This window comes from Manis javanica, chromosome 2, assembly GCF_040802235.1.
Source record: "Manis javanica isolate MJ-LG chromosome 2, MJ_LKY, whole genome shotgun sequence".
Taxonomy (NCBI): Eukaryota; Metazoa; Chordata; class Mammalia; order Pholidota; family Manidae; genus Manis; species Manis javanica.
The window spans coordinates 131,663,784-131,735,872 of record NC_133157.1 but is presented as its reverse complement, the minus strand read 5'-3'; the positions used below and the strand labels follow the sequence as shown (position 1 = coordinate 131,735,872).

The 72,089-nt window shown below is 42.3% G+C and overlaps 2 protein-coding genes across 4 annotated transcripts; one reads left to right on the top strand and one right to left on the bottom strand.

Annotated features, from left to right (window-relative positions):
• Positions 1 to 12,846: 12,846 nt before the first annotated feature.
• KLF6 (KLF transcription factor 6) lies at positions 12,847 to 21,439 on the bottom strand. 2 transcript variants are annotated; one of them, XM_017654979.3, is made up of 4 exons: positions 21,149 to 21,439; positions 17,844 to 18,417; positions 16,338 to 16,461; positions 12,847 to 15,877 (listed from the first exon to the last, which is right to left on the bottom strand). In XM_017654979.3, the coding sequence occupies exons 1-4, from the start codon at positions 21,248 to 21,250 to the stop codon at positions 15,826 to 15,828; spliced, it is 852 nt and encodes a 283-aa protein (XP_017510468.1). In that variant the 5' UTR covers positions 21,251 to 21,439; the 3' UTR covers positions 12,847 to 15,825. The 2 variants fall into 2 exon arrangements, with proteins under 2 accessions (XP_017510468.1, XP_036850930.1); XM_036995035.2 differs by lacking the exon at positions 16,338 to 16,461.
• Positions 21,440 to 21,455: 16 nt separating this feature from the next.
• On the top strand, positions 21,456 to 49,885 carry LOC140847885 (uncharacterized). Of its 2 annotated transcripts, XM_073229471.1 has the most exons (4): positions 21,456 to 22,157; positions 24,680 to 24,808; positions 47,696 to 47,816; positions 49,331 to 49,885. In XM_073229471.1, exons 1-2 carry the CDS (start codon positions 21,508 to 21,510, stop codon positions 24,741 to 24,743), a joined length of 714 nt encoding a protein of 237 aa, XP_073085572.1. In that variant the 5' UTR covers positions 21,456 to 21,507; the 3' UTR covers positions 24,744 to 24,808; positions 47,696 to 47,816; positions 49,331 to 49,885. The 2 variants fall into 2 exon arrangements, with proteins under 2 accessions (XP_073085572.1, XP_073085573.1); XM_073229472.1 differs by lacking the exons at positions 47,696 to 47,816; positions 49,331 to 49,885 and adding an exon at positions 25,197 to 26,720.
• Positions 49,886 to 72,089: the final 22,204 nt, after the last annotated feature.

Below are 72,089 nucleotides of genomic sequence, written 5' to 3'. Positions count from 1 at the left end.
TCTGAGGAAGAGAAGGTCCTGCATTGGGCTGCTCTGAATCTTCTGGGTGCTGGAGTGACACCCACCCCTGCTTCCTTCCCCAGGCGACAGACCCAGGATGAGCCCTTTGAGATGGTTTTAAGATGCAAATCTTGGGCAGAACACGCCTCTGTGACCCATGACAAAGCTAGTATTTCATGTGTTTTCCTCCTGGCTCCTCTCCAAAATGAGGTTTATGAGACAATGGGTTGCTTAAAAAAATAAAAGGGTCTTTCTGTTTCCTTTTTCAAATAAGTTCTAGATGATTCTCTGAATGCCCTTGAGTGATAAAGTTATTCTCATACACTTTTAACATGCCATGGGACATGGTTAACCATGACAAGGACTGCAGAGAATGTGACCAGCACCATCGGGGAGGCCTCTATAATTTCTCTCCACCTCTGCCTTTACCCATTTTTCTTCCAAAACAGTTTTAAGGTTAACCAAAGGATTCAAGCTAAATGATTAGCATTAAGCAAAAATCTGAAGGCTATTGATGATCCATCCCTTCTTTTTCAAAGCACACAAAAACATGCACATTTCTTTTTCTTTTCTGATGCATGTTTAAGAATCAGGATCTGTACCATATTTAGGATGAAAAGAAGTTAAATATTTAATCTCTGAGCCACAGGCACTGGGTAACTTTCAGCTTCCCCTGAATCTTCTGATTTTCATTCTGGTTCAAAACCACATCTCCATGTGCATTCGAAATGGCGTTTTCCCCTATTCTCCACTTCTGCATTTGGCATCATGCCCCTGGTTATGCACTTGGCTGTGGAACGGGCACAGGCACCCTCTCCATGGTAGGGCTTACCTCTACCCTGGGAAGAGCTCCCCAAAAGGAGCTGGAGCCCTCTATCCAGAGAGAAGACTCGAGCATGGCCTTGTTTATCAGAGAGCCAACCTGGATGCCATAGAAGTGCCAAGAGGCTGCTCTGAGTGATTCACTTGATACAGGAAATGAAAGACAGAACCAATGGTTTCAACCACGTTAGAACAGAACTGAAAGTCTGCAAATAAAAATTACGGATCCTCAATGTCAACTTTCCCTCTGCACAGACTGTATGAAAACATGCAATTCTGTAAGAGGCTTGCCTTTTTTTCAAAAGCTCATGAGTCATCTTGGTTTCTGTCTCTTGATTTAGATTTGACTCAGAAAGAATGAAGTGGTCAAAGCACCACACTTCCCTGCTCTGTGTGTAACGTACTAGGAAGGTATTCCTCCACCAAAGGTTGTATCTGGGACTGTTTGCCAGACCTGACCTGATTGTGTTTGGTGTGACCTTCCCTCCTGGCATATTTGAGAAAATGAAGAAGTACCTCACACCCTAAACTTTTGTTTAATGTCTAGGGCAAACATCTGGGGCTTTCTTAAAAAGTATATAGAGATAAAGCCATCATTGATTTTGTGGAAAGGAATTTAGGCAAAACACAAGTTACCCATATTTATTAAAAATTAAGGACTAAATGGGGTGCACAAAAATTTGTGACCATGAGTCATCTGTGCAAGATCTCTTCTCAGCAGTGTAAGCTTTTCATCCTTGGGTTCTTGCTTTTGACTTGCTGAATTGTATAGTTAGCAAACTGAAGGACATACATACAAACAACTCATTGCAATCCTTTGGGAGTCTAACTTTTGATTCATACCCATCCATTCTGTAAAGCATTAAAAGGTCAAATGTGTATATTCTTCTGCAGTTTGGAGAAAAGGGCACTGACCATTACCAGCCTTCAGAATTCTTTAATGCTAATAATTAAGCTCAACTTCCTTATGACTTAATAGTGCTCCAGCATTATTAGTTCATGGGAAACCTTTGGAGAGGTCTTATCACATAACCTTCCTATTGACCTGCTCCTTGAATGCCACAGTTGAGTCGAAATGTGTTTGTTCATTAGTTTTTCTCTGCATTAAGAACACAGCAGTCGAGGGACTTCACATGAGAAAGAGGTTGCAAACCCAAGCCCTTATGTTACAAACACACCAAGTAAAATAGTATTTTGAAATATTTACTATTAAATATATTTATATTTTGTTTTAATATTAATATTTAATATTTTAAATGTTTTAATATTAGAATTAATATTTAAATAATATTTACACTTATAAGTATAAATATATTAAATGTATTTAGCCATCTTAATATATTTCAATGAGCACTCATTACTTATTGGGCCTCAAAGTGCTTATGCAATACTGCCCTTCAGTGTGTTAGTGGATTTTATTGTTTTAGTGGGAGGTATTGAAAGCAAGTGCACTCCTTCAGGCTGATCCTAAGCATCAGCCATGCCTGAACAGAGTGTGTTTGGATGGATGGAAGCCTGAGAATCCCGAGGCCCGCCACAAACGGACTGGAAAATAAGAGTAATAATAGTTTCTTCACTGGATTAACTATGGGGATAAAAAGACATTAGCAAATGCTTTGTAAATGAATACAAAATCACCCAAACAACTAATTATTCTGAAAATACATTATTCTAGCCAGTAGTCATCAGTGAGGTTAATACACTAGCTGTGCCACTTCTGTGTCTGTAGTGGGCTGGCCCACACAACTCTAAAGCACTATACTGAATCGAGGGCAGCCCAGAGCCTGAGTGACATTGTGGTTTTGCTTTATTATTTCCAGCAAACATGCCCCTGTTTACTTACAACCTTCTCACAGTCTTTTCCTGATCATTCTTTTCTTTGCCCATAGAAAAATTAAATTCCCTGAATTTGAAAGGAAAGGGAATTAATATTTGCCAAATGTTTATTTCATGTAATTCCCACAAAGCTTTTCAATGAAGGTATTGTGCTTTTTTCATAGTTGTTGTACAGAAGACTCAGAGAGGCTGAGTGACTCACCCATAGCCACACAGTTCAGAGGTGGCCATTCAGACTTGAACTCACTTCTCAGACCCACCTTATCCTATTGCCCTACTCCGCCTCCCACTAGATAATCATCACCCAGGCAATCCAGTCTTTCAAGGACACACCTTGCATTTTTTCAGGGAGTCTCACCTGGGTCCTTCCTTGTTCAGTAAGGTTAAGGGTGTGGCTCCTCTGTGCACATTCCCAGGAGGTGAAGTCCTGTGGAGTGTGCCAGGCTGCCATTCCAGGACTGGACAGATTTTCCTGGAACAGTGAATAGGAAGGAAAGTATAGCTGCTGTTGCACTGCCCTGCCCCTGCTGTCTATATTCTGACTCATGGGCATCTATGGGTATAAGCCCAGGAGAATGGAGTCACTGCAGCCTTCCTCCACTTTTGTTGGTAAAAACTGCTTCTTAAGAGAAATCTCCCCATAAGCCTGGCTAATACCTCAGTTATCGTACAGTCCTGAAGGGTCATGGGCATTTTAGCCAAATACAGATCTGGAGGATGGTCTGACTTCAAGTTCAGTGACATTGGCATGCTTGAACCTTAGGGACCACCATTCTAAGATGCGGACAATAATTTCCATTCTTACAGGACTTGGGGGAGAATAAATGAGACAGTGTTCAATATGCAATATGAATTGGGGGGACACAACAGGCAGTCCATAGCAGTATAAAATATAAAGAATAACAACAGAGATCACAAATCCAGGCTGCAGAGGGGAAGGCTGATCCTACAATCTGTTCTCCATCCACATATATGAACTGCCTACAGTTTCCAAGGTCATGGAAGTTGCAAAGACTGTGATTCAGTAGGAAGCAAACACCACTGGCACAGCCAGAGAGGCCTGGGTTCTCGTCTCAGCTGGGACATTCACATCATGGTCTAATTACATAGGATTAAATAATATTCACATTTCGGATGCAGGGCCCAATGCACAGGAAGTAACAGGCAGAGAAAAGAAAGTTGTAATGCGGGATTTGGTCCAAGGTATGGGAGCAACCTGTGAAGTTGGATCTTTATGAGTCTGAACTCTGTGGGAGTCTCGGCTCTTAGTCAGCCAAGACAGATTCAGCTTCTGAAACAATATTGGAAGACTCTTAGGTCCATTTCTGTCAGATAGAACCATTCAGGACTGATCTTGGAAACTGAAACAGAACATGCCTCACTTGTCAAGAGGTGAATTCCTTCCCTTCAGCCTTTGCTGGGAAAGGCCTTCTGGGTACCTGAGAGGTAGATAAGCATCAGAAGGTGGATGCTCCCAAAGTGTAAGCAACTTCATAAATTCTCATGGTTAGAAACCCCTGGAACACACTGCAGGTCTGTTGAATCCTGAGATATATCTATCTTCTAATCAAAAGCTTGAACACAAACCTGTCCCCAAGGGCACTGGACTTGGTCTGTCATTCATTTCCCTGCAGGTGTAGAAATTGGATGGAGAGATGAGTTGCTGCAGTGGGAGCAGATGCCAAAAGGATATTTAGAATGAAAAAGGGACATTTCACCAACATAATGCCCTGCCTGTTTGTTTTTTAAGTGCAAACACCGTTTGTGACCTGTGCACATCATAAGTTACTACTCAACTTTGTGGCTTTTGCTAGGTGAAGGGGGTGCAGGGGCAGGCTGCTGGTCTGCTGCCTCATGCCTTGAGGTATTTCTAACCCAACCTTCTCTCCATCATTGGACCACAGCAAACAGGAATCTTCAGAACAATGATGTGCTCTGTACTCCCGACTTTTGCAGATAGGATGGATCTGACCTTTTCATAACAAGATGGCCACCAGTCAGTCCCAGTAATGTTTAGCAAGTCATTGTCTCAGGTGAGTTTCCTCTGCCTGCAAGCCCTGTCCTCTTTACAAGAAAAGAGCTCTCAGCAGTGAGCTGATAATAAAAACTGACTGATCAGTAGGCAAAGATGATTATCTGTGTGACACTCATATTCAATGGGAGGAACTACACCAGTGCCTCCCTGTGAAGTAGGAGCAGAGGGCTGTTTGCACGGCCAAGTGTTACATTCCTAATTTCTGTCTGACATCTTTCAGGGTAACTTGCCAGAGCAGGGATGTCAAAGTACAGGCATATGGGGCAAACAGTTAAGGGCTCACAGCACACTGAGAATGATGCCTTGGATCCCAGGCCCAAGCACAACTCAGTAAATGGCTACTATGACCTCAGCATTACAGAGAAGAAGGCCAAAGCAGAGCAAGGTAAATACAGGCAACAGCATATGGTACTCAAGCACATTCGTACCAGAGGAAGATGTTTGTGCTTTAGCTCCTGAGAGCTGCACAGCTGTCTTTGGAACCTGGGGAGATGGCGTTTCTACCTCAAAGAAGCAGAGTGCCTCAGTCAAAGTTACAGAGCCAGTGGTGGACACCAGCGGCAGGGCCAGGCCTTCTGGTTCTGTAACTATTTATTTCTCAGGTCTCCTGAAAGGATATTCTTTTGTGATTGATCACAAAAATTGACTGCATGGAAAAGATGGGTAAATGGCATATGAGAAAATTTTCTACCCAAGGGACATGGGACAACAGCCTGCCTATAAGTCTCATTTTCTATGGGTCTTCTGTTACCAGGGATCACATGGGAACATCCACATGAATCTTCCATGGAATACCTGCTGTGGTGTCTGCATTATCCCCTGGCAGAGTTGAGACAGGCTAAGCTTCAGCAGCCTGCCTACAGTCATGCAGATGTACTGGGGAGGGATTTAAACTCAATGTTTTCATCTTGAACACTCACTGAATCTTGTTTCCTTTAATTGAAAGAAGACTGTATGCATTTTGCAATGTCCTGCCTAAATGATGCATGATATGCAGCAATAATCATCTATTTGACCTTGAAGAGAAAGACAACCACTCTGATTGAATGTAGCGAAATCAACATCAGAAGGCTTGTGAGGGTGAAGCAGGAAAAGGCAGCAGGTGTGGGGAAGCAGGTCTGGGTCTGTAAACATTTAACTAATCATCTGGGAGCACCCCACATGTCTCTCCTGTGCAAAAGAATCATGTCCAGAATTGAGAGGCTGCATTTAGTTTACAAGTAATACGCCAAAGCACTTGATTATTGAAATTGCAACGACATCCACCGAACCTGCTCTAATAAAGTTTCACTTTCATTTCTCCCCAGTAGCTCTGTTCAGAGCTCTTTCTAGAGCATCCAATGCATTTGTAAGAGGTATAAGTTCTTTTAATTAACATAGTTGAAAGAAAGAGAGAGAACACACGTAGGTGCTCCCATGGAGATGATTCCTCCTAATGCTGTATTACAGGGAAACCAGTTGATCAGTCTGTGGATTTCCCTGATTGTCTTCTCTGATCTTCCTCTTCAGCAGCTTTTCCACCTGAGCTGAAAGAGGATGGTAAAGAATGACACAAAGTGGGTAACTGGTCTCCCTCAAGCTCCTTCACGTAAAGGATTTACTAGAGAGGTCCAGTACTTAGGGTCAAATGAGCTTGGGCATATTTAGAGATTACCCTTAGAGTTAGAGTATCTGTGCTGTTGGCAAATACGTGAAGTAGTGGCAGAGTCACCTGTTCAGTAGAGGCATTTCCAGTATGCCCCCACCTCCTCTACTGGTCGAGTGGTCAGTGTACAACACTATCCTCCAGGGAGGGAGGCAGGCAGCCCAGACTCAGAAGTATAGAGCAGAGCACCAGGAGGGTCCACGGAGCTGGCTTCCCAGGGCACCTCCTCCCACCTTGGAAGGATGCGCTAGGTATCCTTTCACTACAATCCAACCACCTTATAGCAAAAATGGAAACAAAGTCCATTTGCATGTTGTTCAGGTCCACCCTGGGCATTTGGTGGGAACTCCAACACTCGCCCAGGGGTAAGGATATGCATCTTCCCTTAGCCACATGGGTGTGATTCCTGACAGCAAGGGTGTACGCTGTGGCAGAATGGGGTCCCTGTGACTTGTGAGACCTAATCAAGCCCCAGTCAGACATAGGACGCATACACATTCCACCATCACTGTTGTTGCCCCTGAGTGCCACACAAGGTGGATACACAGCGATGTGATGTATTGGGGGGAAGAGGCAGACAAACACAGCAGCTTTGCTTCAAAAGGCCTAGGTCTCTAGCCATGCATTACAAGTGACAAAAAAAGCAGAGAAGTATCAAATAAGGAAAATAAAAAGCAAAGGACAGAGAAGGAGGCCCCCTAGGCTGGTATGGACTGGGCAGCTGGTGGAGGGGTCCATGTGGAAGCCCCTACTTGAAGAAAAGGGTCCAGAATCGGCCTTATGCTCCTCAGGTAGCTGCTGGGCTCCCGGTAGGATGCCTGTCACCTGGTTACACTAACTGTTGAGTGTGTGAATGAAATACGGGCTTGGCTCATGTGGGACCCAGCTCTGCTTAGGTTGAGAAGGTGCATGGGGCCTAACTAGAAGGTGATGTAAATAGATTTGCTTCTGTCACACACTTTGTTTACCTGCTACTTCTATAGCATCTAATTCCAGACATTAATAAGATAGCTAAATGTAACCGATTCTGATCAAAGAGGTGAGCTGGCTTGTGTTTCTGGCTCTGCTTCACACTGGCTGTGGCAGTTAAGTGACCTGGGACTCAGACTCATACTCTGCAAAGCTGACCATGGACAGCTTGAGGGGCAGAATCATCCCTACAGACTCACTGCTCAGCTCTGCTTCTCAGAGTAGTCACCCACAGCAGAATCAGTCTGAGTGCTTATTCATCAAAAGATAATGGCCAGTGAGTCTATTTTACAGACAAACATCAGTTAACTTAAAATAAAACAAAGAAGTGTATCTGAATGTAAGTGTAGGAATTGTAATTGTTAGAACATGTGCCAAATTAAAGCGGCTTATAGCCTACAGGCTGATATCTTGTGATGTATGAGGTGTTCTCTGCATGGAATCTATTCTGTCAGAAAGAATGTATAAGTTAAATAATTCAGTAATTGCAGGGGACCATAAAGAAATATCTGTTCAGTGGTAACGAGAGCATGGCCCACCTGACTGAGAATGGGAGCAACTTCAGGGTATGTGGTGGCTCATGAAAACTGCAATAACAGTTGGGACTTCTGGGTTATTTGCCGTCTATCAAAAACCCTGAATTCAACTCATAGAATCTGCTGGTCAGCCCAATTCTGCCATTGGTCAGCATGTTCATGGACTTTAAAAGGAAAGTGTTTTACTCAAAGACGTGCAGAACTTCCTTCCTGTAAGATTTCAACAGCAGAGTGAGAATTGCTAGAGGAAACTACTTTACTGATGATAAAAATATAGCATAAAGCCTAAACTTGTCCTTCACTGAATTTACTAGAAAATTATATTGTGGAAACTAAGAATGAGTAAAATTTTCCTAATGTTAATTTTTTTAATTCTATTTTTATATAAATTCAGTGGGAAGAACAAGAATTATCTTCCTGATCGAGGAATAAATAATACACCACACAATGATAATGATGATCATTGGTCATGTTCCCAACCCTGTTGGGTCTCCTACACGCTCTACCTCTACTCTTCCAACAGTCCTGAAAAGATTTCCATTACTCCCATTTGGACTTGAGAAAAACAGAGTTTAAAGGGTTTAAGTAACCATCACAAACACAAGAATCAGTGAATTCTTTTCTTTGAAAGTTCCATGTAGGAAGGCTCACCATTGATTCCCCAGAACATAAGTGGGTTAATTGCCCTGTCGTTGTAAATATAACTCCTAGAATTTTCCTAAAAAAAAGGACAGTAACTCCTAGGCTGGGTAAAGTTTCCAAGGAAATTCACAGCTATCAGGAAGGGGTTTAGGCAGCCACTTTCCACATTCCTGTTACAGTTGTGTGACTTCCAGGTGCCACCCCAACCACTCCCTGTAGTACAAACGTCCTTAAAAGGCAATGCTCCTGATCTCCTAAGCACAGGAAGCCCAGTGGGTGGGTCACGATTGATTAATGGCAGACCAGGAGCTGCTGGAATGCCTTCCTCTCTTAAATCCTATAAGCATTTCTAGTCCAAATGGGACTGGAACCTGTTCCCGTCTCTTGGCACACCTGAGGTTTGAGTAGATTGCATTGCGAACTCAATTCAGTAATTGCAGGGGACCACAAGGAAACATGTGTTCAGTGGTAACCAGAGCATGGCCCACCTAACTGAGAACTGGAGTCTAGGGAGAAGCCTAGGAGATGGGTGGTACATTGCATGGGACTGTGTTCGTGCGCTGCTGCTGACTCGGCAGAGGCCCCTCCTGGTGCTCCCAGTGCCTGTGCTCAGCTCACCTGGATCTCGAGGACATTGCTGGGGCAGCCTCCATAATGCTGGGCTCTTGGCGGCCTCTTGCCCCCGACACCACCAATAGCCCCTGTTGTCTCCATCTTTTGGCAGAACATGATGATAGATATTTATTTTAAAATTGATCTTTAGGGTCAGTATTTTAAATCTGTGGTGAGTATTTATGCTCCCTTTAACTTACTTTAACTAAATGATTTATACATGTGAATTTTCCCAAAGGCAAATTTACCAGGAAGAGTTAAATTTTTACAGTAAAAACACATACATACTCACATGTCTCCTGGTGAGTCATCTCGCTCTAGCTTTTGAGCTTGTGAACAAATGGCTTATTTGGGGGAGGATGGTAAAGTGTACAAGTGAAGATGGGTGAGTTGCTCAGATTCCCGTCTGAAAGGGAAGGTCCGGCATACTGCCATGCACTGCTGTTCTCCCCCTTCCACAGTGCCAGCACTTCCCCAGCACAAATAGAGACAGGTCAGCAGGCAGTGCTGCTGGCTTTTGTAGAGAACAAATTGATAAAGCCAGTGCATGTCATTATCTATCTTGTGCATCTGTAAGGAAACCTTGCACAACCCAAACGAAATGCGGTAATGTGAAACAAGAAATACAGGAGAACAGAAAACAATCCTTCCTTGATGCATCAAGTCACTGATAAATGTGCTTGGGAATCTAGAAAGTACAAAGCTTCAGAAAATGCTGATATGTGGCTTGGTGAAGTTACCCATTATATAAGTAGCTAAGCCTTTTGAAAAGTTAATAAATAAATAAAAATAAATAAAGAGAAGTTAATAATTGTTTGTTCATGGAAACTTTGAACTGGCTCTTAATTTAAGGAGAAGCTCCAGATTATATATATATGTTTTTTGGAACAGATTATTTAAAGGGAAGTCAGTGCAGAACTTAGCAACTCGAGGTTGGAGGCACTCAGTGACAATGGGCATTCTAGTTAAATCTGTCTGTCATTGAAAATTCTGTGGTGACTGCTCAGCTCAGCGTGGCTCCTATCAGGACATGTGGTACCCAGATTCCTTCTCCTCTTTGTCTCTTCATTCACAGACGTTTAGAGAATTCTCATTAAAATTGCTTAGAGTGAAACAGAGAGACCATGTTATAAAATAAATCTAGTTAAATACACTTTGTTGTATTGCCTCATTTGTGTGATGCATGGACCTAATTTTCCTGTCTTTGTGTCTTAACTATGTACATTAGGTGATGCTTGCCAATTAATGCAGGATGTCACATCCCCAATTGCTTTCTGCATCTTCTGAAACATTAAAAATAAATACATGCCATCTGTCTCATATCTTGAAAGCAATTCAAAATGGTTACTTTTGTTTGCTCAGGATTATAGCACAGTTTATAGCTTAGTGCTTCTGAACTGTAAGAAACTTCTGTCTCCATTTCATAAATGTAACTTCATTTTAAGGTGAATCCAGCAGAACAAGCAGAAGGCTCTTGGGTGAGACAAGAACTTGGGTGAGGCAGAAATGAGGGTTGGATGGTGATTAAAACCTGGGTCTTTGGCATTTGAGACCTCAGGACTGTACTTGGTGAAGCCTCAGTGTTCCTCATCTGTGAAATGGGGATAATCTACCATGTGGCATACTATGGAAATATATATAAACACACACATACGTGCACACACACACACACACACACACACACACACACACACACAAACACACACCATACTGCCCACCCAATTCCTGGTTAAGGCACAAATTAGTAGATACTATCTTCTTAATTAAGCATTACCCAGTTTGGGGAGGAGAATAATTCATTTTGAGGAGGGTTAGTAACAAATAGCACATGGCATGATGTTAAAACCTAAAAAAGAAGTTACATATGAAAGATGTGTTCTTTCTCCATAGCAATTAAAATATAAACAGCTTGGCTCCAGTTGCCTCCCTACCCTTTGAGCACACAGGCTGGCTGGTAAGTGGGGAACTGGGAGGATTTGAAGAGACCCTGCCTCTGCAATGGCTACACTGGCACTTTTCAGAGGGTTTGTTGTTTTTTTTATATAAAATCTTGTATGCTATAAAGCACCAAATGCCTGAATAACTTAACTATAATTAAAGAGACAAAGGGCAACTTGAGAATGTTCTATTTTCCAGCCTAAGAGCAATTTTCTCAACAATACTTTCTACTGTAGCACAAGAGAAAGCTTTCTTGATCTGAGCTGGGCATTCCGAAGATGATGAACATGTAATTGGAAGTCTACCCTATACTCACTGACCACAGAATTGTAGTGCTGTGTAAAATTCTGGCCACATGTGACCCAGCCCAAAATATTTTAGCAATAAGAAAACTGAGGTCCAGTGTAACTCAGCAAATTGCCTAGAAGTACACAGCTAGTTCGAATGGGAACATACCCTTTCTTTTAGCTAGTTTCAAAATTTGTTAGACTGAAATTTCTTATACTTCTATAAATACTGTTGTTTTACAGCTGATTCCTGCACAACAGGCCTCCTAACAGCCTTATTTGAACATAACTGAGCTGTTCGGCATAGTCTTTGCATGACAAAGTGGTCAAGTCTTACTAGTAGCTGAGAATGCATTATCCAGCCTTTATTTAGATGTACAGTCAGGACAATCCAACTATTAGTCATCTTGGCATGTGCTTCAGAACACAACACACCCATGAGTCCTGGCGAAAACTGCATCTGCTTCCTGCTCCCTCCCACACTACAGCTCCTTTGGAGCTGATATTGCTGGTATTTTTACTATAGCTCAAGAAAGAAAATTACTTAACATGCCTAATCTAGGGGTGCATTTGAACTTCCTCTCCCCAGTGATAAAATTAAAAGCAACTAGTGTAAACTCTGCATGTGTAGCAAAATGAAGATGTGCTGTGAAGAAACATAGTGAGCCCTCCAGCAGCTGAAAACCGAGAACTTCCTTTAGGTTAAGCTCATTCCTACGGAAATTTCCATCACCGATATCCCCTTCTAGAAGACACTTTGGTTTACCCCATCACAGTGATTTTACTGGTCAGCTTCATATCTGAAAAGGAAAGTGTAGATGGACCAATTGCTACTGATCACACAGTAAAAGTGAGACTAAGATCTAAAGCCACTAACATGAAAATTTCTAAAAAACCAAAAGCTAATGTATTTTCTAACAAGCTCTACATTTAATGGATCCCATTGCCCCACCCCCCTCCCCAAAGATACAGTCATCTGGTGATCATGTAAACAATCCTTTACTTTCTGCCGTTTTATGGAGCTAACCAGTTAAGTCGGGATGCTCAAAGGTTTGCCTGCTGTCCCTGTCAGTCACCTTCCTCAGCGACATCTCAGCCAGGTGTGTGGGCCAGGTCAGAGGAGGCTGGCTCGGCTCTAGGTGTTTCACTGAACAGGACTGCTGGAGCCCGTGGGCATGTCGGGGTCATTGCGGCTTCCTGTGCAGAGGCTTCTGCAGTGTTTTCCCCTGACTGAAGTGATAGGAGGATAAAACACAGCAAGTGTTTCCCTACTGTGACCCAAAGCCTGGTGGTTGCTTCTATCAGTTTCCAGAGAAGAGAATTAAACACATTTCAGGGGAGCAACATCAGGCTCCTCTTTCTGCATTAGGTCCCAGACCAGGCTGTGAAGCTGGAAGGGAAGGGAGGCAGGCAAGCAACTCTCAGTTTTGCACACGTAAGATTTCCAAAGGAGGAGCCAGGCTGATTAACAACAGGCACCTGTTTCAACACCTCCCCGGCCACACAAAAACACCAGACTCAAGATGCTGATAAGAATTCTTTTATGTTATTCGAATAAAAAATACATTCATACAGAAATATAACAATCTTGCAAAAAACAATTTCAAATAAAATCTTGTAAAACAAAATTTTACAAAAATCTTACAAAGATTCTTTAGATAACAGGGTGCTTCAAAAAAAAAAAAAGAAATTTCACTAATAGAAATTTTTTTTTTTAATGTCAAGCAAAAAGTTTCTGCTTGATTGAGGCTCAGTTATCACCTGAACAGAATGTAATTCCTTATGTACTTGCTTATTATGAAAATTACAGGCATTGACATATGGCACCCAGCCCCACCCCATCAAATAACTCCATGGTGTTTCGTAAGTGAGACAAGCCAGTGCAAGTCTTTTTTCTTCTTCTTTTTTGTCTTTTGTTTACCTTCTTGCTTAATGGAATTGGTTATGGCTAAGCATACAGCAGGGCCAGACAAGGAGTTTCCCAAAATCCAGCAAATGAAGTGCCTGGATTTGGAATTGCCAAAAGAAAAGTGCATTTCCCCCCTCAGCAAAATGAAATGTGTTCTTTAGGTAAGTGTATTCATCAGCCCAGATAAAAAACCGGTCATGTGAGCTTTCATCATTGCTCATTTCCAGGAAGAGCAAACAAAATACCAGCCCAGCCAGACTCATATGTGCATACACACACACACACACACACACACACACACACACACACACACACACACAAATGTATATGTATGTATATATCTTTATATATATGTATATATAAAGAAAAGATCCACACCCACCAGCCAGCAGCTGGATGAAATATCAACTGTCCATGCTGCCATATGCCAATTCGGGGAAATTACTTGTTGGAAAAACTGGAAGAATCTATGTGCTGGAAAAAATAGCTTCATCTGCATAAAAAGCATTCTAAAAAAGAATCCCTGTGTTTAGCTTACTGTTAGGTTAGATCTTCTAATAAGGCTGAAATTCAGAATCAAAACCATAGTGTGTCCGAGGCCAATTAGTGGGCTAGTATTCTGTTCGTGCCACTTTGGAATGGCCAAAAGGTGCCCTATCCCAGACCTGCCAATAATGAGGAGGAAAGTCAGCAGTCTGGAATAGATCTGATGCCAAGAGTCCATAGCAAATCATTAAATTAAAGATAAAGCTTTTATAAAAGTTATGGTTTTCATTTTTACCTCCTTTATGGCCATTTTGAAATTTCTTCACAGGCTGTGGAATTTTCTAGCTAAACATTCTACGTTCTCCTTAAAAAAATATTTATATATTATCTATATATATGTATATATACACACACACACACACACACACATACACATACTATACACACAAATATACATACACAAGAATTCTGCCCACTTTTTAAAAAAAGTAATATACTTTCTGTATTACCAACAGATAGCTAGATATGGAAGCTTGTGCCTTTTAAGCAAATACATTAACATTGTTTTTTATACTTCTGTATTTTTAATATGTGTGAAAACATTACATATTAAATACAGCCGGTGTGTGATCTATACAATTGTTGTGCAAAGTCTATTTGACAGTCTCACGGTGGCAGAAATGGTCCAATTTTCCAATTATCGATGTGTTCTCCACTTTAACACTGACAGTCAAGTTGTCTAAAATACCAAGTAAATACTGACTTGTTTGGGGAGTTTTCACCTCTTTGTCTTTGTGAAAGAGGACCTTAAGGATATTTTTTTATGTATTATACATCGATACAGTACAATACCAGGTGAGAAAAGAGCCTTAATAAAGCGTGCATCACCCATACCCCTGTATGAGACCCCCACATAAGGGGCCACTTGCATAAGGCACCATTATTAAGATCTACAGTGCATTAACAGCTAGAAAACCAGAAATTAGTCCTCAAGGCATAAATAAGAGAAACTTAGCTGCATGAGAAAACAGTTTCTAAGCTTTAGTGGTTTTATCCACCCAACTGAGAACAATTTTAGGTTTTAGTCTAATGTAACATTAGACTAGCAATTCCCAACCCCAGCATTCTTCACACCCAACGTGTGTCCAATGTCTTCAAAGGGCATCACGAGATTCTCCAAAAAGGTAATTCAAATTCAGAATCATTTAAAAAATAATCCTATGCTGCACAATGCCTTTCTGGAAGCGGAGTGTTACCAAATTGAAGGGGGGTAAGGATTGTGTATTGCCAGGCCCAGATGGCTAGGGAATCACTGAATCTGACCAATCATATCTTAGCTGCTCAGTAACCAGAATCAAAATTGTAGTCCTGATTTAAAAATGGAAAAGCAGATAGTTCCCCAGACCATGCATTACTTTTGTCTTATAAGGAAAAGTTATCCACGTGTTATATTTGTAAATACACAGCTTATACAATGGGTAACATGAGCTCTGTTGTAGCAAGTCGAACAAGCTACTTGACACATTGCACGTTTCAGAGCTGCACCGGACACTACAGTCCTCTCACAGGGGAAGGGCCCCCCACCCCACACACACCCCTAGCCACTCCGTGGTCCTGACCGCCCACTCCCGCCCTCCATGTGTCCCTTTTTTTTTTTCCTAAGGCGCAGACCCCACCCCCCAGGAAATGACTGGTAGTCATCTCATCTCATGGCATATTCCTCACACACAAAACATTCAAACTACATGTTTTCATTCCTTGCAGTCTTCCTACCACAGGGACAAGACTGCTGCTTCACACAGTCCATGACAGATCTTCCACACACTCAGCCAGCAGCGTTCTCTGCACACATGCTCACGGCAAAGGCTTAGGGACCACGCAGAAGACAGGTACCAGTGGCGAGTTCAGAGCCACCCAAACACCACACACCACGGATGCTTTGCTGCTTCTGACATGACTCTCTTCGCCCTCGAAAGACCTTCCAAGTAGGGGTCCCAGAGGCCACTCGGCAGGGTGCAAATGGCATGCTTTGGCTGGAACACGCACCCTCCTTCCACGGCCGTCTCAGCCCGGAAGCCTTTTCAGCCCGAAGGATCCTCTCTGCTCCCTCAGAGGTGCCTCTTCATGTGTAGGGCCAGGTGGTCGGACCTGGAGAAACACCTGCAGAGCAAATCAGCATCAAAGCAGTTAGGTCTCCAGCCTGCTGGGGTGACAGGCCTCCTGCCTGCACAGCCCCACCTAAATCTCTAGAAGGGAAAGTAGGACCCCTTGGGTTACCAAGATCCATGCTTAGTGGCAGGGCATTCCCACTGATAGGAATATAAATGAGGGAGGGCTTCAAGCAGCTCTTTGGAGAATTTCACCTGACCTTACTGCCCAGTCTTCGAATTTGAGAACTAGTGAAAGCCAATCTCCAGACAGTGTGAGACATCATTTCACTTCCATGCACCAGGACACAGTGCTTCCTAACTTGGACAATTGGCATAATAGAGATCTGTGTGAAGTCTGGGGCTGGAAAGAAATGCCAACGCAGGAGAGAAAATGCCTGTCTCCCTTCGGGCTCACCATAGGCCTGTTCCCTCAGGATGACATTCCCGCGCCCCACGCATCACACACGTACCTGTCACAGTGCGAACATTTAAAAGGCTTGGCACCAGTGTGCTTTCTGAAGTGTCTGGTTAACTCATCACTTCTTGCAAAACGCCATTCACACCCTTCCCATGAGCATCTGTAAGGCTTCTCTCCTGGGAAGAGAGCGCACAAGCACACGATTTCACCGGCAGGGAAAGTGTGCTGCAAACTGGCAGCAACAGACAAAAGTCACCTCATTAGCAAGGCCTGGTGGCCCAGGAATTCATAATAGACCTCAATTAGGGATGTTGCTGGCACCCCCAAGATGACAAGCACGATCTCTTTCCTGACCTCACCTGGGGCCTCAGGTGCTGGGGAAAGGACCAGGCTCAGTCAAGCCGCAGGACCGCAGTCTGAGCTAAGTTGACAGTACAACTGCTCAGACTGGAGAAATACTTCCGAGGTGATGAGTCTGCCCACTGGACCCACAGCCATGGTGAGGGCAGGCTTTTATTGCTCTCTCCATGGAAACCGATTCTCTCAGCACTTATTTGCTCACTCACTTCCCTGTGGAACAAGGCTTTGCAGTTTCCTCCGGGAAACTACATTTCTCCGCAACTGAGGTCATGGGTTTCTGGGAAACCCCATTCCAAGGCCTTCAGAGCACTTCCCAAATGATGACCAAGTGACTGAGTCAGCCTCCTCCCCTGCTCAGATTAGAAATATGAATCCACTAGAAATGGTACCTGAGGAAACAAAGGATTTTGCCACAGCCAACCCTGGAGTGTGCTGTCAGGACTGAAGGGGGTGGCTCCAGGACCCCAAGCCATTCTGGGCCCCTGGATTGCGGGCTCAGAGGTCATCTCTCATACTTGGGAAGATGAGAGTTTGTGTGGCTTGGGCTCTAAAATCTCTTCCAGATCTATAATTTCTGCGATTTTTCACCAGTTACCCTAGAGTACCTACCACAGGACTTTTAAATGGAACTTTCATTTAGGCTGTGGTATCTCACCAAGAAGTTGTTTTGGTTTTGTTTTTTTAACTGGTATCAGAGAACAGAGGCCGCCTGATACATAGACAAGTTCTCAGACTGATCAATACTGCTTGTCTGGAGTCCATCGGTCAAGCTCAGTCCTCACACTGTCACCAACATGGGTGCACCACAATGCCTACCCACCCTCTCTCCTGACCCTTGAGTTTCATTTCAGGAAATCAGAGGCAATGCCACGTAACAGTAGGCATGGACACTGTAGGCCAGGCACAATGGGCCCTGATGACCTGGATAGTTGGAGTGGGTGGGGGATTGAGTACAGACAAGAGTGGGATTTACCTCGTTTGTTTAATCAGAAAGTGTCACCCATTCATGAGGCACCCAAGTCCAGTCTTTGAGCTCCTGCTCTGCCCTCCCCAGAGACCCGACTCTCTTAGGGAAAGAAGGAAGAAGTGCGGACAGTCTGCTCTGACAGCCTCCTGTGAAGCCCCAGCCCTCCCAGGGCTGGTGCGATTTAGTGGTGCCCACCAGCAGCCCACCTCCCAGGTGGCAGGAGAGACTCACCTGTGTGAGTGCGCTGATGTGCTTTCAAGTGGGAGCTTTTGGTGTAAACTTTTCTGCAGCCATTAAAGTGGCACCGATGGACCCTTCTGCGGCCATCTGGGGAGGCATCCCCGCTACCTTTGTCACCTGGCTTCCCCGCAGTCCCACTGCGTATCTTCCCAGGAGGGTGCGGTTCACTGGGCACACAGCCCCACAGGTGAGAAGGTTCCCTGCTCAGTTCTGGAGACGAAGGGGGTGTGGAGGTGACAGAGGAGCTCAGGGTCCCCGATGTGACTAAAGCTTCGCCGATAGGGTCGGAGGTAAACTTGGTGGTAGGCGAGAGTTCCTCGGAGCTGTCAGATGACTCGCTGCTCACGTCAGAGTTCAGGCTATTGGTCTCCAGGTTGTAACCACAGCTGGGGCTGTTCAGAGCATCCTCTGGGGGGCTGGAGGAAAGCGGCAAGTCCGAGTCCTCCTTTTTCTCCCGGGCCAGGATGATTTTGGTCCACAGATCTTCCTGGCTGTCGAATTTGATTTCTGAGGCTGACACATAGCAGGGTTCACTCTGGAGGTAACGCTCCAACTCCAGGCAGGTCTATGTGGAAGGAACCAGAGGAGGCATATGATTGTGATGATAAGCAAAAATGGAAGCGAAAGCACATTTCCAACAACATGCAGGAAGGAGTCAAGGGCAAGGATCTGCACCCTGTAACCAAAGTCCCCGTGTCTTTAGAAGAATAAGAGGACAGCTGTTTCTAGGAATGGGTATCGAGACAATAAAAACCAGAGGTGAGACCTCTCCTGGCTCCACAAATGGACTGATGGCCACAGTGACTAATGGTCACTAAGCCAGTTTTTGTTAGTTTCCAGTATTGACATTTCTAATGAGTTTCTGTAAACCACAGAGAAAACCAGCATCAGACCCACACCCCCCGGACAGGTTTAACCAGATTATCTGAAAGTCTCAAGAGCCATGTGTATTAAGGAATGTCCGCCATCCTTTCTCACACACAAGGCAGAAAGGCTGCCCTGTGTACAGTACAGTAGGTTCTGACATTGCATGGGTCTCCCTTCAGAGACACAGCTGACAGCAGAGGGTCACACTCAGCAAGCAGACACAGCTAGCTGATGGCTGTATTCAGGGACGTCAATGGAGCTGCAGAGAAACCATTTCCTGCACAGCTCAGACCTAGCAGGCCTTCAAAGAATGCCATTCTCAACTTTAGGGCCATGTGAGCACATAATTTTAATGACTTCCACAGTGGTCAGAGGAAAACAAGAGCTTCAACAACAGGAGTGTAGAAATAATTCCAGAATGGCCATCTGCTATTGTGAAGGATGCAGGAGGGGAAATTCCTCCCAGCCCTGCTGGGAGTCCCACAATGGACAAGAACTTTATCTACTGGCCAAGAGTACAACTGTATGAGTCATCACTCTAGTTCTTTCACGCAATGCCAAAGGAGACTTCCTTTTGAAATTCTGACCAGCAGCCAAGAAAGGACCCGGTTCACATATACATGCAGTGTGTCATGGACAGAGTGCCCCTCCCCAGCCCACAACCAACCTTTCAAGAAGCTACAACTGTCGAGAGACCAGCATCCCCTCTCCCCACCATCTCAAACTTTCTAGCCACTGGAAAAGAAAAACGGTAGGAAACATTTTAGGATTAAATTATGTCTGCCCTCATCTTTACTAGAATCAACTGCCTACATGTCCATATAAGGCTGTCTATACTACTGCAATCCTACAGATTTAAGTTTTTACAGCAAACTCTGCTTTTCTTAGCACATCATTTTCAGGACTAGCAGAGCCTACCCAAAGGGCCCATGCTTGCTTACTGAGCAATACGCCTGCAATCAAAATATAGCACATACCCTTCCCCTCCCCCCAACTAGTCGGTCACATAGCAAGCAAACGGGGCAAACAATCGTTATTTTCTGTCTACCCCTAAAACTAGACGTCTGAGTTACAGTGCATACGAGTGTTCTGAGACAGCAAGTATTATTGATGTTCCAAAGAAAACATAAAGCACATTTACTGAGATCTTGTTAAACTTTAATAATCTGGCTGATTTAAAATCTCCATTACAGTGATAGCACTGGGGACAGAAGGAAGCTCTCTGAGACTTTAAAAGCCTCTGAGGGCAACCGGGAGCTCAGCCTGGCTGTGGCCCAAATCCCAAATGCCCCAAGGAAACTACTTAGATCAATTTCAATCACGTCCTAGGGAGCAGCTCCTTTAGGAGGAAAGCGGGGGAGGGGATAGGAAGGCAGGAGAGGGCTGGGAACGACTAAATTGGCATGTGAAGGTTGCCACACTTTGCATTTCATTTCTCTTAAAAGCTTTCAAGGTTTTGAGACCCACAGAATGTATATGATCGGCTAATTCACTTTGTGACAAAAAGCAAAAACCACAGCCGGACTGAGAAACAACACCAAATCCTCCTTCTATCTTTTTAAAAACAATGGGACAAGTGTCAGAATCTCTGTCCCTTCAGGCAATCCTAAAGGGGAGGGGGGGTGGGGATTAAGTTTCTTAAATGTACTATGCCAAAAATTCCAGTTCCACTAAAAAATGCCAGAAACTGGGGCTCTTCTTCCCAAATTCAGACTTGAAGCAATTTGGGCAGGCTCATCGTCATATGACTGATAAGTCACTGGTTGTGCAAACATTGTTGGATTTTTTTTTTTTTTTTCTGGTCAACAAAAGAAGCAGGTTAGAAAAACCAGGCAGATTGAGGCAAATCTTAAGAATTCCAAAGAAGGAAGAGAAACTGAAATGGTCTGGGTAGGGGAAAGGAGCTGCTGGATGTTTCGCTGGGGAGTTTTTTAATTAAAAAAAAATTCTTTGTACAAACACCAAAAACAGCATAACAAAAACAAAATTTCTTAAAAAACAAAACAAAACCCCCCAAAATCTTGTCAGGCCTTCCAAGTTTCTGTGACAAGATCCAGCTCTGGAGTCTAGAGCTGGTACAAGCGGCAAACTTCCGCCAAGGGCTCGGGCCGGGCTTGGACCGCGGAGCTGGGGCTGCCCTCCGGAGGATGCAGTTCAGGAGCCCCAGAAAGGGGCGCCGACGCGCGGCTGCGCCCACGCAAATGACACCTCCGCTCCACGCTGGCAGAGGCCCCTTTAAAGTGCCTTTCGCCACCGCGAGCAAAGGACATGCGTTTTAAGGCCATTTCAATTAAAAAAATTTTTACCCAAACCATTAAAAAAAAAAGAAAAGAAAAAGAAATGCATCTCCAACCACACACCATCCGGTCCAGAGTGCATGCACTCCCTCCTCGGTGCGCAGGCACCTGGCACACGAGAGTCCTCTTTACCTGTTGCCAGTACTCCTCCAGGGAGGGCAGCGCCGAGAAGTACCCGGTCTCGTGCACAATCTGGAGTTCCTGGAAGATGCTGCACATGGGGAGCACATCCATGTCTGGGAGGACGGTGCAGCCCCACCGCGCGGGCGTAGGGGGTGTGCGGGCTGGTCGGGAGCGCGGCCGGGCCTGCGCGCCGGGGGAAGGTGCATGCACACGGGGCAGCGCGGGCGCCGCGGATTCGGGTCCTGGCGGAGCGGGGACGCGCCCGAGCCCACACAATATTTGCAAACAGCGAACTGACTGCAAACGTAACCCCTGCAAAACTTCCCTATTCAAGCTCGCTGCCAGCCCACCCCCCCACGCCCCACGTGATGCGCCGCGCCCGCCCCGCGCACCGCCCAATCACGCCGCGCCCGGCCCGGGGGCCGCGCGCCGATGATGTCAGCTGCTGCCAATGGTGGACGGCGGCTCACCGCGGCCCCGCCTGGCGTGACCGAGCCTCTCCATCACGGGCCTTGCCATTGGCGAAATTCGAACTCCAGGCTGTCCTGATTGGAGATACATCTCGCAGGCTATTTTTAGCAGGCTATATAAGGCGCTGGCCGCCGCGCGCCGGAGGAGTCGGCGCTGTGAGATGCGCGGCCGAGTGGCTCAGTTCGCAGTCGCCGGTGGGGAGCGGGGCTTTCTGTCCGCTGTCCGTCTGCCGGCGTGCTGCACCGGCCCCGGCCACCGCGGCACTGGACCCAGCTCCATCCTTTCCCCCGGACCCACCCCCCGTGCCCGGTTCCTTTCTTGTCCCCTGGAACCCCACCCGGTCACCAAGTCCCTGGACCTGTTTCCCGGACCCGGCTCCATCCCTGTCCCCCGGATCTGGGCCCCGGTCACTGCGGTCCCGGACCCGTGTCCCTGACCTCGGCCGCACCCCTGGACCCCGCGTGCCCGGCTGCGGACCTGTGCTGCGGTCACCTCAGGCCAGCAGTCCTTGTCCAGGCCCGGACCCCGTCTCCGCCTCCCCGCCAAGGTGTCCCCTGCTCTCCTTTGTCCCTCTGACTTCAGTCCTGGGACCACTCTGCTCCCCTCAGTTCGCCTCCATCCCGTTTTGGCCCCTCTTTTTGTCCTGCTTTCTTACCCTCTACCCTCTTCATACCGTCGTCTCCCCATTCCCCTTGCCTCACCTATCTTCTGCCTCCTCCATCCCTCTCCCTCTCCCGTTCCTTTATCCCCTTTTGTACCCCCTGTTCCCTTCCTTGCCCTTGTCCCCCTCTGCCTCTTTCCATCCCTTCTCTCTCCCCATCTCCCTCCATCCCCTCTCTCCCCTTTTGTGTTCCCCAGACCCCTTCTTTGCCCTCCATTCCACTCTGTCCCCAGGCCTACAGTATCTGAGACCCCAGGGGCTGCCCCACAGATATGGTGAGGGGCTGCAAGCCTAGCAGGTGGGGCATACAGAGGGTGGGGTTCAGAGTCACTGGGATGTGTTGTAGGTTAATCTGAGGTCCTTGGTTCAGTTTCCATCACAGGGTCTGAGGGACACACCTGAGTGCCCAAGTACCAGTCACCTGCAGGAAGGGGATCAGAAGGGCCTGGGAGATCGATATTGGATATGCTGGCTGTTAAGGGAGGGTATTTTAGGGTAAAGGGTATATTTCATACTCTGATTCTGTGGGAAATAATTTTGCCACAAAAAAGAGATGCCCTGCCATTACTGGTTCTCAGGCAGATCCTGGTACTAGAAAAGCATCCACACCACGTGTGTTCTTGCTACAGATGCAATTTCCAGACTCCAGTGGCTCCCAAACCTACAGAATCAGGAGCTATGTGGGAATGGGGTTGTCACAGCCATTGTGTTTGAATGAACCACCCCTCCCAGGTGAATCTGTTGCCCCCTAAAATTTGCAAACCAGGGGCTCTAGAATTTAAAATGTCCTTTTACTTGTTACCTTACCATGTAACAGCCCTCACTCTAAGAAAACGCAGAGTCTGCTTCTAATTGGGAGAAATCTGTTCATCTTGCAGAGTTGCAATCTCAACCTCCACCAAGGGTCACAACTAGGTTTTTCCCAAGAAGCTAAACAATTTAAATTAGGTTGAAGCTGACAATGTTTTTTTTATTTATATAAATTTTCTTTAAAATATACCATAATGTTCATTTTCAAGAAAAATGCTAAGACCACAGAGAATGTACATGCTATATTTTAGCAGACCAGGGTACACCAGGATTATGACCCTGTAATATTCTAGGTAAGGATGTGTATTTGTGAATCAGAAGTTAGAAAAGGTTATTTTTTTTGTAGCTATTACACAGAGTCTGTGATGATGACCCAAAGTGAATTAATAAAAGAAATTATTGGCCTGTGTTTGCCTTATTTTATCCTAGAATTAAAGGACCGATTAGCCTTCTGCAGGTGCTAACATGCTCCTGGAGTCTATTTTCAGGAGCAGAAATGATCTGGCCTTGAACCATCCACAGGATGAGCCAACCTCAGTGACCAGCAGCTTATATTGGGTATATGGTTACAGGAGTATGGTTGTAATGGAGACAGGGTTTTCTCACTAATTAGCAGCAATTACCAAGAAGGAGGAATCCAGTGAGGATGCAAGTGAAGGCCTGCTGCATCCTGGACCTTAAGGAGGACAGTTAGGGGAAGGAGATGTCCTCAGATGAGAACATCCTAATGGCTCTTTCTGCAATGCATATGAGTGTCATGGTTAGGGTTTCCTTGTTTACCTTGGGCAATTATTCATTCTTTTAATAATTTTCTTTATTTACATTCTTATAAAATATAAATTTGTCCTTGTCTCTTACATGCACTGACGAGTACTTAGAAGATTGTATAGTTTATTTCTTCAATAGTGAACCTAATTGGACACAATACAGATACACTCAAAATGGTAATTTTCAGGAAAAAAAATGTAAAAACCGAATCTGTAGACTGATTTTCAAAGAGAATAAGATGTATGACTTCCTGCTGTATCCATTAGCCATTCAACGTACATTACTATACCCTGTGACTGACTGGGGTATCTGTGATTCACACAATTAGAAAATGGGCAAAAATTCCTGAGGTGGGGGAGGCAGGAAGTAAATGTTAAAACCACAGTGTTATACTCCTCACCTGGTTTGGTGGAGAAACAGTGACAGCTTCCTATGTGCAAAAGAGTATGTATGCATGGGCTCTGATCAATACTAGCTCCACCTGATTTTCAAAAAGATCTACAAGAAGAATCACAGAAGGACAGGATCATGGGGAGTGTGGCCCCGCACAAAGTATGGACAGCAGGCGCTAGTTGTCTGTGCTTCATTTGTGGTCTAGGTCATGTCTCTTAAATAGGAGATAAAAATGTTTATTTGAATCAGCTTGGTAGACTTGAATGACAATGCCTAAAAATCCCTGGTTCATGGCAAATACGGTCAGTCTATAAATTGGAGGCATTATTCATCTTCAGCATTCTGCCATCCCTAAGTTTGCTGCTGATATTTTACAATTCCCCCCTTTTTATAATTGATGAGCAAATGCAGACAGTAAAATAAAATCTCCTTTGCAGGTCACATGGTCAATCAGAGGCAAAGTTGAGCCCAAAGAAGCCCCCTTTCCTAGCCCCCAGTTGAAGATTCTTGCTTCCTGACCAGCCTTATACTCCCAGCCATGAAGAGAGAATTCTAAACTCCAATTGGTGAGCACAACCCTGCTCCCCCCATCTGCTTATCCCCTCAGCTGTCCTGCCACCTGTCCCCACCACCTTTGCCAGAGGGTGGACTTTCTTGTGTGCTGGCCCCAGGCCCTTGGGGGGCCTGGATGTTAGAGATATCTGAGCCCCCGGAGTGCTGTGCCTTTTTTTCACACACCCTTCCTATGCCTTCTCCTCTTACTCCTCCCAGCACATGCATTTATTTTAATTTTATTTATACCACCAAGTTTTCACATTCAGAAACACATTGCAGATAAAGTTTGCACTTAACTTTCAACTAAGTTTGCATTTTCACTAAGTTTGCACTAACTTTTAACTTAAAGATTTAGAGGATGATGCTTGGTTTTGAGTACTTTTGATCTTCCCATTCTAGATACCTCAAGAGGGGCTCTAAAAGGAGTCTTATGATCTGTTCCCAGGATCATTCCAGTGATGCCCAAGTATTTTGAATGACAGTGCTCCAACTGTTGGGCAAGAAGCTCTTATATTTTGTTTCTGTATCATTACCAAAACATCAGTTACTCTCTGATGTTAAGGTATAGATTCATTCTTTAAAATAAATATTAGTGCTGAGAACACTAATAAGAAAAGTTCCCAATTGATAGTTTTTAATAGATACTCAACTTAATTTACCAATACGTGGAATGTGCTAAGTACGATGGCTAATATGCTTCCAGGCATCAGAGTAGAGAATTTATATGTACCTAAGACCTCCATTTAAGTAGTCCTCTTTTTAAAAATATAATATCAATATATGTTCACTATGTTAGGCATAGCTAAGCCATTCTGTATTGTCCACTTAGTGTCCCCAGGACCCTGTGAGGTAGGTATTATAATCTACAATTTAAAAAGCTAATGTAAAGCTCAGAGTAAGTGTATGAATTGCCCAAGATCCTAACCTAGCAAGTGGCAGGATAAGGATTTGAATCATGAGCTTTCAAATTCCATAGACATGGCAGCCAGCCTCCTTACACTCTTAAATAGACTAAAAAAAATGAGGACTTTGTAGAATATTTGATTTTTTTCCTATCACTAGGGTGGGAGAGAGCAATATTTTCCTATGAGTTTCTTCATACTATTCAGAAGCCGAGCTCCAGGGAAAGCAAATCAGGAACAGAAAGTCTTTTATCAATGACCGCAATACCTGAGTCTACACATGGGGGAGGGACCTTGGCTCCATCTCACACCTTTTATAAAACTAACTTGAGGCTAATTATTACCTCAAATAAAAGGCTAGTAAATAAAGAGCTAAACTATAAAACTTCCAGAATAAAACAGGAAAAATTCACCATGACTGGACGATAGGTAAAGTTTTCTTGGACAAAACACAGAAAACAATACCACAAAAAAATTTAGTTTCTGATTCTTAAATTAGACTTTATTGAATTTTTTTAATTGAAGAATAATTGACATACAATATGACATTCATTTCAGGTGTACTTGATATTTATATACATTATGAAATGCTCACCACAATAAGTCTAGTTACCATCTGTCACTATACAGAGTTGTTAACATATTTCATCAAAATTTAAAACTTAATCAAAGGATATCACTAAGAAATGAATAGACAAGTCACGAATGAAAGAAATATTCCAAAACATATGTCCAATACTGAACAGGTACTCAGGATGTACAAGTGATATACAAGTCAATAATAATATATTTTTTAAAATGAGCAAATGATTTGAACAGATACTTCACAGAAGGTACACAAGTGACCATAATAAGCATGTAAAAATGTGTTCAGCATTAATCATCAACAGAGAAATGTGAAATAAAACCCAATAAAATGGCTAATGTGAAACAAACCTGAAGCACCTAGTGTTCATGAGTATGTGTGTAAGTGGCCAGAACTTTCTTACACTTCATAGGGATCTAAAATGCTACAACCACTTTTGAAAAAGGTCTGGTCACTTTTAATAAAATTAACATACACTTACTCTGTGATTCAGCTCATCCATCTTCCAGGCATTTAACCAAAAGCACTGAAAGAATATGTTCACTAACATATTTATAAAAGATCATTCATAGCAGTTTATTTCCAGTAAAAGTCAAAAACTGGAAATTGCCCAGGTGTCCCTCACCAGGAGATGTGGTGTTCTTGTATCACGTGACATTGTTCATCAGTATATGCAGCAGCATGAGTATCTCAGAAACGTTAAGCTGAGTGAAAGAGGCCTTGGACACACAAATACCTACTGTGAGATTCAAGTTACATCAAGTTCTAGAAGCAGTAACACTGATAATTGTTTGCCTCAGGTGAACAGGCCAAGGGAAGGCATAACGGTGATGTTGATGGTGATGATGGTGGTGGTGGTGGTGGTGGTGATGGGTGATATGCCTCTTTTATGCCTGGATAGAGGTGTGGGTTACACATGTGATTGAATTTGTCCAAACTGAATCAATAGTACATTTAAGACATGCACATTTAACTTTCTGTAAATTTTTCCTCTTCCTCTTCTCAGAAAAAATAAAAGCAAATACTGAAACTTTAGTTAAAGGTGTTCAAATTGTAGAGGGGAAGTGTATGCAGGTATGCAGGGTGCTCAGAAAAAGGGGGGATTGTGCTATATTGACTTAAAGCATCTAATGAGTCAGAATATAAAATTAGTATTTTTTTATTGTGTATTAGTTTCCTGTGGATGCTGTAACAAATTACCACAAACTGGGTGGCTTAAACTGACTAAAGCTCAGTTCCCTCACTGTTCTGAAGGCCGTTAGTCTGAACAAAGGTGCTGCAGGGCCACTTTGCTGGAGGCTCTGGGGAAGGTGCTTCCTTGTCTCTTCTGTCTGCTGGCTTCCTTGGCCGTGGCTGCACCTCTCTCATCTCTCCTAACTGTTCACATAACTTCCTCCAATTCTGTCTGCCTCAAATCTCCCTCTCTCTTCACTTACAAGAACACATGCCATTACATTTAGAGCCCACCTGGATAATCCAGATGAGCACATCTCAAGATACATTACTGCAAAGACCCATTTTCCAAATAAGATCCCACTCATACGTTCCGGGGATTTGACATGGACATCTTCTGGGAAACCTGTTTTTGCACTATGCAAGAATAATATAGATTAATTTGTATTAAGTAGTACTTAGCAGTAGAATAATGGAATATGATAAACTCCACCTAGTTTCTGACACTGTCAACAGTAAATACTTTTCTACAGGAGAGAATATGTCACCTAAAAGTTTAGACATTTTTTAGATAATATGTTCATTTTTAATTCTTTTTAATCATTTTTTTTCCTGTTCAAAACTAGTATCCATCAGCTCTTATGGGTGCAAGTCTTAATGTTCCCATTGAAAACTTGATAGAAGATTGATACAAACCAACAAGGAACAGGCACCCAAGTGGTGCTTCTTTAACAATTCAGTTGGTGCAAAGTTAAAGGCTGTTTTTGTTGGGTGTAGAGCTGGCACTTGGCAAAATGCAGAAGAGAACATATTTTCTGGCTTCTTACAGAAATATATACATGAATTATCTGGATTTGTGAAAATATACATGTTCCTAGATCTCCATATCTTCCGATGAGGGATTAGGGATAAGGCCCCTCCCCTCCTAAATTCCAGAATCAAGTCATCAGCCCAGAGAAGGTGGCTGTAAACCCTGCCATGGGAATGCAGAAGGGAAATGTTGGTTTTGGCAATAGGAATGGGGAGTTTCATGGTGGTGATCTTGATGGGTGGTGACAATGCTGGGGATGACGGTGTGACAAACAAGCCCTGAGGCGGCACAGCCAGGTGAAAGCCTGGAGTGCATGGAGCTGAGCACTGGGGAGGAGGCGGTTGCCCGATGTGAGTGGAGCTTTTCTTGGAAAGTGATCGGGGCAGGAGAGAGGATCATGATTTGGAAGGAAGAGCAGAAGGGATGTTACAAGAGGTGAGAAGGGTCTACAGTGACACCAAATAGTACCAGTCACCCCATTTCCTGAGCCTGCGAACTAAGGTGAGGAAGGGTGAAGGCACTTACCTGAGGCCACTTGGTGGTGAGTGTAGACCCGGGCTGACACAGGGTGCGGAGTGGGGAATGGTCAGAGCCCACACCTCAAGCTGTGGCAGCCTCAGGACAGAGCGACAGGGCTGGCGTCTGGTTGGGGCAGACCAGGCTGGGGCCCACTGCACCGTGACTGTACTAGTGGGGAGGCAGAAACAAGACTGGGCATTTGTTTCAGAGGAATGTCACCAGGGTTTGGCAGCAGGGAAATGAGGCAGATTGTAATCCTCCCACTGTCCAGGAGTGGGGCCCGCAGACCCTTTATTGCTTTATTGTGCCCTCAGGCCTGGCTGGGAAATGACAGGGCTGTCACGTCCCTGAAAAGCCAGCCAGGTGCCTGTCCTTCATTTAAATACCCTTTGTAACTGCTCCCCCATGGCCTTTGAGGCTCCACCCAAATGCACCCCAGAAGCTTTGTCCAGCACTGCATCAAACTGCCAGCCCCAAATTGTGGCCTTTGTTACTTCTGCCCTAAGGGCCCTATGCCATGACTTTTCTCCTCCTTGAGGTCTGTGGGCTCCCTGAGGAGAGGCAGACCTCCAACTCCATCACAGGGGCATGAGGGACAAGTTTATGGCTGAGTCAGGACCATAACTCAGTTAACTTCATGCAGACTGGTGGGTGGAAGGCAAACTTCCAGAGGGTTCGCCTGTCAGAGGCCTCTTGTCTGGTGTTACAGCTGTTTGTGAGCCCTTATTTTCCCACTAGACCATCAGCTTCTAGGCAGCTGTAACAGAGTCTGCCAATGTCAGTAGGCACTCATCTAAGAGAATTTTCTAGAAGCAGTAACACTGCCTACTACTCTGTAAGATAGCCTCTAAAAAATAAGATTCAGAGCTAGAGTTTATAAGAAGGGGAAAAGGAAAGGGAAGATTGCCAAGGATTAATGATTGATGCATTTGGTATAAATCCAAAGCCTGCTACTGAGCATTAGATTGTTAAAGAAAAAACAAAAAAGAGAGGACATGGAAAAATTACATTTGAGTACAGGATGAAGATGAGCAATGGCAAGCAGGATTGAAGTCTGCCCTTATAAATAAATAAGGTATGATTATGTTTGCTGGGAACACTTTTGATCTACTACATTCTAAATAAAAAGCAGCTACAGATAATGACTTCTAAAAACTTAGCAATCACTAAACATTTCCCAAAGAAATTAAATTTACTAGGAGGAAAATAGTATTGATGGTCTTCAGATATTTAGCACCTACGAAAATATAGCACACAATTTAACCAAACAAATAAGACTTGCTTACACTTTCAGGATGTCTACACTACCTCTTAGCACTACAAATATTAATGGCTCCCATTGTTGGTGTGTATCTTTGTTTCCTCTAAAAGGCTGAACAAGAGGGTACTTACTCTCTCTTCATTATCAACTTTCAGCTTCATGCCTAATCTAGCTGCTCCCCTGAGCTACTGTAGGCATGACTAAGGGATGTGCCTGTAGGTTAATGATGTACTTCAAAATATTTTCTATTCTAGTAAAAGAAGATAAAGTTGGTTCTTTAACTATTAATGATTTTACTTCACTTTTCTCCCCTCTTTTTGCCCATGTAAAAATTTTTGTTTTTGTCCTATATAAGGTATATTTTATTTTTGTTCTACACCCTAGGCTGCTTTGCACTTAGGAACTTACTGTATGAGTTGTAACGTTGAGTAAATGTATACCCATGGGGTAAGTTACAGGCAAACTCAGAAATATAAAAAATTTTATAGTTTATTGTTTGCTGGAGAAATTGAAAGGAGAAAAATATAATGCACTGTGAGACAAGTGATCTTCAAGGTTACAAACAGCCCATCTTGATGATGTTCTGTGGTTGCTCCTGGACCGAGCCACTCTTTGTGGATTCTATTTTCTCCTGTTTCCTATGTGTATTCCTTAGTTTTTCTGGAGTACATCCTCCAGAATGTCTTCCTGAGAAACATGAAGTTCAACCTTCTGAGACTTCATCTAAATTTTCTTTGCTTTTCCCATACATCTGATTAAAAAGTTCACTGAATACATAATTCTTGGTGTGACTTTCCTTCAGAACTTTGAAGGTACGTCTTTCCTGTGTCCACATTCAGTTTCTGTGCTTAGTTTGGCTCTTCCAGATTCCTGGTTCTCCTCGCATGCCCGTTGATACCCGGGGACCTATGGTTTACTGTCCGCATCTCCCCGACACATGTCTGCTTGTTCGCACTGAGCTCAGGCATGTCCGGGATTTAGCTGGGTAGACTGACTCTCACCTCTTCTGGAACCCACCTTTGATGTGTTCTTGACTACTGACTCATCAGCTTGCTCACCTTGCTTCACCCACTGTTGCTGACTCTCTGTTTTCTAGGACCTTATTGAGACCTCCTATATGTCAGTGAATCCCTAATTCAGTCCTGTTAAGTGTTTGTTCTTATAATGGTGCGTTTCCATTTTAATGGGGTCTGGGGAGAATAGGGTCAAAATTTTGGTCCTGTTCTTTTAGCTTAAACCAGAGGCAATTTCATTAAAACATAAGCTTAACAACCCACAAAAAAATGATCTAATTAAACATGTGTTCAAGGTTGTTTTTGTCTTACTCTGCCTATGAAAGACATCTATTTTCTTTCTATTTTAATGTACTGGGTTTCATAGTGCATGATAAGTCTAAGATGTACAAAACAAAACAAAGACAACATTGAGGGAAAGGAAAAGAGAGAAAAAGGGAGGGAGGGGAAGAACAGAGAGAAAGAATGAGGAGTCGTACAGACCTTAACCATGCTCAGCATTTCAGGAGGGACCCAAAATGAGCTTCCCCTAACCAGAGGGCCACACTGAGAACTTGGCAAGCGTGTATGGCCAAATTGTGTGACACGTTTCTCTGAAAAGAGCCATCTCTGGAATCAATGTGATGTCCATTGCAACTCAGTTCAGAAGGACCTGTCCTTCCCTGCAGCTTTCTCATTTCCACAAAACGTTAGCATTTTCAGATGAGTCAGAAGTCTTCATCATCTGTCTGGTGACACCTTTCCATTCTACTTATGCAAAAACATCACAAGGGTTCAGAGAAAAGCCCATTTTGTGTGTGAGCACCTACTCCTCACTGGGCACGGTGCTATGTCTTTGGAATGCAAGACTGGCCAGATCTAGCTCCCTACATAGCTCATGGTCCAGCTGGAGGGATGAGCATGTAAACCAATAGTATCTCAGATGAGGACAGGTGTATGAGGCTGTGGGGATGGGAAGTGAGAGGACAGAGGGATTAGCCATGGATGGACCCAACGGGCTGAGGTCTGTGGGTGCAGAGGCACAGTGATGTCCTGCAGGAAGTGCATGTTGAAAGGAATTATCAAGAGACAACCATTCCTCTTCCACCATCATTTTAAAGATATTTAAGGATTTCATATCCCTTTAGGTATTTCTTAATGTATAAATTGAGTTTTTTTATGAGTTAGCATTTGCTCCTAGGCTATCTCAAATACAAACTTCTAGGAGGTCGTGCCAATCTTCCCTTAGCTTCTTGGAAGATAAGTATTTTAAAATTCATCAGTGTGAACATGGAAGGAGTCTTCTGTTTGAAATTATATAAGAATATTTGAATCAGATGTAGGAAACCTGGTTAGCCGCTGCCCTGGGAAGACAAGACCATTTCAAAAGTCTCTCAGCCCTGCTGTGTTTTATGATTCTGCAGCCAGTAGAACACCCCCACTTAATGATTTTGTTGATCTGATAAAAAGCCTAGACCACCACAGGCAAACAGGGGTCTTTTAGAAGAACCAGAATCTCCAAGTGCCTTGGCCTCCTTCCTGGAATGTTCTCCAAGATTTATTTCTTGGTGGCGCCCAAAGCCCCTAGAAATGGGCAAATGCAAGCTGGCTTACAAGTAAAAAGGGTTTGCTTGGACCATTTGCATGACTGGGCACTCAGCGGTGCTTCTTTTCCATCTTAGTAAGTGACCTTGTCCTTCTCTCATTGCTCCTGGACACCAACAAGGAGGCCCCTCCTGCTCTGAGTCTCACACAAGTCCCGGGCAGCCTGGTTGTCCACATGGCCTTTCCCAGATCCAGAGGGGATACTTGGGTTCCAAGGATGAACCTGATAGGGAGATGCTTGTCCACTTCACACTTCCAGGAGTCCCCGACTTGTTTGAAGGGCTCTGGAAAGTGCTGCCCAGGATGAGAGATTTTGGTGTCAGTCCCCAGAAATGTAATTTTGACAGCAAAGGCCTTAATGATTTGCATCACTCCCTGTTTATTATTAAAGAACTCAGAAGCCAGCCTGGGGGACCTCTAATAATGTGTGTCCTTGAGTTTAAACACAGGACATAGAATTTGTGTCATTTAACTTCCCTCAGCCCCATGGAAGAGGGTCCACTCTTAGAGACACAACTGGGTTCGAACTTATTCTCTACTATCAAACAAGGTATTTGACTTCATACATTGCTCAACTTCTGAATTTCTGTTAAAAACATTCTTCCATTATAGGAATGGTTGGAGGTTATGTGACACAATGTATGCTTAGCTCATAATACAAGCTCTACTAATTACAAATGCAATTTTAAGGCACAGTGACCATATCCAGCCCTACTCCCAGGAAGATTCTGCAGATACAAAGAGAGGGGTACCCACTCAGCAGACTGCAGAGGTTTGTTTTGCTCCTTTAGGTGCTAAGGGGCAGCCACAAGATGATCATGGAACGGTGGGTACATTCCTGGAGGAAGAACACATGTTTTGTTTTGTTTCTACCACATTTCCATGTCCTCTTAGTTACAGAGGCATCTGATCATACGCTGCCCTTTAAACAGCCTCAGATCGTAGAGAAGCCCCAGTGTCTCTACCACTGTGGTGCCTTCGTGGTGTGTGGTGGCTGTTTGTACAGCAGGCTGTGCCCACTGCACTTCCATATAACTTGTCACATGATCCTGGTCCAAACATACACCATCTTCCCTGATTTCTTTGTTTGCTTGGCTTTTACGTCTCCTAGAAATAGCCTTGGCTGGGAACTGGGCACTCACACAGAGACACACAGATACACATTTCCATATACAAAAACACACAGACATACAGATACAAACACATACACACGAGTGTCTTTGGGCTGTATCATGGCTGAATTAATTCATGGGCTGTTAGTTTGTAGCTGGCTTAAGGCAAATTACAGCCTGAATGAGTATCTTTAGACTTACTTTAGAGAAAAGTATAATATTGTGATAAACACATTCATAAAAACATGCCAGGTTTCAAGGGTGTTTTAATGATTAATTTTAGGGACTGAGTGGGTGGTAAATATTTGGCTAGAATTACCTATCCTTAGTTCAATTGAAAGAAAACCCTGAGTGATTAGCTATTTATAACATTATTTTAAGAGGTTACTTGTTGAAATGTAGCATCTCATTAGGAGTTAAATCCTGGAACTGCCTGGCAAAAAAAAAAAAGGTCTTTCAAAATAACATGCTGTCAGGTAAGCATGAAAATGCTATGGTGTGACTGTCTCTATATAAAGTGAGCATATAACCACAATGACTTGAACTTCTGTGGTGAGAAATCATGTCTCTCTCCTGAGCCCAGAAGCCCTTACAGATGGCAGAGAGCAGATAGGTGTTTTCTTACTACTTTAAGGTAAAATATTACATGACAGAGCACAAGAAAACGTGTTGCTCTAAAAAGCAAGTTGGTGGAATCTGTCATTTTAGAGAACTAAAATTATCAAGGACTCTTCATGTCTTGAGAAAAATAATGGAGAAGAAATGTCAGGCACTGTGGTTTTCCTGAGTAGGTTTTAGCTCATCTGTATTACAAGTCATTTTTTGGGAAAGTCAATTTTTCACACATTTACAGAAATAATTTGCTTTATATCTGCAATGAAGGCTTGAAACCACATGCGTTTTTGAAGCTGCCAATCCAGGATAATGTCTGGGGTATCTTTTTTTTTTTAATACCTAAATTAGATCTATGCAGAGTGTGGAAACAGCAGATAACTGCCAACACAGAGCTAGTAAAGAAAAATTTGAAAAGGAACTTTCTTTAAACATATCTTCCCACCAGACAAAGTAAAATGACAGTATTGTGCTGTTATCAACATAGTTGCATGCCGCGAATGCTCAAATCATTTCAGAGATAATGAGACATTAAGTTTCTTGGGTCACTATTTAAAAATATAAAATCAACAGTTACAGATAGAAACTATCCATTCTTAGATTTAAGGAGGGAAAAGCAGAAAAAATAAAATAAAATAAAATAAAATAAAGCCCATGTCCTTGTAACATCTGAGCGTACTGTGGATAACTGAGCCAGCACAGTCCTGGTTCTCACAAAGAAAGATGGTCAGTCTTTGAGAGAAAGGGATGAGCAGGGGCTGTGTGAGCTTGGGTCTGGGGGTGCCCAACATGGCCTGTGCATGAAGAGGCCCATGATGTGACCCGCATGATCCCAGGGCTCTTCCATGGAGTCTCTCCATAGCGTCCAAGGGTGAGAGATATCCCTTTTAAAAAAATTGGTGTAAACTTTTCTTGCTAGAAGAACCAGTGATTGACAAGAAATGTCATGTATCTAACTCGATAGCTAGTGAAGCCTTTCTGTTTCAGTCAGGAAAGGGGAGGAATTTGTAAACATCTAATGATAGAACTTAAGGGCTCCTTTCTTACTTTAGGCACATTTCAGTAGTAGAACATTGTTCTTGAATAGCCCATTAACTATAAACATATTCTCTGCATTTAGTAGGCATATAGCTTTAGTTGTATATATGAAAACGTGTTCAAATGTTTCAAGCATTTGTACTGAAATGTATTTTTATATTACTAATCTGTACTGTGTAGATGTGAAGCTTTAATGGACAAAGATAAACTTTATCTCAACTCTGGTCATAATGAACAAAAGTCCTGAAATCAGTAAAATTTTAACATTAGTGTCTTAAAAAGTCCCCCTAACCCCATGTAAGCTTCCAGGTAACAGCTCTCATGGTACTATAGTGTTGTAAAAGGTTTTACAACTGAATGCAAAATTCATGCCCTTAAAAATATTAGGCCCACATTTCCTTTCATTAAAAAATACTCCCTTGATTCTATTATAATATTTGTGAAACCTATTTTGCAATATTTTAATGATATATTAATTGAGGAAGTCTCCCCAAATTTCCCAGAAAACATTAATTACAATTTTAAAGTATTAATCTACAAAAAATGTATAGCTACATTTTTCTCAAAAAAAAGAAGGTTTATTTAGAAAACAAATGCTGTTGCCTTGCAATAGGTTATTTTTTTCAAATGAGCCAATACACGGAATAAAATATATGATCTGTCCTGGCTGAGTCACTTCCTGTTTCAATAACAAGAGTGTCATCAGCTAAACGCGAACCAGCACAGTTTGTCACTGTGTATGTGGCTGTATTTGCACATGTTGCCAGAAAGTTCTTAGGGAAAATATACTCATCATTCTAGTACCAAAAAAGAAGCTTTCGGTGAACACTTTTGGCTGTAGCTGTTACCTTGTTTATTATTTATGCTAGAACCGAAACTTCTCTAATAGAAAGGAGAATACTTTCCTGGCAGCAAAAAGTGGTACTGTAATTTTGCCCAGGGAAGCCATAATTTACTCGTGTCATCAACCTCTCACACAAAGGTGCAGTGTTTTCCCAAAGATTAAGAGGTGTGCTCCAGGGGTATGACAGAGAAAATCAAAAGACCTGAATGTTTGCCTAGCATTGCTACTAAGTGACCATTTGATCTTAGGTTTCCATTTCTATATCTACATGTTAAATAGCATGATATCTAATCTCTTCCAGTGACAAGCTCTACAGCTCCTTTCCTGAATCATGGAGTTGAGAGTGGCATTCTTTGTGTGATCAGTGCCTGATGCACCCTGAATTTAGACCTGGCCCCCGAGAGATCTCTTGGGGCAAATTTTATATGATTCATCAGTGTGATTCATTGCCACATCACCTTCAGGGCAGGACAGCGATTGCCTCAGTGCTACTATTTTTGCAAATCACTGCAACTCAGCAGGTGAGGGATTCCAGACAGTGTTCTGGTCAGATCAGGTGGAAGACACCATCCAGAACTCTGAGGACATAGCTTGGGGGTTGGCGGGAAGGGAATGTCAGCCTCCAGTCGAACCACTTCTGAAATGCTCTCCTAGGCTGTCTCTGTGGTTAACGTGATTTAGGTCAGATTCTCAATACACAGAGACACATTTCAAAGCCCTTCCAACTTTCATCAGCCGGAAGCCACCTGGGTGACTCATCAGAGGAGACATTCCCAGGAATAACGATCAGTCAATGTCTTATCAGAGATGAGAAGGACGTCCTTCCATGGAAAGGAGACTTTAAACACACACTGAGTCACGGTTCTGCCCAGTTTTAAAATCCCATTGCCTGTGTGGCAGCATCTCAGTGCCAACCATTTCTCTTATAAAATCCCCATCAAGAATTACATTTTGACCCTGTTGCTCTCTCAAGTGTGTGTTAAAGGTGCATCCAGAGTCTCACTGTAAAGGGACCAGTACAATGTAATAAATAACATCTTATTTGCATTCAGTAGAATTCTTCAGGAGAGTCCAGTCTGGTGGTAGCTTTCTGTAATTGCTAAGTCAATATTTGTTCTCAGTTATAAGGAGTGAATAAATGGGCACGGCCCTACACTCCTGTCGTGATAGCCCACAGTGACTGGTGAGTGGTGAATAAGGGCCACTGAGTCAGAGGAACCTTGTGCACCCCAGCCTGAGGCATCACACACCAGTCCTATGCCTGTGACAACTGACAGCCTTCACTGCTACTGTGCTTCCACCTGACTGTTTAAGATCATGTGGCTTTGTTAGGGCTGAAAATATGTTAATGCTCTTTTTCTGCTAAAGCCTGATGTTCCTGGGGCAGTGGGCTGTAGCTGCAGGTAATGCCTCATCCTCAGGAGATGAACCACTGTTCTGTTAATGGGCTACAGACACGGGTCCAGGTCCCAGTCAGGCACAATCAGGGGATGCTGATGTGGATTCTGACTAATTGCAAGGTTTCCGTCTGTTGAGGAATGACTTGTTACCCTAACATTCACAAGTGATTGGATCTCTGGGTCCCATGCAGGACCTAAGAAATACAAAGTTTGTTCCTGAATTACTTATGCTTATCAAGAGCTTATGGGCTGGGCATCAACTGGGCTGGCAATTTCCTGCTTCCACCCATATTAAAGCCGCAGTTCAGTCATCTGACAGTCCCAGCAACGCCCTCTCCCTGCTGGCTCACTCTGGGCATTGGGACATCAGTAGCCAGTAGAGGGATTTCTCATTTAATAGTTGTAAAATCCCTCCAGGCTGATCCCCTTGGCTTAGAGCTGAGCTGAGGGCTTTTCAATTCTGCAGACCCTCACAGTTTCACTTAGCTCTGCTGCCTCCCCATGAGAACCCCTGCCTCCATGCATGCTCTCTGGGCTCACCTCCTCCACGCACACCCCCATGGTCCTTTGCTTTGCTAAGATCTCCCTTCCCAGGAACTCAAGTCCTGACTTCTTCCAGCCACTTCTTCCTGGGCATCCCTGAGTTGACAGTGCCTTCTCCCTGTGTGTCTGCAGTTCCCTGTGTCTATAAGGGTTGTTCAATAATTACTTTGGAACGCACTGTTTTAACGACTCAACTGTGTTCACTTAAGGGCTTCCAGGTATCTGTCTCCCTGACGTCTGGTTCACCCTTACACCCATGGTTTGGCAGAAAGAGGTCCCTAGCTGTGCAGCCTTCGGCCCATCTCACTGTGCTCTCAGTTTTCTCATTGGTAGCATGGGGACACGCAGACCTACTCCACAGAATCGCTGCAGAGGTCAAAGGCGGTAATGTGTGCTAAAAGCCCCGTGTGCTGCCAGCGCGGAGCCCGTGTTCCGCTAACGTGTCTTTCCAGCCTGTGAAGATCACTGGGCAAGCTGACTCTTTAGTTCTCTTTGGAAAGCGCCTCAGAAAGACAATTCTGCCCCAGGAGCTATTACTGTGCGTCTGATTTGGGGTTCTGAACTTGTGTTCTTGACAGGTGCTTGCCTGTGGTTGACGTGCCCCCTGCGCCCCTCAGGACAAGCCAGAAGAGAAGGTCCTACAAAAGATCAGCAGGCGTTCCTGCTGCTGCGGTTATAAGCCCTGTTGCTATTTTAGGAGCGGTATTGTTCAATCTGGGTTTCATTTTCCTTCACTATCTATTTTGGCATTTGCCTTGCCCTGGTAGGGCAGGCTGTGTCACAGACAGGGGCTTGTTGATGCTCTTTGTCCAAGTTTACGCAGTGAACTGTCACCCGTGGAGAACTAAAAAAAATTATGTTCCATTCAGAATTGTTTTTCAAATGCATTTTTAAACAAAACAGATATCTTAGAACATCTTTAACTTTGTTTGTATATGTAAAGTTAAAGGAAGTCAGATTTACTTAGTGATATGAGTTATTGGAGAAGACAGGCATTGTAAAAACCTCTGCAGCATCGCTACACCCATATACTATACAGTCTGTGTGTGTGTGTGCATGTGTGTGTGTGTGTGTGTGCGTTAGTGAAATTCCTCATCTACTCGTCTGCTTTCTGAATGGGTCAGTTCTTAGAATGTCAGGCAACAGTCTCTCCTTTCACTCATTAAAGAAGTCTGCTGATGTGCGTGACTCTAAGAACAGGAGCACATGATTATATGATCATTAAGGGCCTGGCATAGGGAGCTTTGACTGTGGGCTAATACACAGTTGACACCACATATTAAGAACACCAAGACTCACTTCATGCCCACAACGGTCTGAGAGCTTTGAATTGATTGGTCAGTGTCATTCTGACTGCCAGGTGGGTGAGGACAATGGCAGGCTGCTGAGTATGGTGGCTCTACATGGAATTTTCCATAGTCTGGAGATAATTGAGGAATTTGTCTTGAGGCTGATGCATGTACAAACCAAGGAGGTTATCTCCTGAGGCACTGTTACCTGGGTTTACAGGAAATGCACTCACAGGTGAGACAACCTCTGGCACCCAACTCCCGACTTTCAGTTCAGAGGACAGTGAGTTCCCGGCACAGGGAGTGGAAGCTGATGTCACCAAAAAGATATTGCCCTGCTTTGAAATCAGCAAGAGCGGTCAAGTTTCTCCGGCACAAGTTTCTCTGGCACACACAAACTGAAAAATGTGTTTCCGAATAGCTATGGCAACTTTTTGATAAGCAGATGTTCCATAAACAAACAAGAAAACTCTAAAACATGTATGTGATTTCTGCTACAGAATGCTACCTAGTTTATGTGCCGTACCATCTTATTTTCACTTACAACTTTCCCTGAAGATCTTTTTAGGAATGAAAATTAGCTCTAGGCCAAGAGTGAATAATTTCAACAGTCACACTAAAATGGTTTATATGTTTGGAGCCATATATGGGTGAAAGTAACAATTTCAACACAAAACAAGAAAAAAAAAGAAAAACTTTTTGTATAAAACAGAAAAATGCTGAAACTTTAATCTTTAAGAGTTCAAATTTCCAAGATTTGCTGAATGACAGACACTCCAGGTAGTTTTAAAATTTGCTTTTACAGTGTTTATTTGAAATGCTTCACTAACTTTCAGGGCCAAATCAGGAGACATGATTTCCACTAATTATTAATTAACAGTTGGCTAGCATTTCACTGCTATATGTGTTCCTCTTTTCATAACTAAAAACCAATGAACATTTAATTGAATTTTGATGATAATCTTTATAGCATCATTCTACATTTACTCCTTAAAGCAATTTCATGTTTGCAAATTGCTTTTGCATTCCTTTTAGCTATTACATATCTTATTTTGTTCAAAGAGCAAAATTAAATTCTTACTAATATAATATGCTTTTGCCTTTTCAGAGTAAACATAAATATGTCAAGAAATGCATGGAAACTGATTTCATTTCTAAAGGGCTTATCAATGCTAGTTATTAAGGGTCTGTCTCAATGGTACTACTATTGAAGCACACACTGCCTTCTTCAGGTCTCGGAGTGGGCATCGAAATAAAGCCCGAAAAGGTGACATTTCCTGGAGCATGTTGTCAGTTGACTTCAACATCGAAACTCTCATCAACTGGCACCGATGGCAGCCAGGTCAGGAGCTGGTTAGAGTCTAGAAAGGGTTCCAAAGTTGGCTATTTATAGAGCTTGCAGGGGTCCCTAAAATTTAATGATCAACATGAAAGTCTTATCAATTTCAGTAGAGCACTCTCCTGTGGAAAGGCAGCCAAGAAGGGCAACCTCAAGCAAATGCCCTCTTTATTAGAAATAAACATGCCTAATAAAATCCTAATGACCAGCAGCTACAGAGGTATACCCCAGTGTGAGGAAACTCAGAATGCAAAACTGTGCAAAGATACATGAGATAGCTGTTATTCTTCTTATTAATATGCTCAGACTGTCTTCAGATGGCCAGCCAATGTGCAGGGCTAGGATATAGGAAGTTCAGGCTCAGTCATGGAGATGGTGTGAACTGGGGTGTCACCCTGAGGATGTGACCCACTCACATTTCAGGAGGAGATTGATTAAGGAATTTTAGGTGCTACATCATTCAGCACCCAGCTCTCTTTGCCATCAATTTTGTCAAAATGCCAAACAGGAATCATCTACATGGAGACACCATGTAGATGAGAGAGGGGCAAATTTTGGATAATTAGGAGCAAGTTTCCTAACTCAGCCCAGTGCTCTTTCCCTTAGATCAACTCTCACTTGCCTATGGGAAGAAGCCTTCAGGGTCACATTGCTGGGAACACAAGCATGTCCAAGGAATCCTGGAGACTGTCATCTTCAACCACTCTCCCATGCCCTCACCTGCTCTCTCCACCTAGGTCAGTGGAAGTACCTGGGGCCACCTAGCCTCCAGCTTCCTCTACCACACAAACTGCTCTGCACATGGAGCCCTTGACTCACATCTCTGCTGCCATTTCCCATAATTGTGTTAACTGTGCCTGCCAGGATGGCACTGCCATCTCTGTGCCCCAAATGCAATGCCCCTCCTGAGGACACTATGTATTTCCTACTCCAAACCACGTCTATATCACGTCTCCCACTCAGCATGGCAGAGATGGCAGCACATCGAAGGGCTGGTGGAGTCTGAGTCCCGGTCAAAAACACACAACTTGCAGAACAAAACATCTTTTGTTTTGTTCTAAAGGGTTCTAAATGAAACCAAACAAAACAGAATTTACCCTTGTGTTCTTCAAATTCTATGAAGAGGCAGAACTTCTAAAAAAATATTTCTGGGATTTTGAGTTTTTCTCCTTAATGTAGAAATAATCAGTTTTGAAATTTGAGTCAGAAAGGCAATTTGTTTGGACCTTCTTAGTACATATGCATCATGTACTTTCAAAAGCAGGGCTCACTGGTGTATGATCATGGTAAATAGCAGAATAGAATGTAAACTCACCAGTTTTTCCCAGTGAAGAGGGGAGTAAAAAAATTCATTACACTAGCTTAAGGGCAAATACATACTGGGTATTTTCAAGTAAGTAAAACTTGTAAATCCCAAATGATCCCAAAAGACACATGATGCCAGCTGGCTCTTGGAAACACGCCTATTCTCCTGTCAGTTGCATGGCCATTGTGCAGATGGTTATCAGCAGGTCTCAAGTACAATCTTCCTCTAGATCCTGGGTTGGTGCCCATTTTATTCGCATGTGCCCCATGTCACCATGGTAACACTTGTCATTCCTGTAGTGATTGTCTCCAAGGTAGCATGGTGCTTCAGGAGGCCAAACAGAACTTGCAGGAGGTTAAAATGTGATAAAGCAGTCCCTCTCCAAAACTGCTATGGCTGACACACTCCTCTCTAGTGTTCATTACTTCATTTTGCTCTAAGGCAGCAAATGTATTTGTGGACATGGGTTTAAAAAGCCTGTTTCCATAAATCCAAAACTTGTCAATGTAAGAACTAGCATGAATTCTTTCTCTCCCCCCAAATATACCAAGCAGTGCAGAAAGTCAGCATATCCGTCACTTGGATGATGACTATGCTTTTAGAAGCACTCAGCCCAACATGCTGTTTGTCTCCTGTTTCCGTAGCCATCCACCATCCTTCTCAGAGTAAAGCTCACATCAGAACAATGCCTATAAAAAACATCTATCTCCTGCCACAACCTCTTAGAGTGTTCAGGCAACTACCTGAAAATAATGGTGTGTCTGTGTGTAAGTGGCTACAGTGAATGAGCCATGCTGACAAGTCCTTTGCAGGACACATGCAAAGTTCACTTTCTGACATCTCTCTCAAGAGTGTTCTATTACTGGCCTCAGCCTGCCTTCACAGACCCATCAATCTATTTGTATATTCTTGTAGCTCTCTAAGACAATGGAAGGAGAAACAGAGACTATAATAATAAAATGAATTATATTTTGCTTCTGAACAAGCCACCCCATCCTCCCATGGATTATTCATATTCCATCTCTCTGGATTGGCTTCAACCCTCTGCTGGTTTATTTCTTGGTACAGTGGGAATGTCCAGATGATGGTCACAGGCTGTCTTAGATAATCTACCATGGGAATAATGTAGTCATTCTTAATCATGGTTTGGGTCTATGACCCAACTTAATAGGTTTTATGTTTTCTGAAAACAGATTAAAATTCATTGTCTTTCTAAAAATATCTGAGGTTAATACTTTTAATAACATATTAGATGAGATATTAAAACATAGTATATTATATTATATATATAAATAATACATATTAAAACATAGCACTTTAATAACATATTTAATAACAGCCTCATCCAATATGTTATTAAATACTTTATTATTTTATATTAAATACTTCTACTGAATTAAGTTAATATTTTAAGTTGTTTCAGTGTCTGAGAAAAATATACACTCCATTGAATTAAACCAGAGAAAAATATGCATTGATATAATCCTAAATCAGAAATGAGATAAATATTCATGGTTTTGGTAACGTTTTATGGTGTTTAAAATATGTCCACAAATTCTTTGATAATACTTGGGTATGGGATGGACTCTGGAGAATGTGGCAGTAGTGACTCTGAAACCACATCTTAGAGGGTGTTATGGTTTCTCCCTTGAGCTCCCTTGCATCACTCACCTCGAAGCCAGTTGCTATGTTGTAAGGATGCTCAAGCCCCCCTAGGCAGAGGTACGTGCCACGAGGAGCTGAGGCCTCCTGCCAAGAACCATGTGAGTGGATTGTCTTGACAAAGTGTTTTCTCCAACCTCCTCAAGGCTTCACATAATAGCAGCCTTATCCAATATGTTATGTACAACCTCGTGAGAGATCCTGAGTTAATCCACCCAGCCAAACTGCCCTGGAATTCCTAAACCATAAACCATGAGATAATAAATATTCATTGTCTAAGCCACTAAGTTTTGGGGTGATTTGTTACACATCAAAAGATATCTAAGATAGAAGTGGCTGCCACTATAAAAATAACAGAGCAGCAGACAGATACCCTAGGAAATGCTAGTTCATTTATTTGACAGTGAATTTTGGGTATTTTGGGAGCCTACGCACACTAATTTATTTTATATTGATTAATGTTAGCATTATTTGGAAACTCAAGGTGTATGTTGCTGTGACTGGTTCCTGTTTTATCTCTGTTTTCCCCCCTGGTGGTCTTATAATCTACACTTCCAACAGGAGGGTCATATTTTTGGTCTAGGCAATTTTCCTACATGCCATCTTTCCTGTATATTTGAGGATAGAAAGATAATTTAGTAGTTTCTCTTCAGTCATAGACACAGGCAAAAAAAAAAAACAGCAAAGTGTTATAGTTGCATGTGAAAGAATTCAGAGGAAGACAGAATCTATTTTAAATATATATCAGCCAAAATGTGCCAAGTCAATAAGAAATGGAGTGTCCTATAAATTTTCAATTCATTTTCCTCATTGCTTCGAGCCACCCTTTGCTGGTCCTAACCAGCAAAAAATAACTGATTCTATGCTGCTAAGATCTTTTTAGCAGAAAGAAGCTGATAATCAGGAAGACTCCACATTAGCAGCCAGTGGCAGTAGGGACTTAGGGGCACCTTGCCAAACCCTCTCAACCAATGACCCCACATCTGCCATGACTCTGAGTATGTGAAGGGTGGGACCTGGCGGGGACAGTGTGGTGGAGGTTTGGGATGATACAAGGGGTTTCAGGGCCCAATTTTTAAAAACTAGGTAATAGTACTCGTTCAGTGTAGAAAAATTAGAAATCTAGATGAACAAAGGAAGGTAATACAGATTACCCATAATCACATGACCTAGAGATACATGCTGTCAAGGTTGCCCTGGCTGATACATCAGTCAGGGTGGGGCCAGAAAGGACTGCAGGTTGTAGGTATTGGGGTAGGTGGTACTTTTCTCTAGTGGACAAAGTCAAATGTAGATAGGCATGATCAATATTTCAGGGCATGTACAACCTGTTAGGTTTTCACCCACCTATTGTATATCTGTGTGTTTACACAGCCATATGTGTCTTTACCTTATCAAGATGGAATAGTATCCACCCTATTGTTTGACAAAACTGCTATATTTCTTTTAAGAATGAATTCCATTTCTTATTCTATATTAATGAATAAATATCTATTTGTCTCATTGTAAGGGGCACATAATATAAGATATATAAATTGATACTCAATATGCAATGAACATCCCTGGAGCTAATAGCAGGAAGGCTTTGATTAAAAACGCAGGATCAGAGCACCGACACATTTTAAGGCTTTTTATATAGTTTTTCAAGTTACCATCTCAAAAAGCGACCTCATTTACATTTACATCAACTGTCTCTGGGAATGGATGCACAGCACGAATTTTGCAAATTGGCTGGCATTTGGTGATTAAGTATTTGCTCCAAGTTTTAAACATTTGCAAGGTCCACACCTCCTCTCAGATTAGATACAAACCTCTTTGTTGCAATTAAGATGCCCCCATAATTCTGGTATTTTTCCTGCTTTAAATATGAGGGAAACCAAGGCTTACAGAAATTGGGTAAATCACATTATCACAGAGGTGGTGGCTTTCAAAGCTGGAATTCAAGGGGGATTTGATCCCCAGAACAGGAGCCTAACTCCCCCTACTGTCTCTTGTCTCTGCCAACTTCCTGCCCCAGGACTCATCAGCAACCAACCACCTACTGCTTCCCAGGTATGAACTGGGGTCACCTGCCCTTTATGATTGTACAAACTCCAGCTGTTTAATTTGGTCCCATTAGCAGATTCGTATGAGCACTTAAAACCCTATTACTATATTCATTTTTAATGCATGGAGCACTAGAGGCTTCTGAATGCAGAATGCTTCCCAGTACTTTAGAAGATGCTATATCCATAGGCTAGTTCTTCCTGTGATTTTTGGGCTAGAGTTTTAGGCACAGAAGGATGCACTATGATGAGTTCTTCATAACTAAGTCTTATCTGTTGCTGTAAGAGAGCCACATGCATAATGAGTAAATAGCAACGTCCCCTTTGTTTTCCTTTCTGGCTATGCAAATATACAGAGGTGAAAAAAAGAAACTATTTTAAAAGTATCTACAAATCTGGCTTTTAATACATGCTTCCGCACTTGGGTGCAGTGCAAATCATACAGTGAGAAAGGCACATCTGTGTAAATTTCATGAGCATCTGCTGAAAAGCACTCTTAGAAGATTTAATGACTTAGTGTTACTACACCTTCCAAAGGACGCAGCCCCAAACTGCAACTGCTGGGATCAAAAAAAGAACCCAACCCTGCAGCAGATCACTCTGACGTGGATACAGCAGGACGTGAATTAAAGACAGGGTTGCATGGACACTTTCTTGGAATAGTACCTAATCTGTTGCCTTTATCTTCCCCCACCCCAAATTCCCAAGTTTCTTCAAAAGAGATCCAGAAGATGGATGTTATCCCCCACTCCCAGTGGCTATGGAATCGCCCAAGCCAAGGGAACACATGGGTGGTTCTGTATTTATGACCATAGGCTGTGTCAATTCTGTTGTGTAACAAGTTACTCCCATGTTTACCAACTTAGAACAACCACTTTATTTTTCTTGTGATTTTTGTGGACCTGAAATTTGGGAAAGCCTCTTTCCTAAATAGAAAGAGAACAGCGTGCAGTTCTGCCTGGGGGCCTCTTGTGCAAAGGCAGCCATGTGTGGGCAGGGCTACTGCTGCCTGAAGGCCCGCTGGCCTGCGGTGGAAGATGGCTCAATATTGCTGTCCATTGGCTGGGAGCTCACCAGGGCTGCTGACTGGAGCCCAGGTAGGCGCTCCCCAGGTGGCTGTCTGGGGAGCAGGGCTTCGCACATAGAGCTGGCTTCCCCAGGGTGAACGTGGGAGGCAAACCACGGCAGAGCTAACAGCCCTCCCTGGCCCCACCGCAGAAGAGTCACAGCTTCACTGCCACCATGAGCTGTTGGCTGAAGCCATCACACATCCAGCCGGAATCAAAGGGACAGGATATAGATTCCACCGCAGTGACAGAAGGGTCAAAGGATCTGGCACCATGTTGTAAACAACCCTGACCAACACTGTGTTATGTACTTTCAATTCATTAATAACATTTTTTTTTGAGTGACCAAACTGACATTAGGAAATAGACCTTTGTATTTTCATTGGTGTGTTCGACATAGCAGAATAGGATACTTGTAGGAATTCTGCTCATAGGATAATAATACCTCTGTATCTTGATGTGACAGACGTGCCAGATTGGGGGATCAGTATTTGCTAACTACAATTACACTTTGCGTAGGATGTTGCTGACTGCAAATATAAGTGGGTTCACCCATAGATTTACTCTGGAGGTGACTTCAGTGATGCCCTGCACTCTTTTCTCTATTGGGATACAAGCAGTGACGTGAGTTTGCCAGACTGACACAGCTTATGCATCAGTTTAAGAATCAGTTTAAGAGCATTCTACCCTGAAGTCTCATTCATTTGTCCATTTTAAGATTGCGAGTTTAAGATTCCTTCCTTTAAAGGACTGAAACAGAAAGCTGGTGATTGCCTGTTCTTTCTCCTCCAGCACGAGAGACAAAAGAAACTTGGGAGTTTCACAAATACATTGTGCTTGACTCTGATGTTTCCTTTTGAGAAGCAATGCCCGTGCTGTGCCTGCCCAAAGAATTCTGTTTTCCAGGAAGCCTGTAAGTAAAACAACAGAGTTAAAGTATGCCGCAGGGAAAATGCAGTTCGGGGGACTTCTGACCCAGAAGGGTACACTTATGTTTGTATTAGGCATGGCCCCACCCCCAAGCCAAGCCTCCTCCATAAGATGCCAAGCTGGCTGAGGCCACGATATCATTTCTCATTCTAAAGACCCCTCTTCTCCCAGGGCAGAACTGAGTACAAACTAACCCAACAGAAACCTAAAGCTGTGCACATGGGGGGGGACTTCATTATTTACCATCCCCATCTGCCTGTGATCTCAAGGTTTCTGGCCATAAAAAAGAAATTAGGGAACCCATCTGAAAACACACCAGGAGGTCATAGATTCCACTGCTCAGTAAAAGAATGTGGATTAATGGAAATTTCATTTGGTCAGGGAAGTAACCACAGTCCCCCTACTTGGCATCTCACTTGTATGGCACCAGAAACACATCACCTCATTTTCCAAAAATTGCCCATATGGGGACATTGCCAGAATATGCCACACAAACTCATCTCCTGAAATTGTGGACAAACTTCTTTACTATTATCACCAGGGCTCCTTTTCAAGCATATTTATTTTCAGGGTAAATATATTCTACAGCTCATTATTATCCCCTAATAATTTTTACTTCCTATTTTGCAGCTTAGTTTATAGACAGGGTCTGCTCTGGGCTATTTGTCCCCAAAACATCTAGTGTGTGAAGCATGCTGCAAGGTGGAGAAAGATGCTCAGTCACATGTAAAGTAGACATAGCAGGTTCAACTCACATCCAACTTGTCAATCTGCTGCCCTCATGTTCCCCAGGAAGGCTGCCCCATGTCATTACTGTTACTTCTTCATTGACCTGAATCTATTGAACTTGCAGCTTTGTTGACAAGTACTGAGAAGTATTATTAATCACAACTACCTGTTCGAGAAAATGGTTAGTCTTCATCACCATGGATGGTTAAGGACTATTAATGCATGGAGATAATCCCAAGTGTGATCAGTTATCCTCATCTGAGGTTGGCTGTGTCACAGAAAACTACAGGAGCAGCGTGGTGGTCACTGGTGACTCACAGCCCATGGGAGAAGTCCAGGCTGGACAGAAGCCTCCTGGGCTTTGCCAGCTGATAAGAGCAGAGAGGCTGGCTTTGTGATATGTCAGAGCACTCCTTTTTAGATGGAGAGCAGAGGTCACCCATCTCTGTGACATTTCCACATTGCTGTGCTCTTCCTGAAATTCCCAGGAAAGACTCACTCAGATGCCCACTGCCCAGCTCCTGAGGCTACAGCCTCAATTAGCAGCCTGAGCCAATAGCATGAGCGCCACCCTCCAGAGTGGTGAAGGTCCTACACAGTGTCCTCTTGCCAAAGGAGGAATCCAGAGTAGTTCCAGTTCTCTGATGGGGAAACCATGTCATGCTGGCATGTGGTTTAGTATGGAGTATTTGGTGGCAAAGAAAAGCAACTGATTAAATTAGGTTGATACAAGCTAACACACGAGCTAACAGGAGTCTGTATTGGCAGATACAGAACTTGAAGGCAGGAAGAGCTGTCAGCCTCAGAAGAGACTGGAACTGCACCTGAGAAGACATCTGGAGCCTGGTGGAGTTCCTTCCTCAGAGGCCACAGCGTTCACAAACATGCCCTTTTCAGGAGCCCAGTTACTGCTGACCTGGGACACTCCCACACCTTTTAATGGTTATTTGGAGCTTCAGTTCAAGGAGCTCTGCTTTGATCCATGTAGGTATGTGCACATGCATGCATGGATGTGTATGCACATGTGTGCACACTGGATTTCTAAGTTAGAGTTTATTTGATTGGCAGTGGATGCTTATTTGATGATCCCACAGTGACACTTGGCTTCACCAGATCATCTCCCCACTGTGACATGGGGATGTGTGCCTCCAGTCTGGTCCACTGAACTTACCTCTAGACAAGGTCATGCTCAGCCTGTGATCATCACTTCCTTTCTCTAATCTTGATGCTGTTTTGTTCCATGTATGTATCTTGCTATAAAGCATATTTTTTAATTTTAGATTTTCTTTGAACTTAATAAAAAGGGTATCAAGTTGTACGGAAGCAGACACTTTTGTTTTTCAGAAGCTATTGTGTGGTTAAAATTTGTATGGTGATTGCTGCTGTGGAGTGTTATACATTCATGTGATAACTGTTTCGAAAATTACCCATTGATGGTTCTGAGCAAGTTAAGCTGGAAGGTTTCCCCAGTGTCTACTATGTTAGATCATTTTGTCTTCTTAAGTCATGAATGGAATTTGAATTTTATTAAAGTTCTCAGTGTCTGTTTGATGAAGCAGACACATCTAGCTGGGAAATTATCTAAAACATGATGTAAATAGAGCAAAACCTATCAGGTGCCCTGCTAAATATCAATATCATGCAGACAAAAAGAAGCCAGATAACAAAGATTTGGGTTCATGCTCTCCACAGGTCCTGGGTCAAGCCAAGAGTCCATTTCTCATGACTGGTGTGGAGATTGCCTTGGAAATGGAATTTGCTAACCAAATATTTTATAATATGCATTCAGTAACAAGGTGAAGGTGTTTTTCTCATGATTAATCTTTGGATACCATCCAAAGAACTGAGAACACATTCAAATGCTATCAAGTACCAACTCTGACACGGTGCTTTTGTGATTCGACTTTGTTTTCAAAGGCTCACAGTGACGTGCACATGAGCACAGGAAGTCAGGAAGCACATGCAGGGTGGGTGAGTCATGCAGCAAATGAGTTAATGCTCACATGCAGACAAGGCACAGCAGTATTTTTTATTCTAAAGCATGATATGCCAAACCTTATAATATTTAAGATGACCAATTCTCAATTTTATGTTGTTTTTTGCATTTTTGTGCTTTATAATAAAAAAATGTATGTATGTCATGAATTCCATTGAAAGTGTCCAAGGATGACATCCATTCCTGCAGAATCTATGTACATCATTAAGCTCCAGCCTAGGAGGATGGCCTCTCTGTTTCTAGGACTTGCTGTCAGAGATGGTAGAGAGGTAAACCATTAACATTAACTGGAAATTCTCCCTGCCCCTAAAAACAAACAAAACAAGTGTCATCTTTCTGTAAACGCCAAGTTTTCTGTGCCTGTGATGTGAAGTCACCTGAAACTCTCTGTGCATTTCCATGTGACATTATCTTAATTTCTTGTTCATCTCTACTCTACTTCTTGATCTGCATTTGACCAATTAAAATAAACACAGAACTCAGTGTGAATTAAAAACTACAAGACCTTTAATTGTGGCATTATTAAAACTAAAGCAGTAAAACACAACATTTCAATGGAGAATAATACCATGTTGTAAGAGGCACACACGGCATAGGATTCCTTCTCCTGGCCGCTGAGCATGATGTTAACTTCTCTTCCTAACAACCATAGCCATTGTTTAAAGTGAAGGAATGCTAAGCAGTTTTATTTTAATCAGACTCAGTTTCTGGGAAATTGAGCTCTTCCCTTCTGTTTATCAAAGTGATGATGGAAACGCTATCAACTACACTGATTAGATAGTTGGTCAAATGTGCACAAGATCAAGCTAACACTATGGCCTGTGATCTTCAAAGAGAAAGAAAATCTAGAAGAAAAGGAAGGTATCCTGGTGATAAAACGCTGTCATGTAATTGAGGGAGAAATTAGGTCACAGTGGAGAGTCTAAGCAGATGCTAAGAATTACCTTTTGTCTGTAACCCATTTGAGTTCCTTGATACTAACTTACGTTAGACAAGTTTTGACATCACAAAGGGAATAACTTTGGTTCATCTTTTCAATATCGATCTTCTTCTTCTAGGTATGACATGAAAATGTTTGAGGATGAATATGAAGTGTTAGAATACAATTATCAAGGGCTTTGGAACTCTTTTTCTCACTGGTATCTCTAATAGCAGTGCAGCTGTTTAAGATAGTGACGTCGCTGTAGGACAGGAGAGGATGCAGAACTTGGTGAGATTTAGTGCCTTCTTTGGGGCCATGTGCTAGTGAAATGCTGAACTTAGAGTTGCATCTATTCTGTGTGCTAATTCTCTTTTCTCGAGCAGAATGTAGTACGAATATGTTTCAAATATATATTCTATTCATTGCTAAGCATTATCAGAGGAAAAAGAAATTTCATTTTTACTTAGGTCATTAGGAAAAGAACTTTTGAAATATATGCTCAATATTATTTTCTCACACTGTGGTCCTCAATGACTATAAATCTAGCTAGTGGTCCTGGGATCCAGGTCATAATTTTGTATATTTAAATATTCTAAATAAGAACAAGATCCAAAATAGTTATCTAGTATATTTAGATATATTTTCTCATCATTTTTTACAAGCATTCTAAACATCATTACAAAAAAAACTATAATCGTTCAGCTAAGGTGAAAATATTTCCAGAAAGAGTCCGAAATATGGCAACTCTCAGGCTGTACCCCCACCAAGTCCATTTGTACCAGAGAAGTTCAGTCCCTCAGAAGACATTCTAGCTAACAACTTTATCATTTTTGTTTATGACTTTTTTGTTTTGTTTAGGTATAAATTGAATATTTAGTGTATGACAGCAATCTAGTATATAGGGAGGCTGAGTCTTATTTAAGGGAAAAAGCTTTCATTAAGTAAAACTACTAGGTGAAGTGTGCATGCAGCTCAGGTCCATGGGAAAGCCTTAATGTAATTTAAACATGCTGGATTACTGTGTGGTTCTGGCTGGGTGCTATCACTATGCTGGTGTTCGATCCGCAAGCAGCAAAAGATGACTTGAGAGAAGAAATCTGATGGTGAGAACACCTTTATTTAGGACTGATGTGAAGGGGCCAACAGAGTGTGCCGTGGGTGGAATGGTATGTCCAGAGGCCCAGAGCAGAATGTACCGCCATGAGGTCCTGAGGATGCCTCTGCTCTGAAAATAAGCTGCTCTATTACTGGAAGAAAGATAAGTTTGCAGGACATGTGGCACAGGATTATGATAAAGCTTGAAATTTAGCCTGAACGTTTTACATTAGGGCCATTCAGCTTACCTTAAATAAAGTGTTTGAGTAATACAGTGTGGATATCAGAGAAACCTGCAAACCAGACCAGCCTTCTCAAATGGGAGGGAAGCTTCCCATCATCTTTGCTGTTCCTCTAAAGAGAAGAGCTTTCAAGTTTTTGGGGGGTGGGCCCTAAAAATGGAAAAGCATAGAATAGAATCATCTCATAGAATGATTCTACGTAGTCTGGGTTAACTTTAAAAAGCATGTGATTTTTTTTTTTTTAAAGTATGTGACTTACAGTCAGCAGATATCCTGTCTGGCTGGCTCACGACTGGAAGTCACCCATGGAACCCTGCTCAGGCATGAGAGGCTGTGGGCTTGGTTCTGATCCTCGCCATTGCCACCTTCCATGGCATGGTGGATTCCAGTGGGCAGTGGCATTAGCTGGGGCTGTTCACCACTGACCAGAGGGCCAGCCTCAAGCTCTGGCCCTCGTGAGTAAACCAGGTGTGCAGAGCCTCCATCCTTCCCATGGGGCCCACGGGCCGCATGCTGGGTCCTCATGCTGAGGTGTGGCCTGAGCCTGGGCCAGAGCCATGGGGAGCACTGCAGGCAGGTCCTGGGAGTTTGGGAGTCGGATGGGTTCTTCAGATGCTCTCAGTGGCCCCAGATTTGGAAATCTCAACCTATCAGTGGGAATTAAAGACTACTTGTGAAACTAGGATGTTTTGGAGGGCAAGGAACTGGGCCCAAGTTATACATGACGGATTCACCTTCAGAAGATTTCTGGGGATTGGATCCAGCACTGCCCAAAGAACACACCTAAGGCCGACCCCGGGCGGCCTTGACTCTGAAGAGAGTTTCCCTGGATCCTGTGGCATCACCAGGCTTGTGAAAAATCAGACAAATCCCACAGGCCCCATGACAACGGTTCCTGCCCTAACGGGACCCTGAGCAATAAATTGGGGACTGCTTGGGACAGGCAGCTGTTATTTTAATGACCTGAGGAAGAGCTGAAGGGGCTCTGTCAGCAGTCACATGTCACTGAAGGGTAGTTACAAACCGTCTCACAACAGGCTGTGCTTGCGCTGGCTGCAGGACCGATTCCGGGTCTCAGGGAAAGAACGGCCCTGTCCTTAGGAAAGCAGTGCACCCCTGCTCCACTCTCCCTGCCCGGGACACACAGTCCCTGGCCTCAAGACTCTGGGCATATTCTCATGGACATAGGGACTGTGGGCTGGGAGCACTGTGGCTGGACCTTCCGTCACCCCCTTTCCCAGATGAGGAACAGGCTCCGGCTAGCGGGGTGCTAGCCCAGGGCACAGCCTTCCCCCGGGAGGAGATCTCACCCGCTGATGGTAGTCCCTCTTTAGGGTCACTGCTACAGGCAGGTTGCCTTATTAACATGCCTTTGCTTTTAGTTACTCAAGACAGATTTTCTCATAAAATCTGGGGCAAGTGTTCCTGGGTCAGGAACCCTGTGAGTCACGGTGGGAGGGCTCAGAGGTCACCTCTTATCTACTGCCTGTTCCATGCTCTCCATTCCTGGCCAAGATGGTCTTTTGTTTCAAAACACCAGCGACAGGGACCTTGTTCAGAGTAACTATGTGTGACATCTGAGGACCCTTCCAGAGCAATGACCCAAATAAGTGTTGGCTGGAGTGTTGGGGGAGGGAGAAAAAAAGGTGTAGTTATTTCCTCACTACCCATCCCCCAAATCTCACATGTGTGCCTGTGTCAGTGTGTGCATGTATGTGCAAACAGGACACATCTATGTGTGTCTGTGCATGGGTGTGTATCTATGTGTGTGTATGTGTTTCTTTGTATGTGTGTGGGGGGCTGTACATGTGTTTGTGAGTGTATGTGTGCCTATGTGTGTGTGAGCATGTGTGTGCACCCATGTGTGGTGGGGGTGGAGGTGGAAGCAGGAAACGAGACTGTGCAATATGCTGAGTACTGGTGTGTTCTCAGAACACAAGCCAACAGCCCTGCTGTTGGGCACACAGCTGCCTGGGACTTGGGCACCACCATGCCCTGTGTTTTAGGAGATAACACACTCAGGAGGGCCTGCCCAGAAGTACAGGTGTAGAGTTTCCCTTTAAATAAAGACAGATCAGTTTGACTAATGAATGAACTCACAAACATTCACAAAAACGCCTGTGAACATATAGAACAATTAATAGGCAAAGTGTAAATGCTGCTTTTAAAACTGTCATGACATGTTAAGAACAGACGTCCCTGAGGGCTTCTGTATATCAGGATGTCTCCCCACACCCACATCCAATCCTTTTTTTGAAGTTGCTGAATCCTTTGGCCTTTGGATTAATGGCATGACTTGTTATACACCAGTTTCTCTTTCCCTTTTAACTCACCAGGGGAATTGAAACTGAAATAAGGACAAACTAAAGGACTTCAGAATAAGTGCTTCAAAAAGACAATGCAACTCTGAACATTGCTGTCAAAGAATGGAATGGTGTCATTAAGAAAAATGTATATATACAAAACTTGGCATCAAAATGTTTTTTAGTTTCTTTAGCTACTATTTTTAAAATCCAATAATAAATTTATAGGTTTTTAAAGAGGGGGGCATCTCATATTTGCTAAAAGCTCAAGGACAGGAACTTATTTAGAAAGAATGCCACTGTGACTTCAGTGGGAAGCAGACATGTCTTCACATAGTCATAGCTCCTAACATCCCAGAGTGAGAAAGTAACTTAATTCTACTGTATCTGGCTGAGCACATGAATGAAACAATAGTCTCTACTCAAAAAAAAAAAGCAAAAAAATGAGGCAGCTTCCCATGTGGCCCTTTGTGTGAATGGGCAGTGTCCCCATGGAAGTTTCCAGAAGGTCTGCTCTGTGGTGTGCACTCGTCTTTATCCTTGCACCCACTAGCAAGCAGTGCCTCGGTCTCCCATCCTGCATCCCTCGTGGGCTGAGAGTTTGGCTGGACATGTGAATTTTGGATAAAGCTTTGAGTGCCTCCCTCTCCTAGGAGAGGTGCTCCTTGGAGACCTCACCCTCTTGCTGCCTCCACAGAACTCCAGCTTACCTCTCACTTCAGGCTAACAGCCTCTTTGTGGCACTGGCGCCCCAGTATCTGAGGCAGTGCCTGACCCAACAGACTCTGGTTGAGCAAAGTGAATGAATCCACAAACTAGTGATGGTCCAATTAATGAAGTCACAGGAGTTTGGGTACAAGGTGATGAACATCTCTGAGAGCTGCTTCTGGGGTGTTGTGCGGCTGCGAAGAATGTCCTCCTCAGAGCATCACATAGTTAGCCCCCTCAGAGGGTGAAAAGTAGTTTGGGCAGCTCCACGCTGTGTCCCTCTCTAGGAAGTTCACTGTGGTCATGGTGTCTTTTAGGGGCCTAAGAATTCCTACTGTTGAAAAAGTCTGCTAAACATGGTTTTAGTGTTTCTTAGAATTAGTTGACTATGGACACTTAAAATAATATCTCTTAACTTCCCCTGGAATTGGTCCCATGGAAATGAGAGGAAGTGAAGATATACAGTCATCTGTGAGGGTTTTGAGCAAAGACCTGGTTTGAGTCTGGGTCCCTAGCACCCCCACACTGTGTAACGCCCAGCATAACATTGTGTTTGAGAGCAGCTTTCTTGCTGAAAGTTAAATCAATTTTAATTCCATTCTATTTACAGCACCATGATTTAGCTGTAACATGGAAGCATGTGGACGTTGGAGGCTGTGACTCTGGCAGCAGCCTTGGATGATAGGAGACAGCTTCCCATTTCTCATGAAACAACAGCTGCAACAACATTTCATGAACAGCATTCTGCATCACATTAATGCAATACCTCCTATGTGTCTTAAAGCGAGAAATGACATTGGCTACAAAAGGGCCATTTCTTTAGATTCAGGAAGAAATAGGGACGCAGGCAATTCTATCAGTATTATGACTGAGAGCTGCATGTTTCCATTTCAGAGCAAGCAGTCTGTGTACCTCTCATTGGTGGCCTCAGTAGGCCATGAACCGTGATGATTTTATGTAACTGCATAAGGAATTCCAGACTTGAAAAATCACATCTCCTATTTGCTCTTATGTCCAATTTAACCTGAATTAAGTGTGTGCTTCAGCAGAATTGTGGTTGGAACAGTCCTAGGTCTCTGTGCACATCTGAGGACTTCATGGCATGCCATAGAATTAGAGCTACGTTCCCCTGGGAAGTGCTTGCCGGGTACCCACCTAGCAAATGTCTAAGGCAATGGGAATACGGGAATGCACTTTTAATTATGCAAAATCATCACACAGTCAATTCTCTCAGACACTGAAGGCAGAAAGGAACTTTATAACAGTCTGGTGATGGTATTTTCATGTTCACAACTTTTATATAAACTTATCATTCCCATACAATCACTTTGTGAGGATGTTAATGTACTATAACTCCTATTTTATGAGTGAAGAGATAGAAACTCAGATTTTAAAGTGCCCTATGGTTACTCAAAATTGTCAGGATGAAGACAAAAACAAGTATCAAGTATCATGTCTTCTAGGTCAATGCTTTTACTTGATTACATATTAATATCTCATGAAGTGAAAGAGATAGAAATTATTTTATCATTCTCCCAGTGGATGAGGATACAGTTGAAGGGCATGTCATAGATTGCTGACCATCACTGATACATAAAATTCTCCCTGACGTTATCATTCTCTAGAAACCAGCAAATACTGTAGAGCCCAGAGTTTAGTTTACTTTTTTTTTTCAGAGCTGCTAATCAAAGTATAAAGCATCATTCGAAATTAATGGAAAAAAGATTTTTCTGAAGATAGCACCTTGCTAGTCCTTTTCCTGGCAAGAAAGATGCCATTTCCTGGGAGCCATTGGAAGAAGCAAAGCTTTACAGAGGCAGAAGATTAAAGGAGGAGAAAGAGCAGAAAGAGCGAGGTGATGCCTGGGCACCATCCCTAAAAAGACAGCACTGCTGGGCCATGGTGGAGGGGGGTGGGGTCTATGAAATATGCCTGCCCTGGCTCAGACCCAACTCCCAATTGTTTCTCCACCCCTATCTGCATGCCAAGGACAGCATCTAGCAGCTCGAGTCTCTTAAGTATTCACTTAATAGATGTTGAACAAGTTTTCATTACCAGTAAAGGCAATCTTCAAAGCCAGATCTTATCATCCCTTGACCATGTCCAAGAAATGTTTGTTTAGAATTAAAGGCATACATTAGCAAAAGAGTAAAATCCCCATACAGATTATCACTAAATCTATTTTAGGTTAGAGCCATTGACTTCTGCAGATCAGATTGCAATCTCTTGGAAGGAGGTGATTGGGTTTATTCTACTGTTCCATCAAACGTGTGTGTAACACATAGTGCTTTTCTGTATGGCCCCTCAAAAAACGTTTCTGCTATTAGATTTAATTTAATCTATCAAAAGAATCAGAGTTAATAGTCTTTGACTAGAATGAAGAAAACCAAAGTTTAAGAGCACCTGACAGGTATAGAATAGCAAAACAACTGGTGTACTTAATCTGAAACTTTTTGGCAATGTGTGGATAGAACAGTAAAAATTACTTTAATTCTGTATGGAGTTGGTTGACTTAATCAAGCCATTTAGTATTAAGCAAAAATAAAAGTTAGAATTTTTTATTCTAATGAATGAAAGTTTAACAAGCTGAACTTGCCTGAAGCATCTCTGATAGCTGAAAATTGCCCATGATAGAGGCATTGCACCTCTTACCTTTTTCCTTTTATAATTTTATTTACCCAATTAAATTGTATTGGATGAAAATGTACACATGTGTAATCAAATCTTTATTATTCTGAGTTATACCTCTGTAAAGTATATTTAAAAAGTTGCCCAAATTAGCAGGCAATTAAGGTATTTCCAATTATATATTAAATATCTTAATAAAGGAATTAAATTATTAACTGTTAATAAATGTTAATAGCTCTCTAAATACACTGACCTACTGAGTAATATCAAAGCATTTGTCAAGTGTTTTCTCTATGAGGGATTTGAAAATGAGATTGACTCAATTGTGTCTGTTTACATACTGAAGAGAAACAAATTTAAACAAATAACTCCCTCCTCCCTCCAGTACTTAAAATGTCTTTTTTTTAAACCAAAGTGCTATTTTGATTTCTCAAGTCATTTTTTTCAAGATTGTTTAATTATGGAATTATAATTTTAATTAAAATGCAACTGGTCATTTAATTGGTTAACCTCTTATCAAAGGTAGACCGAAGTTATATGGACCATTTGCAGTAGGAACTGATTTTACAGACAACTGTGCAATCAGCAAAAGCCAGTTTACAAGTTATTGGCTGAAGATAACAGTCAAGGGCAGAGATAGGCTACTCTGATGGCAGCAGATGCACAGAAGCTTGACTCTTTTCTTTGCAGGACTTTCTTGCTGGAAACCATTGCAGTCTGGTTCAGCTTTACGAAGTTACTGCTTTGTGCCTTGGTTTACTTAAAAGAATGGATGATGTTGAATAAAAGAGAATAGCGCCTGGGCAGCCACTGGGGAAAGACAGCATGTGGGACTTTTTGATCTCTCATAAGCATCCCAGTGGGTTTTGCATATATGGCGGACCTCATGAGGTCCTTAAATGTTATGTGATCTATGGACATCTACACCCACACTACAGACTTCCATGTCAGCTACATGCTCATCCATTTATGTAGATTGAATATGGAACTGCCTTTTTCTTATCAGTTTATGTACACTATAGTATGGCATTCATTTTGTTTTTGTATTTATACTATGCCCAAATACTTCCTAGAAAACTCTTATTTATTTTTAAGTATCTATGTTTATATTTACCTATCTGTATCTATATTATAAAGCATTCATATTTAGGGTTAGATTAAAGCTAAAATTATCCCCTGTTTTTCACTGTTTTAATTGTGCATATGTAGGAATGTCTTCAGTTTCAGCTTCATGGAAAATAACATTTCTACATATTCTGGATTTGATCCAACTGTGTGAAGTTGAAAATTGGAGTCACTCAACTCGTTGTTTTCCTGTGCTCTTATGATTGGGAATAATGGTTTATAAATTATTGTTGGGAATAGTAGCTGATAAATTATGCAATGCTGCTTTCAAAGAACTCCTCAGTCTTCATGGTGTGTCAGTTCTATATTTATATTGACATGGAAATTAAACTCCTATATGAACATTATTTCTCATATATACTTACAGATATGTGTTTAAATCTGGAACATAATCTGATGGTCTGTAACTAGTTACAGCCATTTTTCCAGAGCCTGGGGAGATTTTAGTTCAAGTTTAACAATATAAAAGGCTGCCATGAGTCATTTGTAATTATTGTTTGTATTTTTTAGTGGTCAACCTAAATAATTTAGCATTCTTCCCTGCCCCCTATGTACGGGGGAGGGACACATATGCGTACAGACACGTACGTGCAAACCTGGCATGGAATGGAACGTTCTGGCCAAATTGACCATGTGGTTGACAAGTCATCAATCATGCTTTAGCTATTTGGAGTTAAATTAAGTAATAAACTTCCAGTCTCAACTATTTCAACTGTTTGTTGAGAGCCAAGAAGTTTGTCTCTGATTCCTGCTTCCCTAATTTTTACTTAATCTCTCTGTTCCTCAGTTTACTTATCCAAGATATGGTACCTACCTCCCAGGGTTCTTGTGATGACAAAGTGGGTTAATATATTTAAAGCAATTAGAACAGTGTCTGGCATAAAGCAATTCCTGTATTTGTGTCAGCTATTCATTCAAGTAATAACAAGAGCAAAATGAGTCACCATGTCAAAATTATCCAGGATGGTTGAAAAACTAAATTTAAATCATATTACTGGAACACATTTGATGTAACATCTGCTTCATTTTTTAATAGCAACAGACTGTATGAACCGATGCTATCGTTCTGACTGTGACTGTGGCTTCAGTCACCCTTATTGGCTTCCTTGTGCCCTGGAGCAACACCTTTCTCAGCAGTCTTTTGGGAATTGCCTGCAGCCTCTCTCAGGCAGCACAGCCCAGCACAGCCCGCTGATCCCTAGAAGCCCCCCAGAGTCATCTGTGCTCTGGGTGTAAGCTGGGCAAATGGATTCCAGGACCAATGCTGGGATGGCGTTTTTCTTCTAGAATGATTCCTTTGCCCTCTTGGATCAGAGCTCTTCTTGCCTTTCACCTTGCTTTTAAAAGCATTCCTTCTAAATACAACATGTCACAAATCCCACACCCTGATTTTTAGGTCATACAGGGAAGTGAGAAGCCAGACAATGTCCCTTAGGCTGGCTGTAATGGTGTACATGGGCTTCTAGGATATTCAAAATGCCTAAATTGCATCACTATAATGTTGTCAATATTTACCCTAATGGACGGTGAGAGTTAAAATGCCGCAGATGTGTGCTCTAAACGTAGTCCTTCATTCAACATAGACCTGCCTCCGTGGGGTGGGGGGCCTGAGGACAGTGTCCAGGGAATGCTGAGGCGCAGAGGAGGGAGGCAGCGCGTGGAGCTGTTTGGGGGCAGTGGGGAAGCATCAGCATTGCCGGAGGCCCACGTGCCCCACGGAAGGCTGGAGGACGATGCCCACAAGGGGACAGGGGAGACAGCACATGGCTCCTGCCCGGAGAAAGGCCAGGCTGCATCCTGCATGTGACAGGTCCTCCCAGGAGTATAAACAAGGAGATGGCAGAGCCAGACTGGTCTTCTAGAAAAATACAGCAGATATTGAAATGCCAGCAACACAGCAGTATCGTGAGCATTAGAGACTCTGAAGTGGAAGGTGTATCCCATCCAGGTTAGGCTCAGGTGGCTGCCCAGCCAGCAGGGCACCTGTACCTGTTCCAGGAGTTTGTGTGAGTGTGACACCAACCCAGGGGCTTTGACAGGAGCTGGACACAGTAGCTCTTGAAGATAAGGAGGAAGAGGAGATGGCTCAGGTCGTTTCCAGAAGACTGACTACTGGATGGTGTCAAGTGCCTTGGGATTGCTAATGAGGGAGATGTCCAACACGAGTGTTGTCAGCAGCATGACCGTGATGACTGTGGATGGAACAGAATCCTGCTCACTTAGTTGTGGAGGTCCAGGAATTGGATTCTGAACTTCCTTTTCATCAGAACAAGGAGAAATAGCTTCATGACAAGAGCTCAGGAGTGTAAAACAAACCAGTTGCTCAGTCACATCAGTAACTTCTCCCGGTTCCAAGACCCATGAGGACCATCTCCAATGGGTTCCCCAAAGCAGTATCTCCAGGACACTCCACAGACCATGAACTATCAGATTTCACTACATATACACAAATAGTACACATACACATATGAATTATATGAGAAAGGCAAAAAGAGATACCAATAATCTCCCAATATATCAAAAATTAGACCATTGCCAATAGTGTTGAAACCACCTGCTTGTCATTTCTGACCCATGCCCTTTACCTGTTAAATTTGTGCTTATTGTTTGCTTTGCTTTGTTTTATCTTATACCCATCTATAAACAATGTTTACTTTTGCAAGTTTTTCAATTTCATCTAAGTTGAATTGGTATATTCATATTTTTCTGTTCATTTCTTTACTCATTCAATGTTATGTTTTTGATATTTGCCCATATTGATGAATATTGCTATAGTCTATTAATTTGTACCATTATATGGTATTTTGGTGTATCAGTATGCCACATTTATTTTCTACTCTCCTGTCAGTGAAAAACAGGTTGCTTCTTATGCATCAACCTAGGCAAATAAATGATATCAAGTGAAATTCAGTGAACAATTTAAAGTGATATTGCCAAGTGCGTAGCTTTCTAATACTCTTTATCTAGAAATAATTTAGAATATCTAGAGGATTAAAATGACACCAGATCCTACTGGAATTGCCAATGCCTTTTAATAAACAACAAAGAACTAATGGTTATCTGGCAATGATCAGTATGCACAAATTCTCTTTTGCAAATAAGAACTCTATTTACTTTTATATGAATCAAAATGTCAGACAAGATTTATGTTTTTATATGAAAATTAAGAAACTGAGTAGAACATATGCCTAAACAGAAGGCCACTGAATGTCTGGATGGAAAAGAAAGAGTAATTGCAGATGAGGGTGCTCTTGAGTCCATTGCTGACAGAGAGAGGTGAGTAGCTGAGAAATCCAAACCATATAGATGTGTCACCTCACACCCATCACAGGGGCTAACATCAACAAGACAAGAGATAACAAGTGTTGGAGAGGATGTGGAGAAAAAGGAATGCTCCTACACTGCAGGTGGGATTGCAAAATGGTGCAGCCTCCCACCAAAGAAGTATGGAGGCTCCTCAAAAAACTAAAAATAGAAATACCCTATGACCCAGCAATTCCACTTCTGGGCATTTGCCTGAAGAAAACAAAATCATTAATTTAAAAAGATATATGCACCCTCATATTCATTAATTTGTCACACTACGTGCAATAGCCAAGATACCGAAGCAACCTAAGTGTTCATCAATAGATGAATGGATAAAAAAGATGTGGTACATATGCACAATGGAATATTATTCAGCCATTAAAAGAAAGAATCTTGCCATTTGTGATGACATGAATGGGCCTAAAGGGCATTATGCTCACTAAAATAAATAGGACAGAGAAAGACAGATACTATATGATTTACTTACATGTGGAATCTAAAAAACAAAACAAACAAACAAAACCAAAACAAAAATAGACTCATAGACACAGGAAACATACTGGTGGTTGCCATGGGGGTGGAGGGACGGGCAAAATAGGTGAAGGAGAAAAAAATTAGTGAAAATGTTTGATATCTTGATCTGGGCAATGTTAACATAAGTGTATACACATGTCAAAGTGCATTGAGCTGTATGCTAAGATTTGTGGATTTTACTGTACATACCTCAATAAAAAACAAAAAAGGGAAAGAAAGGGCCCATGAATTGAGTGGTTACTATGGCAAATACCATTGATTTCTAGAGAATAGCTTCAGTGTACTATTGCTTCTTAAAACATGGTTATCTCATACCAAGATTAGGTCTGACTCCCCAGTCACAGTCTCAGGAAATGACTGAACTCCATACTTTGTCCTCTATTGCTGATTCTGCTCTGCTCCTGATCATATTGGCACAGCATGGAACTCTGCTCCCTTCACAGCTGAATTAGCAAAGTGGAAAAAATTTGGGGTTTTTGGTCACATCTTGGCCAATCAGGCACTAATCCCTGAGACTGACACTGTGGCAATCCGATTTGGTGCAAAAACAAATGAAGTCCCCAGATCAACTGTGCTGTCATCAGACTTGGAGTCAAGGCCAGCTGATGCATAAATGAATCCTCAGCTAAGCACCGTTCCAGCCACACAGTCCATCCGGGAGAGTCCATGTGCTTCAGCCAATGAGGAGCTAGAGCGCACAGCTGACAGCCCAGAGAGGCCACTCGGGAGTCCACTGGGCAGTGTATTTTCTAGACATTGTTCTATGGAGATCCCAGGGCAACTTTCATTCCATTGTTAGGATAGCTGAAGTGTATTAATAGTACTGTAACAGTGATCCACTCTATACACACTATTATTCATTCCAAGATACTTAAGATTCTGGCCACGTGCCAGACATATTGCTGGGTGTTGCGGTAGGGTGATAGGGCGAAATGATATCTGCTTCCTGGAAGTTCATAGCCTGAAAATTAGACTTATATATAGTAATAATACTTCATTATTTAAAAGTTCACAAAGATTAAGATTGAAATTATTTACTTTTTGGTATATGTACACACAACATTTTTAGAGAATACGTACACACACACTCACACTCACACACACACACACACACACACACATACACTTAGAAATATATGAATGTGAGCTGGCCCTTACAGAAGAAGTCCCATTGCAGTGGTTCCCAAACTCTGAAACACCTGGAAGGTAGTTCAGGTGCACACAGAAATATGCTTGACGACATTTTGGGAAAGGACCCAGAAATCTGCTTTTTTTTATAAGCTCCTTCAACGATTTTGTTGAAGGTACTACAGAACTCACATTTTAATTTTTGTTGACAAATACTGTCTTCTTAGAATGACTTTGGATACAGAATTGTCTGAATAATTTCATACAAAATGGTCACTGGATTTTAAGCTGCATAATATCCAAGGATGTAGGAAAATATTTTATGTCATTTAAAAGATGTTTTGTTATTGCTTACTTGATAGTGTTTTTTTAAATTGGAGTTAATCAGTACATTAGGCAAACTTATTAAATTTGCAAGACTGTGACAACTGTTTTACTCAGAAATTTTAACACATTTTGCTGGCTAATCAATCCTTTGAGGGTTACTTAGTTTTAGACAGTTTTTCTTCCCTCTCATTTCTTGAGATATAGCTTTGTTAATGAAGCATTCATTACACTAATCAACTCTGCAACTAAGCTAGCCATGGGTATTGAATTGCTGGGATTTGGGAGAATAATTTAGATGTACCAAACAACCAATTACTGTGATTTCTGGCTCACTAAATGTTGGATTATAACATGTTATTGTTCATTGGATATTAGTAGGAACTCCTAATTACTGAAATAGACATATATTTGAGATAATGTCTTGAACACTGTATATGATCATTAAGCATATTTCCCTCCCTGCCAACCTGCTCTTGCATTTCAATAGAGATTCAGGTTATGCTTATAAACATTAGTAATCTCCAAAGTTTTAAATATTTTCATCATTACCAAAATTTCTCCTCCCCTATGGGCTACATTTTCTTGGTTTGTGCTATGGGCTTATGCTAATCAGCATGGTTTTTGAATAAGTAAATGGCCAGTATTTACTCTTCTTCATTTCTTTTTTTTCATAAAATAATGCTTATGAGATGGCTTTCTTTACCTACTCATCTAACTTCATATCAGAATGACATTAATTTGGATCAAATGAATATGGCTCCAAATTGAAAGCACTGGATATTTCATTTTGTAAGTCCTAACTTACGATTTTCACTGGAAGTACCAGGTCTGAGTTTGTCAAATCAGTTCTTCAGTTAATCCTTTGATCATAGTACTTTTGTATTAAGTATATGTAAGTATTGTGAGGCTTAAGCCACTTAATGATACTGCTCTTGAAAACTCACTAAATTGAAATTCTGTAGCCCCTCTGTACCCTCTGCTCCTCGCATGGCCCCCCATGTCCTTCATCAACAGCATAGATTTGCATCTTAGATTACAGACACTGCACAACTAGATTATCATTCCATCTCCTTTTCTTTAAGGGCTAACTCATCACATAACAAAGATCCTTAAGTGTAGAGCTGTACATCAGTGATGGAATATCATATTGCTTTAAGATTCACAGTGATTCCTAAAATTCTGCAGCAACATGAGATATCCTAACCAAATTTAGTTATTAGAAATCAAATACCAAATGTTTTTCTTTCTTTCTTTTTTTAAAATTAGAAATGGGATACAGTGAGTGTGTTATTTTCAATGTGAGCTAAGATGTTTAAAGGCAGCCATATGCCTGGCATAAGCACTGCATCTGTTTTACAGATGTCATGGGTGCTGTGACAGATCTACCTTGTGTACTGTATTTATTCTATCGTTATTTTTTAACCGTGCTAAGAAACTGTGATTTCATAAGAAGGTGAAGCAGAGCAAATATACTTTCTGTGACTTAATTCTTTATAACTCCAAGTGATTCACAAGTCTTGGTCACCTCCTCTGGGGTATGAAATCACACATCTATATAGTTTAGGAGTAAACACCCCAACATATTAATTGTTCCCTATCTAGGCCATTATTTCAGTCTAGGTTCTAATTTATATAAAACTTAAGAGTCCTTGGTTATACAAGGTCCATGTGCTTCAAAAGCCAAAAAACTGAGGGTATTGCCTAGAGTCAACTGGGGTGATTTAGTATAGAAATGACTGGAAAGCAGACAGCCTTTTATCATACTCTAATTGGATCGTTGCCTCTCTGCAGCTTTGTTTGATCTTGGTGTAAAGATATTTGGAAAGAGATCAATAATCATCAGATGTCTCAAACCCACTGAAAAAATAATTACACAATATTTAACTGGTGTTACAGCATAACTGAATGGCATTTTTTGAAATAAAGAATAATAGCTATACCATTATCTTTGACTCAAGATAGTCACAGTTCTCTCTCTCTCTCTGTGCATGTGTGTATATGACAATATATAATATAAATATTACATACGTGCTGTACATATGTTTATATGTATATTTATAAGTATATGTATATTAAAATATATCTATATGTTTACATATAAAACAACCTTTTTTTGTTCTATACTAAATGAAACAATGACAATAAAAAGATAAGGCAACCTGAATCTAGAAAAGCTGTCATGGACATTCTAGGTAAATTCACCTCACATTTACTGAATAAACCACTTCCTAATGAATAGAAATGAACTAAATCATATTAGTAGCTTTTATAAAGTGTATTGGTAATTTAATTTTTTGAAAAATTGTTAATTGGCTTTCTCTGCAGGGCTTTGCCTCTCTTTTTACTTGGGAGAGGTGTTGATTAATCTCTTTCTTCCTTTATTTTGAAAATTCTCAACAATCATGTAATTGGCATGGCCTTGAGAGTGTGACACCAAATGTCAACTAAAAACATATATATAAATATATATATATAAATCTTCAATATTTTGCTTTTATTTATTCAATAAATAAAAATTGAATAAGATATTGAATATCTTTCATTTATATAATTATATATATGCTTACAATTATATATATGATTTTATAAAACAACCAAAAATATTAGCACCTATCAAAGAAAAGCATCTGGTGGGAGGGGTCATAGAAGAGACTGAAATTTGTCATGAAAAGGAGGACGTGTCAGTTAAGATTATTTGAAGTATAAGGGGTAATAAAACCAACAGTATGCTATTGTTGAAGGAGGCCATGTTCTCTCATCTTGACTGTCTGGTTTTACTCATCAGTGTGGCCACAGGAATTTTATATTTCCCATGAGGTAACTGGTTTTCAATGAGTTTACTCCATTTGGTGGGAGAAAATTATTAAATGTACAGTACACATAATTTCAATTTTATAACTGTGTAAGACATTTCACACATATATAAAATTACTCATGTGAAAAAAATCACTTGTCAGATATGTTTTGATCTAGAAAATACCTATGACTGTTTTGGTGGCAGAAGAAGCTGGCTGTGTTTAGTTGCCTGGATCTGTGGGAGGGCCCTCCTGCTTCCATTTATGATGGTCATTTATTTTTCTATTGCATCTTTGGTTTAAATGTTAAAGCACTTGTGAGTCACAGCTATTCTAGTTTGAATGAGTCTATTACCTGCTTTACTGAAGATAAAGGTATTTTTTTGTGCACCATTGACTTTGGACCAATCCGATGGGCTATGCACATCAACATGACAGGGTGGAGCAGCCTGTGGGTTGGGGTATCCAATGTGCCCAGCACCCAGAAGAGAGGGGCACCTCTGATCCTATGGAGGGATTTGGCAGACTTTATAAAATAATAGTAAATCATTAGGTTGTGGGGAAAACCTTGTCATGTTAGTCTTGAAAAAGAGAGAAATTTTAAACAAGATGCAAGGAAAAAAATGAAGTTACTTGATATTTGTCATTTTCACCCCTCAAAACTAAGTGTTTCCAAGAACAATTCCATGACAAGAATACATGATTTTAACCCACAAGTTTCATGAAACTAGTTGGACAGTGGGCATGGAAGCACATTTCTTCAAAAAGAAGCTCTACATGTTGAGGATCATGCCACAATTCTTGACTTCCTCTTCAGAGACTGACGGTTTCTATGTTTTCTTAAGACCTCCCAGAAACAAACACGCAGTGCAGAAAAAGAAGGGGGAGGTGAGTTAAACAATGATTTGCTAAATTTGAAAGAAATATAACTTTTCACATCACTCCCTGCCCTGCTCTGTTCTCCAATTTTCAACTCAAGCCATCCCAAGGAAGGGGTATCATCAGCTTAATTAAAAATACTTCCTTCATCTTGGCTGTACAGTGATCTTTCTGCTTTCTCCATTTTGGCTGCCTTTCACCAAAATGAGTGACTCAACTTCTTAGAAGAGATTGCTGCCAGCATTACAACACTGATGAGTACGGGAACCCCTTGCACACTTGCTCTTTGAGGACCCATAGTGTAGTTAGAAAATCAGCAGTTTACTGATGTCACAGTGAAAGGTACCGGGCACAGAAATGGCATAGCTGTCAATTTATGCTATTTTGGCTTCTGTGTTTTTCATTTTATGGAGCTAACTCTGAGGAAACTTGAAAGTTTTTCCACTTAATTTTTGTCAGTATAAACGCAGTGTCTGCTTGTTAAATAAATGTAAAAGAATGAAAGGAAGATAAGAAGTTACTGGTAATCCCCACCACTTATATACAAACACTGTTTACATTTTCTTTGGTTTTTAAAACATATTTAGGAACTCTGCACCTGATTTTTGTAGGTTTCAAATAACCATAAATGGGAAAGCTTCTCAATGTGTTCTGAAAACTTGACATTCTTAAATGGTTATTTAAACCCAAAGTATTTCATTTGAGTTAAACTTTGACCAACCCAGGTGACTAGTTTATAGTTCTTGAAACCTTGTGGAATACTTGGTATCAGCAAAGACCACACACCCGGATTCCTGGAGCATGTCTTGTGTTTGTGTTTAAACACAACCCTGAAATGTTTTCTTTCCTACCTATTTCAGACACATTCTTCTCATCTGAAAGCTCTGTGTCTTACTCAACAACCTCTGTATCTAAACTATGCTGAAGATACATAGAAAAGAGATGACATCACGGAACTGATTCTGTTCTTTTTGCTTTGTGTTTAGCTTAAGTTGAGCATTTACAATGAGTCATACAATCTTGTGACCAGCTGGGCACTTTTCCAATCAGAGACTGTTAAGATCTTTGACAACAGAACCTGTAGTTGTTTGAAGAAGACTATCAACAGTGACCTGGACGCTTGGTGATACCAGGCTTCTGTGAGTAACAAAATGTGTTCTTGTTGAATAGCCAACACCAATGATGAGGTAATACTTAGTAAAGCTGACTCATTTCCTTATTTACAGATCAAAGGGGTTACTCCGAAAATAAATATCTTACAGGTAAGCAAAGTTTTCCTTCAGGTAATACATGGTGAGTTTCTCTAAAGCAAGGCTGACCATAACATTGTCAGCTGTCAGATCTATTAAAAAGCAGATTTTACTATGAAATAATGTCAGACATTAACAGCAAGGCTCATTTCTAGCCTTAATGCTATGAGAATTGCTGATTTCAGATGCCATTCGTAAGGAAGAGCTTGTGTAAAGGTGATTTAAAGTTACTGATTAACTGAAACGTGGGATCAATGTTAACTTTCCTTTCTAAGTTCCACTGGGCACATTTTGCTGGTTTTTACAGCTGTAACTGTTACCCTGGACATCTGTGTAGGATGTCTGTGGGGAATGCTGGGTGCCCCTCCGTGTCTATGGACGTCCCAGCTGTACAGGGCTGTGGGATTTCCAGCCATGTCATGTTGACTTGAACCAACTCAGCAGGCACTTCCATTATGGGAAACCAAGAAACCTCCGCCTCCCTGACTTGCTGTCGTCTCCTGGGCTTTACAATCAGGCTGCCTTTACAAACACATTCCTCAAAGCTAGTTTGGAGCATATTTATTTTTAAAAATATAAGCAGCCTGCTGGGAGAAAAACATTAGATTAATGCATTCCTCTGAGCATCACCAAAAGTCATAACTCTTCTTCTTAGACCAGATTTTACTAGGACTTTACACAAATGGAAAAAGGCTCCTATAAATAGGATTTCATTGTTCTCATTCATTTATAATGTGTACATTGCCCTCTGTTGCCTCATTCTCTACTTGGTGTTCCTTCTTCTGAAATCTCGGGTAATTTTAACAGTTGTACAATTCTTTTGGTTGTTGGGAAATCATGCATTGTGAAACACATTAAATTGAGCACATTTAAAAATAGCCTAGTCTTTTCTACTGTTTGGGTAAGGCTACTTGCTTATTAGAGGTTGCTAACAGGAGTAAGTGGTCATGTGTGATCACCTCTAGAGCCAGCTTATTTGCTCAGAGGAAAGAATGCATTGAACAGCCATAGACTACATTCCAGAACATTAGCCAAACACTTTGCAAAAGCATGTGTTGGGTCACAGCAGAGCCCGCCACCACTCCTGGAAAAGCAGCTCTGAATGTCTGCCCATGTGACAGAAATCCTGTCGCAGATCAATATGGGCTCTCATTTGCAAGAACTTTTATAAGTGGTTCTTGCCACCTCTTTTTTCCTGATAAAAAGTCATTGGAATTTGTAGTTTCAGGAAATTCATGGGACTCTGCTTTCTTTTAGAAGGTTCTTCCTATGCTATGCAATTAGTTCTTCCAGGGAACTTCGATCTTCATATTATGTTGCAGGGCTGGGGAGAGTGTGTGTGCTGTAATTTTAAGTACTTGAGGGGCTAGAAGAGATTGAGGAATTTAGGTGATTTAGATAAGACTTTGTTTTTTTAATAAAGTCTCATAGATGAGAAAAATGTGACCTCGTGAAGTTAGAGGATTTGATCAGATTCACACAGCTAGAAATTATCAAGTCCGAACCTTGGTGAGCTCAAGTTGCTGTAACAAGTTATCACAAATGGGAGTTTATAAGCAACAGATATTTAGTCCTCCCTGCTCTGGGGCCTGGAGCCCAAGGTCATGGCACTGCCAGATCCCGTGTCTGGTGAGGCCGCTTCCTGGGTCACAAATGTGTCTCCATGCTGTGTCCTCTAGGGGAGGGAGGGAGCTCTGGGGTCTCCTTTGTAAAGACACTGATCCCATCATGGGGCTCCACCCTCATGACCACATGTGGATAAAGTGAGAGTTCCTGTGGCCAGGATTCTCACCTGGCCCTGGTCAACTAGCTCACTGCACACCTGTGGGCAATACATGGCTGTTGACTCTAAAAAGAGCTCTTCCCAGTGCTCTGGGTGACACAGTGGCAGGGCTGCAAGGATGCAGAACAGAGCAGAGGTGGTGGCAGCGCCGAGGACAGAGGCCTAGAGGACGGCTGTGCAGGACGACTGTGCAGAAGAGGCCTGGAGGATGGCTGTGTGGGACAGCTGTGCAGACAAAGGGACCCAGAGGCAGAGACCGGCTTGCTGCCTGCAGACTTGCTCTGAGTGAACGGGATTGTAGTGACTGACTTACCACCTGGAAATAAAGTCGGGTATAACCCTTTCACCCCAAGAACGTTTTGCTGTCATTTTCTTTGGTCACATTGAATCCATAGCGAACTTGCCCAGGGCTGAAAGCCATTGACAAGACACCGCATAACCTCCCAGAGGCCCCATCTCCTGGCACCACCACCTTGGGGGGTAGGTGCCAACACAGAGTTTGGGGG

Coding starts and splice junctions, on each gene's coding strand:
- KLF6 (XM_017654979.3), bottom strand. CDS start 21,250: ATGGATGTGCTCCCCATGTGCAGCATCTTCCAGGAACTCCAGATTGTG. Junction 18,418..21,148: donor TGGAGGAGTACTGGCAACAG/GTAAAGAGGACT, acceptor CCTTCCACATAG/ACCTGCCTGGAGTTGGAGCG. Junction 15,878..16,337: donor AAATGTTCGCACTGTGACAG/GTACGTGTGTGA, acceptor TTTGCTCTGCAG/GTGTTTCTCCAGGTCCGACC.
- LOC140847885 (XM_073229471.1), top strand. CDS start 21,508: ATGCGCCGCGCCCGCCCCGCGCACCGCCCAATCACGCCGCGCCCGGCC. Junction 22,158..24,679: donor GTCTCCGCCTCCCCGCCAAG/GTGTCCCCTGCT, acceptor TCTCCTTTGCAG/GTCACATGGTCAATCAGAGG.